A 69,387-nucleotide genomic window follows, 5' to 3' on the forward strand; every position below is an offset into this window, starting at 1 on the left:
AAATTGACGACCAGCAGAAGCACCGAGATGGTTTCCGGAATGGGTTTGTTGATTTCAGCCACGGTGGAAGTGGCGGATGAAAACATAAATAAAGGTATCTGTCATGATTGACTCGAATCAGCTGATCAAATATTCACCAAAACGTGGAGAAAAAATCATAGGAGAAAAAGGGGTCGGATAAATATCGGAGAGAAATAAATTGTATGGGACCGTGGGGCGTACAGTCGTGCCGCCAGTTTTTCATTGTTTTTCAATAGTTAGGGGCTTCAAAATATATGGGTTCCTTGGGAAAGTTTGTTCAGTAAATTGACAGAAAGCATACAAGCCATTAAAAATTTTTCACGGAAATGGTCTATTTATGTAATATTCACATCTGAAATATATAAATATTACACAGAAACAGCTGCAACCAACTCATTCCGACATATTCTAGTGATATTATACTGCTTCGCGACTAAAAATGGGTGAACCAACGTGCGAAGTTCGATTTTTGACCAACTTCGCCGCGTCGCAGCTCGATTCTCAATAGTGCGCATAATGCACACGGCGGAGGGCATAGATGCGCTCTATAGCGAAGCGACTCGCGACGCGGCGAAGTTGGTCAAAAATCGAACTTCGCACGTTGGTTTACCCATTTTTAGTCGCGAAGCAGTATACACAAACTCAATGCTATTTCGCATGCGATACGAATGCAATAATAAGTCTCGCAACACTGCCCACATTTAGTTTTGGTGGTTTCGGTCAGGGCTCCCAGATGTACAGATTTCTCTGTATTACACAGATATTTTTATTCTCACACAGATTCAATTTGTATGGAACACAGATTTTCTTTCAACAATTTTTGTATGGACACAGATTTTTTTGTATGGGACACAGATTTTTCAACCTCGTGGATACAGATTTTCTATCAAATCATCTGGCAGCTCTGCGGTCGAGAAGTGTCATGGCGGCTTTCACGCGCGTCCGCGATCGCTTCTTTTATTTGAAATTAAGTTTGTTTCCGGCTTTATTATCTGTAATATTGTCGCACCGCCACCAAACCGGATCGCGCCAGTGAGACTCGCGACGCGCCTCAACTCGTGCGATTTTGAAATCAGTTTTTTAGTGTGGCGCTGCATTCTTACGATTTTTATGAACACAGCGCACTCTTCACATATTAGCTGCGACGCACGGGACCCGAGAAAACAATAATTATAAATAAATGTTGGTCTTGATTTCTACCGGATACATAATAACTTGATTCAAAGGTAAGTTGACACAAATTAAATTATATTTTAATGTTTTAAACGAACCAATATTGAATAATAACAACAAATCTTATATATTCTAGCAAACATCAATCTCGTGGAAGCATCTGATGCCAGCAAGGATTCCTTCCGAAATTCCCTCAGGGTGCGGCGTTTCCCTAAGGATTCATCCATCAAATTACGATAGAAGTTATTCCTGGAATTCCACCAGGAAATCCTAATGAAGTAAATAGAAGTTCCCCCAGGACGTCATCCAGAAGTTTCTTCAAGAATTCTCCCAGGAGTGTCCTCAGAAATTTCTCCAGGAGATTTAACGTAAGAGTAAGTAAATACAATGTTGCCCTATGCTTGCGAAAAAGTACAGATCTGGGTCCTTCGCAGAACATCCGAACTGTGCTGAGCAAGATCAGTAGCCAGCAGGCGCAATATCTAGTCGATCACGAGTACGAAATCATGTCCGGAACAAACTTCAAACCGGAGGAGAAACCTGTGGCCCCGATCATTATTTGCGCAAAAGCCGCCAAGAAGCAGCTAGAGGAAACAAAAACACTCACAGCAACTCTGGAAAACCGGAAAGTCGAAATTGGATATCTCAAGCTGGCGGCCAAACTCAAACAAAACGAACTGTCCGAAATGTAGATTCGCAAGGACTTGGCCGAGAAGAAGCTGTCGGTGCTTCAGCAGGATCACGAAACGAACACCGCCCGACTGCAGAAACAGTACGACGAAGTCTGCCAGCGGCTCAAACAGAAATAGAAGGAATTCGAAGGAACTACAGAAACGATATCGATTTATTGGAAAGCGGAAAGAGCAGCCTTCGCGACAAACTCAAGTCTTAAAGCTCAAAGAAGGGCGATCTCAAGACCTCAACCGTTCTCGACATCTCCGCCAGTTCACTCTACATTTCCCAAGCGCTGTCGCTGCTCAAGATGGCTTTCTTTGACGAACGCTCCGAGCTGTTGAAAGCTCAGGCCAACGAGTACAAGAAGATTCTAGCCAACCTGGAACCGCTGCACGTGCCTCAGCCCAAGGATGAGCGAATTGAACAGCTGGAGCAGGAGATCACCAAGGTGAACCACGGCTGGATAATGTCCCTTGTCCGCGGCGCAGAAATGCCCGTGACCAGGACGTCCAAGGCGATCATCGACAACGAGAACCAACAGAAGCGCAATCAGCAATGAACATCAAAGGTTAAGTGCGACTGCTTATTTTAAGGTAAGATTTTCTGTTTTGGGAGGAAATGTTAAAAGTTATAAACAATTAATTTTACTTCCTTTGAATACTAATCGTGTTGTGGAACATAGATCCTCCTATGCAGCGGTTCGCAATCAAGCTATTTCTTGATCGCATGTGATTGGTTTAGAAGTAGTCGGAAACACGAACCCTAATTCCACATTTAAAGCTTACTTAGTGATGTTTCCAGTTTAATTTCTGTGTGTTATTTATTGCAACACTAGAGGCATAACAGTTCTTTCACAGATTCCTCCAATAATTCCATCAGGAGTCCATTCAGACTTTACTTCAGTGATTCCTTTAGGGATTTCTCCAAAAAATTCTCAAGGATTTCTTTCAGCAATTCCTCCAGGCGTTCCTTCAAGAATATCCCCAAGATTTTACTGACTTCCATTCGTCGAATTAGGAGAATTAAGAGTTCCTTCAAAAAACTTCTCTAGAATATACTCTAAAAAATCCTGCAGAAATTTTTGTTAAATGCATCTAGAAGTTTCTTACCCTAGTTCCTCAAGTAATTTCTTCAGGAGTTCGTTCAGTTATCTCTCCAGGACTTTCTCCAGAATTATCTCCAGGAGTTCGTCCCGGAGTTCCGTTAGGAATTCCGTCGGAGTTCGTTTGGGGTGTGTTCAGGTGTTCCTCAAGGAATTCTTTAAGGAGTACCTCCAGGACTTCTCCTGGAGTTTCCTAAGGAATTCCTTAAGGTTATCTCCCAGGAATTCGCAGGAATATTGGAGTTTTGAGGATGGGGATTTCTCCAGAAGTGTCTTTAGGAGTTTCCAGAAATTCGTGCCAAAGATCAACCCTTTATTTTTTTATCCTGAGCTTGGGATAGTACTATGGGGTGGTCCATTAATTACGTAAGGGTTTATGGGGGGAGGGGGATTTGAAGGTTTCTTACGCGCCATATAAATTATTTTTGATCTTCATACAAAAAATCTTACCATGGGGGGACGGGGGGTTGAAAAACCGCTAAAATTGTCTTACGTAATTAATGGACAGCCCCTATCCAGAGAGCGATGATTTTACATATTTGAGCGCTGTATTTTGTAGTGTTGATTAGAGGTTGGATGAACTTCAAAACAATGGCAAAGTTTTTATTACAATAATCATTTTTTTTATTTTATTGAAATTACTGCAAAATACGGTTAGGGTAAAGTGGGGCAGTTTGGCCACCTTAAGGAAAAGTCGATAAAAATGCTGAAAATATTATGAATTTTTCGAATGTTTGCATGATTTCCAACAATTTTTATATGGATACGCTAGATCCGCATGATTTCCTTTGTCTTATAAAGTTTACGGATGAATGATTGATTTTTCAAAATTTGTTATTTTTCGAGTCGATTTTTAACTGATGGGGTGATATGAGCACCCCATTTTTGATTGCAAAATAATCTAATATAATCTAAAAATTCAATTATGTTGTTACTACACACAGTTATTAGTATTTATAAACACTCCGTGCAAGAAGATATACCTTTTAAGAACATTCTAACATTTAAACATCATCATTCAGAAATGATAAAATTTAAAAGAGCCATTCGGGGCAATATGGGCAGTTTTTTCGAACATCATTTATTTAATTTTTTTTTAGTTTTGAACACTGACTTATAACATGCCTACTGCTTCATTTCTTCATCAGCTTTTGGGTTTCATGTTATTTCAGATTAAATTTAATGAATTTATGCAGTTTTCAAGGGGCGGTCATTCCAACCCGTTGCCAAACCGCCCCGACTACCCCTACCATTCATTGGAATTATTTATACTCCAGAAAAATATAATTTGTAACTGGTGAGAAGAGTATCAACTGAGGCTGGGTTATGAGCACAATCAGACCTTGCAATGTGGGTTAGTATATGGGAATGCCATTAACGGTTTGTAATCTTCTACGAGGTTTTTCGATATCCAACAGGGCGCGTGCACCGGGTTGCTGATAGGAGCATAGAAAGATCAATAGTATCTACTTAAAATAGTAGAGCAAAAAGCCGTTCTATGAAGGTAATGTTTTGTGATCTCTTTCGGTGTTCTAGTAAGGTACCGTGGGACAAGTGGGTAATGGATTTCGCATAGTTGGGATTCTTCAAATCCTAAAGACTTTAAATTAAAACAAATGAGGTCTTGTATATTTTTTAGCTTGACTCCCACCAAATATAAAAAGTATGCTGAAATTTATTTTTAGGTAAAAATTCTACCAGGAGTTTCCCCATGAGTGTTTTTGCAGGAATTTCACCAGGATTTTCCCCAAGAATTCCACCAGTGGTTCCTTCTGAAATTCCAGTTATAAGTTCCTTAAGAAATGTCTGCATGAGTTTCTTTAGATATTTCTGTAGAAATTCCTTAAAGTATTCCTCCAGAAGTTTTTTCAGTAATTCCCCAAGGATTTCTCTGGGAGTTCCTTGAGGAATTCGTCCCGAGGTCCCTTAAATAGTTCCTTAATGAAATCCTAAGAAAATTGTCTTGACCTTTTCCAAACATTGAAGATGCCTTAACAATTTAACCGGGAATTCTTCCAGGTGTTCCTTCATGAGCTGCCCCTGTAATTTCTACAGGGATTCCTTCCGAAATTCTTCAGGAATGTACTTCTTTCACTAGGAATCCACACCAAATGGAATACAGGAATTTGACTTCAAGAAATTTAGGAATTGCTCTAGCAACTCCTTTAGGAATTCTTCAAGGAGTTGCTCGAAGAATTCTACCAGAAGTTTCTCCCGGAATTCCCCACGGTTTTTCTCAGGCATTCCACAAGGAGTTTCTCCAAGAATTGCACCAGAGGTTTGTAAAGAATAAGATCTTTATAACATCAGACAATTGAACCATAGAAGGTCGCTACAGGGTTCCTCTCGAGATTCCACCATAATTAAAAAAAAAAATGTTTGCAGGATATTTCCGCAGATTTATAAGAATTCCTCCAGTAGTTCCTTCAAGAATGCGTCTCGGATTCTCTTCAGGAATTCCTCCAGGACTTTTTTTTTAAATACCGAGGAGTTCCCTCATACGATGCTTCAAGAGTTTAATAAGGAATTCCTCCAGGAGTTCCCTGTGGAATTCCACCAAGAGATTTGTTCATGGATTTCTACAGGAGTTCTCCTTGGAAGGGATTCCTTCAGAAATTCTTTCATGAGTTCCATCAGAATTTTTTCTAGAAATTCTGCCTAGATTTTATCAAGCAGCTCCACCAAGACTTTTTTTTATGAATTTTTTCACGAATTTCATCAAGAGTTCCTTCTAGTATACAGGAAATCGACCAGTAGTTCCTTCAGGAACTCTTAAAGAAATAACTCTAGGAATTCCTCTAGGACTTCCCCCAGAAATTTACGCAGAAGTTGGTTTGAGAATACCTTTTATAGGAGTTCCCCAGAAATTCGTCCAGGAGTTTATCCAGTAATTTCATGAGGGGTTCATTCAGGAATTCTTGCAGGAGTTCCTTCAAGAATTTCTCCAGGAATGCCCTCAAGAGTTCCTTCAGGGATTCTGTTGAGAAGTATTCCGCTAAGACCACGCAGATCCTAGCGAGGCTGGCACGTCCACAACCGATTGAAAATCATATAGAAAGCAGGTTGTTGCAGAAGTTGTACCCATTAACCAGACAGCTACTGACTGATACCTTAATCAGCAGCTGCAACTCTCTTTATTCAAACCAGATTTACATTTACAATTCAACACCATACACAAATATCATACCTCTCTCAACGAATCTTCCACACTTTTATCTACGACGACGCATGCTTCTCAACCGACGATTCTTCCGACAGACTCCACTAGGATTTCCGTCAGGAATTCCACTATAAGTTTATTCATAAATTCCTCTAGAGTTCTTCTCAAAGTTTCTCTAGGTATTCAACCTTTGTAAACTCCCAGGTTCTCCATGGTGTATCTCCAGGAGTTCTGTCAGGAATTTCACCAGGAATACAGGAAATCCTAAAGAAAACACAAAATATGTTTAGGGAGTTCCTTTCCAAATTCATCCAGCATATTCTCCAGAAATTTGTTCAGGAGTTTAGGAATTCCTTAAGGAAGTTGCTCGAGAAATTCTCTAGAAATTTAACAATAAATTGTCTAAGAAATATCTCTGGAAGTTTCTTCAAATATTTATCCAGAAACTGCTTCAAGAATTCCTCGAGGATTTCCTTCAGGAATTCCCCCAGAATTTCTTTCCAGTATTTCTCCGAGAGTTTCTATAGGTTCCTCCAAGTTTCAAGAGTTCCTCCAAGAAGTATTTCACTGCAAAATACTTTATACATTCTTCTAGCAGTTCCCAGCAAATCATCCAGGAATTCTTCCATAAGTTCCTACGTGTGGGGGCATATGTGATATAACACCTTTTTTATCGAGTATTCTGCGAAAGATTACATCATATTTTTGGTTCAAATAGAAGATTGATTGAGAGTTGGTCTCAAATAGCCGTATTGGAAAACACGCAGCTAATCAGCAAGATCATGCTGAGGTTGATGGGTTCGAATATATTCGATCGAAGATCTTTGCGAGTCGGAAATTTTCTCCACTTCACAGATCATCATCATAATTGTTTTATATCTGTTTATTCAAAACTAATTCGAAAATTAAAAAGGTTCATAATCCAGTGTTTTAAAATTTTCTTTTATTTTTTATTCATAAAGTTCTTACATTAAGTCCTCAAAAATTGAGTACTTTGTATGACAGCGAAAAAGTTGCCAATGTTTTGTTTTACCTAATATTTGACATTCAAAAGCAAGCATTGGTGCATTTACAAAATCCTTCTAAGAATTAGTGATTAGATTCTAATAAACCTCTATTATGTATAATTCAATATTTAGTGAAATACAATGGTATTGCTAATATTTTCAATATTTGACAATTCATAGCATAAAAATGAAATTGGTTTCTGATGTTATCAAACTGACTAGATTTTTTGATTGGTGAAAAAAAATATTTGAAAACATTGGTTCAAAATCTATAGTTTAAAACCAAATAATATGAAAAACATGTATCAAAAATTTATACTAAAAATGTCTAAAAAATATTTAATTGCAGAACTACGATAAATTTTTAGAGATCTGGAAAAAAAATCCGGGATATGAACACTGATTTTGAGTGGATTAGAAAATGCAAAAATGGTCAATTGTAAAAGAAAACTCTCTGTCAAAGTCCTACGTAGCACCAGAAACAAAGATAAGAATGCTTAGAGCAATTAGCATTCATTTATTGAAAAATGTGTGCTTTGCAATTTGCGAATATCATTCATTAATTGCAATGCATATGCAACGTCAGAATAACACTAAAATACATACAAGTGCATTTGGCAGAACATTGACAGTTAAATAAGTTTTAATTTTTTAGCTTTTTAATTCCAACTTATCACAATCAGCAGATTTGCAAGTAAAAAAGCATTGAACGAAAATTTGTAAATTTTCAGAAAATAATGAGATATAAATTCCACAAGTGGAATTCAGCACACATCAATTTATTAGAATGTGTAAAAATAACACACACGGTGTATTGACCCAGAAAATTTTGTGTTACTTATTTTTAAGAGAGTATAAGATTTTCCAATACTGAATTTTTATTAAAAAAAATACGCAAAGATTTTTAAGAAATTCGTTAAGGGATTTTCCTACGACACCAACCATTTCCTTTTGCGATACATCAGCCGTGAGCTGAAAATCCAGCATGTTTTTCAATTGAAGTTGCATTTTCTTTTTTTATTCAATTGAAAAGCTATTGAAAGTGTTAAACAATTTTTGCTGATATGTGTCAAAACTTTATAATAGTAAAAGAATTCTTCAAGAAATTCATAAACCAGATTCGAGGGATTATTCTAGGATCTTCGAGGGGTTATTCTAGGAATTATATTTAAAATATATTTTAGTGGTGAAATTACTTTTATGAATGAAAGTTGTTAAAATAATGTAAAGTTCAAAAAATTAAATAATGTGTTATATATCTCGGCACCACCTTTAGTCGATGGTCTTTTCAATATCTACCTAGTTTTGAAAATTTTACTGTATCAGGGTGTCTACTACCTGGAAAACCCTGGATAACCTGGAATTATCAGGGAATTTGATTCAACCTGGAATTATCAGAGGATTTTCTTCAATACAAAAAATTCGGCTGCGCCGCTATCATAACGTTACTTAAGCTATTCAGTGAGGATCTTTTCAGGTATGGAACTTAATCGCCTTATCTAAACATCAAATATCTACAGGTACATTTGATCAGTATAGGATTCACGTATGTAGGGCTGAGGGGCAGGTTTCTATTTAGAGACTTGGTCTCTATTTTTATTCAAATCTCTAATAAGTCTCTATTTATAATGAAAAGTCTCTATTTTAACCAATATGGTCTCTAAAGGATCTCTTTTCCCTTGTAGTTAATTCTGATGCAAAAGAAACTTTCAGAGCCTGTTACGAGACTATTCAACTAATTCTATCAGAAATTCTTCACATATTTCTAGAGAAAATGTTTCCTTGTGTATTCTCCAGATATTTCATCTGGAATACTTTCAGGGACTAATACAGGATTCTCTCCAGGAATTCTTCAAGAGATTCCTCTGCCAATTCTACCAGCAATTTTTCAAAGGATGCTTAAGGGAATGTCACCAGAATTTGGTTCAGAACATCCTTGAGCACTTCAACAATACTACCTCCAGTCATTTCCTTAGGGATTACTTTAATTATTTTTTTTTCCAAAAACTATTCTAGGACTTCCTCTAGAGTTTTTTTTTCACTAATTCTTCAACTGAATTTTCCAGCTGTAACTCTATCAGATCTTCCAAAGATTCCCACAGAATATCTTCCAAGAAGCCCGCACTGGTTAATTCATTAGCTTTCAGGGATTGTTTTAAGAATTTCTACGCCATTACGTCCACATTCACTCCAAAGAATTGTTACAAAAATTCCTCGAGTAATTAATCAGTAAATCTATTGAGAACATTTCATAGTCGACTTGTGTTTCGTGGTTCAGTTTCTCTATTATTTATTTTTGAAATTTCCTCTGTATTTCATCCAAGGATTACAGTTGTTCCAAACATTCCTCAATTAATCTAATAAAAAATACCATAGAATTCTCAAAAGTTCATCTAAGATTTCACATTAGTTACTACTACAGCAGTTTTTCCAAGAAATCCTCCGATGATTCCTACACAATTTCGTAGCGATTTAGTTTTTCAAGGAGTTGCTTCACAGGGATTCAATATTGATCTGTTTTTTTTGTTTCAATAATTTTAGCAATTACTCTTAAGTTCTGTCAAGAATTTTTCTAAAAATCCTTATTTATCAAGAATGACTTAAGAACTTATACAAGTTTTTTTAGAGGTTACTCTAATATTTGCTGGAAATTCTTCACGAAAAACTCTTGGAAGAATGCTTGAAAAAAATTGTGAAAACTTCATTGAGAAATCTCTAAAATTTACTGGAGGAGTTACTGTTAGTGGAATTTCTTGTTTCTGGAATTTCCAAAGAAATCTTAGAAGCTATCTCTGGAGTAATTTCTCAAGATATCCTTAGTGAAATTCCTAGTCAAAATCTTGAAGAAATTCTGAAGGACAATTAAGTAGGAAATCCTGAGAAATCCCTGGAGACATTTCAGGTAGAATATTGCAACATGTTTAAAACGGGAGCCTTTGGACGATGTTCTAGGAAACCGATGGGAGAATCACCAAAAATACCTTGAGGACTAGAGATTTTCTTGAAAATATCTAAAATTATATATGAGGCAATTCCTTATGGAATCTTCGAGGTAATTTCTGTGATTATTTTTGAAAAAAAAGGGTTTTTTTAAGATATCCAAAATAAAATTCTTGGAGAAATTCCTTGGGAAAATTCTTGAAGTGGTTTTATGGGAAAAAATCACTAAATGAAATCCGGGAGAGAAATTCAAATCTCTCAAATTAAAATATCTATCCATTTATCTAATTTGAAGAAATCTTCAGAGTTATATCTGGATCTTTGGGCAAATACCTGAGATTATTTCTGATGAAAATCCTTGAAAAAATCATTGAAAATGCAGTAACACAAACACTATTATTTGTCGTAATGTCTCGAGGAAGTTCAAACAAAAAAAAAAAAAAAATGCTCAGAGAAATGTCAGGTCTGATTCCATAAAGAATCAGACTTTTTTCTCCTGGTTCCTGTTAGGTCTCGATTTGTTTTTTGATTACTGTTTGGTCTCTTCTTACAAGCAAGAGGTTTCTGAATTTTCTATTTTCAATACCCTCAGCCATGCTTCATGAACAATTTCTAAAATTATTGGAAAATAATCAATTTCAAAAAAAAAAACGATTCTGGATAAGTAATCTGGAATTTAAACAACTTTGAATTATTTTTTTACAATCATGATTTATTCAGAGCTCTTGATAGTTTTCGAATGAAATGAAAACAATTAATCATTCACCTAAATTACCACATTTGTAAATGTTATACAGGTCGGGTTCGATTGAACGGGAACTTTAATCGTGAACTTTAACTTTTTCAAATAAAATAAAACATAACACCATCATTATTAAATACAATTCATATGACTATTCGATGCAAGCTTTAATATTTTTAGCACATTGCTTTAAAATGTCTAGATGAGTGAATACACTTTAGGGGTCGTCCATAAATGACGTAGCATTTTAGGGGGGAGGGGGGTCTTCACGATTGTGTGACGAGGGGGAGGGAGGAGTCCCACCTAGTGGACGTAGCATTTTAAATAATTTTGGTATAAAAAAGTAGCGCTTGAAAAATGACAAGTTTTTTATCAAACTTCTTTGTCTGACTTATGAAACTTGGGTTCTGAAATGATAATTCAGCTTTAAAACATTAATATGATAAGAATAATTTTGTTTCTGAGGTATTTTAAATTTTCCCGATAAATACAATCAAACAAATATTATGAAGCTTTAAACAGTTTTGGGAATATTATATTGTTTCCGTGTCTTAACAATTTAATTTATAAATAAACAAATTAAAAGATTAATGAGTTAAGTAAAAATCAGTGCCTCATCAATTTGGAAAATATTGATTTTCCATTTGTTAACAAGACATAGAATCAACTGTTTCAGTTTTATTCATATTTTCAGTAGGAGCTTTAATTCTTCAAAAGAATACAATATGTTCATTTGGGCAAATATAAACGTGATCATAGTAAAATGAAATATTTATTGAGTGCGTTCAATATTGCAGGAGATCTCCACTCAATCAACTCATCGGTTTGTTTTGATATATTATTATGGGGTTATCAAATTTTAGTGTTTTGTCGAAATTATCCTATCATCCAGTTTTCTAAATCACACGGTAATTCATCGAAAGAGCATTTTTATTATTTAATTGTTTGATTATGAGTTGTGTAAGAATATTTCAGTATGATGATGATGATGAAGTTTAGTTGAATTATTATTATTTAAAGATGATTGTATCGAAATCGCTGATTTTTTAAACTTACCAAATATTAAAATTGTTATTTTTCATCTGTTTGCTTAATGGATTTGAATTTAGACATTAATGACGAAGATCTATTCCTAATTTAAAAAAAATCTTTGATCATATTCACTGAAATCTGTTCCTTAACCATGAATAACAAAAAAAGAACTCCTCTTATATAACAACATTTATGTTTAATACATTCTACAGTATTTTGAACCCTTACTCATCGCTGTTGGTTTTATCATTGCAAACAAGATTTTTACATTTTTTTAAATTTTCTGCTGTAAACTTATTTCGGGTTTCAACAACAGCAAAAGTACTACAAATTAAATTTAACCTGTATAAACTAGATCCCTAAATTATGTGACTTAAACAGGTAATAAGTTTGATAAAACTGTTATTAACACTTCAGTCGTCGCGCTGTTGTATTTTGCGCTACGGTATATGAAAGTATTATTCGCAAGATTATCATAACGTTCCAATCAGTAAATAGTATCAGATAATATCAAACTTTGTTTTGAATTCTGGATGTTTCGTTTATACCAATCGCTGAGGACAAAAAATAAAAAAAATAGTGGAGGGGGGGGGGGGGTGTTCTTGATATGCTACGTATTTTCCTAGGGGGGTCTCAGTATTTGTGACTAAATGCTACGAGAGGGGACGGGGGTGTAAAAAATCAGTGAAAAAATGCTACGTCATTTATGGACGACCCCTTAAAACACTTTAAAATTGTCATTAGTTTGTTTTGGTCATATAAAATTAAAGTATTTCTTGAACATGGAACTAATTTATAAAACCTGGAAATATCAGGAAATTTCATTTCGGTAAGCGAGTAGACACCCTGTGTATTGTGCAAATCACCTAATACAATTATTTGAAATTGAAGAGGAATGTGTAGTGGAATTCTCGAAGCGCTTCTCTAACGAAAATAAACTTGAAAACTTCAGAGGGATCTTGGTTGGAATTTCAATAGTATGACCAGAAGATAAATTTCTAGATGAGAAAACTGTTTGAGAATTTCTGGAATTTCCTGGATCGAATTTGTTGAAATTTTTGCATTTAGGAATTTCTCAAAATCAACATCAAAGATCTTGAAAATTTATATTTCTGTGAAACATTTGAATAAAACTTCCGTTTCACATAACAATACTTCCTCGAATATTTACTATAGACCTGTCGATCCGTTAATGTTGAACACTAAAATCCTAGAAATGTACATATATAATAATTCAGAATTTCTTTTTTTTTAATTTTAGATCGGTACGAAAAACATGAACGGGCTCTGTTGAAGCTTCCCAGCCATTATACTCCATTCATAACTATTCAATGCGGCCATTGCTTTAAATCAGCCTCTGACTCGATTTATGTGTAAACTTTTAAACTGTTTTTTTTTGTAAATTTTCAATCTAAAAAAAAAACTTGTACCGACTATGGTTCAGCGAGAAAGAAGCGATCTGGAATACGACTTATCGTCCGATGGGGGAGATCAGAGCCGCAACACGCCCAGCAATGGCTTCCGGGATCGCTCTCGCGACATTGACCGCAGCCAACAGAACGCCGAAGATATGGCCAGGTATCTACTAGAACGGGCAACGTTGTATTGGAACTTGTTCATCACAGTGACCAACAACCTGATGGATCGGTATCACGTGAAAGAAATCGCCACTGCAATCTACGATGGACTGAAGAAGTATCCCCTGCTGGTCCTGTCGATTACTGCCGTATTTTTCATCCTATCGTTACCGTTCATGATCTTTGTATTTTTCACGTTGGCTACGACAATCATGACCCTTACCGGGTTTGTGCTGATCGAAGGAACACTGATAACCGTGGCGTCGATGCTGCTGATTGGAGTACTGATCGGTGTGGGGTGCCTCTTGGGCACAATCGGATTGGTGTTTCTGGTGGGCTATTTCGTATTTCCAAGACGTACGACTGGTTGGACAGGTGGGGCGAACAAGGAATTAGGAGTTTTGGTACGCGACATGCTCGGAAGGAAAAGTAAATTAAAATCTGTGAAATGTCTCTCTTGTTCTAACGTGGTAAGTCAAGTTACGGGCTCTCTGCTTGGTTCATGTGCTCAATATTAGATTGAAGTATTGTATTCTATGTATGCATAAATGGAAAAGTATTACCATGTATTATATTACATGGTGGTCGTTGAAAATAAAATTGTTTTAAATATATATAAAAAATAAATAAATAAAAATGTTATAAATTATGCAATAAAAAAGTTGACAATTTAAATGACTCTGTACTGATATTTTTGTTTGAAACATATTTTATCTTTCTCCTTTTAAATTCTCTTCAATGGTTGTTTAAATTGCTTTTGTCAATTCCAAAATTACAATACCTAATAACTCAATCTGCAAGGGAAAACTCGATTTTAAATCATAAATATGATTTAAGATCGAAAAAGGATACAAAAGCAATTAAATCAACCATTGAACAGAATTTGTGATTCCTTTTTTTCTTTTCAATCGCTTAGATTACATAGCTTGCATATTACATCGCATCGATTACATCGTAGTATGTACGTTGAAATTATTACATCGGAAAAATTACATCAGTCGTGTTTATTACACCAATAGCTCGCGAGTACGTCGGGCTGTGTAATATAACACGACCAAGGGAACGACTTGGTTGCAGCGGTTTCGATGTAATATTCAACAACTTTTTTTGCTGTGTATGTTTATCGATAGTCCATTTGCCTGAGTGTAGATTTCACTGATGTTCTGTAGATACAATTTACAATTTTTTATATTTTTGAAGCCAATTTGTAATTGCTATGAAAATGATCATCTTTAATAAGTAGCATAGTATATTAATAATGCAATGACTGTGCTGTTCAGCTGATCGCATCCTTCCTCGGGAACAGGAGCCAGGCGGATAGATACAGTGATGGACTGTCGTCGGAAAGAGGACTCGTCGATAGTACACCCCAGGGATCATGCTTAAGCGCGCTGTTGTTTAGCATGTACATAAACAGCTTGGCTGCAGTGCTAAATGTGATTACCACATGTACGCCGAAGATGTGCAGATATATGTTTCTGGACCTATCGATAGTGTTGATCGGCTAGTGGATGCTATCAATGGTGACCTGATGTCTTTTGAAAACTGGGCTGACGAAAATGGACTTTTTCCTAATCCGAAGGAAATGAAGGCGATCATTTTCTGCAAAGAAGGTAGTGTTGTTCCGAATAATGCAATTCAGTTTTGCGGAGAAACGATTGCCCTTAGCACCAAAGTCGTCAATTTAGGGCTGTGGCTGGACGCCAACCTGAAATGTAAGGAGCAGGTCAACTCAGTAACCACGAAGGCGTACAACACCCTACGAACTTTCTGGCGCTTCGGATCGGTATTGTCCTTGCCTGTTCGTCTCAAGCTAGTGCAAGCAGTGATAGTGCCAATGTTCACATACTGTGACATTGTGTACTACCCTGGCCTGAGCGCGGTCTTAAAGGAACAACTACACCGGTGCTTCAAGTCGTCGATCCGCTTCGTATTCAAGATGAACCGTTATGACACGACTGTACCCGTCCGCAACGCGATACTTGGCCACGACCTACCGGACAATTACCATCGGCGAATCTGTCACTTCCTATACCAAGCTTGGCACAAACGGCTTCCCGAATACATCTTGGAGCGTCTACAACGAGGTCAGATGGAACGTTCGACGATGTACGTGGTACCGCCGCACACACAAACAAGGAGAAAGAGCGTCCTGATCTACGGGATTTCGTGCTGGAATCAGCTACCCGCCGATGTCAAAGCAACAGCATCGTTCGAGTCATTCAAGCAATCTCTTAGAGCACTTGATTATGGCCGGTACGCTGATCATAAGTACTGTGCAAAAGGATAGGACAAGAAACGGTCAAGGAATGATTTCTCTACCGAAATTACTTGAGCTGTACGCTGTTGAGAAGTAAAGCTGATTTCATAACGTCGGTAACGCCTGCCGTACAAATCAAATGGAGCTGTCACTTTTCCGTACGGAAAAATGTGCCGCTCAATTATTCCGCAAGTAAAAGTGACACTTCGCTCATACTGGATCGGCTGTCAAAATTACTTTGGTAAAAGAGAGAAATTTTACTTGAGTGCTTTACGTTTCAGGTGCATACTACGCATTAGAATTGTTTCATTAGTTTATTATGCATATTGATGCAATTTAAGCGTTATGAAATATATGAACAAGCCCTTACAACCAAAATTCCATTGATGCTTGACTCTTCTCCGGCGATTCCCCAGTCTCTCCTACGCAGCAAGTGAAAAACGGCTTGTGTTGTGCAAAGTAGCAAACGTCAACGAAACTTTAGCTGTGTTCAATGACTTTGATCGAACTTGCTCGGGGTTGGTTGTACTAGCTCGTATTTTTTGTCAACAAATAACTGTCAAAGCTACTTCGAGCAACTCCAAGCTGCTTTCTCAATGAACGCTCTTTTTACTCTTTTTACTAATTAACCGGAATTCCACGTGAAAAAAAATTCGCGCACTTAACAATCCGTATCGCTTCGGAATTTTGCTTTTTTTTCTCAATGTTTACGTTTTAAACGTCAAAAACACGAGCTACTGCGAGCTGGTTGAACTAGCTCGGACTCTAGCTTCCAACCTGTTTCGAGCGACTCGGAGTTGGTTGGACTCGGCTCAATGAACACAAACCCGAGCGACTCGAAGTAGGTTGGAGTGGCTCAATGAACACCAAAAGCTGACTCGCAAGTGGTTGCAACCAAGTTCGAGCAGCTCGTTGAACACAGCTTTTTATTTTCAATCCGTGCTCCGCGATCAACACCGAAAAGTATAGTTTTTCCTTGGCATTGGCAGTGCGCGAAGAAAAGTGGTGAAAAATCGAATATTTCCCGAACTGCAGTTTGTGTTTTCCTTCGTTTTCCCCGGTTGGAAAACCTTCCGGAAGCTGTCGCATTCGGTTTCGGATAGGTGGTTGAATGTTTGTGGTCGCAGTGCCGGAGTAATAATTGGTGCCAGGACCCAGACTCGCTATGAGCGATGAAAATGGAAAATCCACGGCGACCAGTCAATCTTCGTCGTCGTCGAATCCTGAAGCAGCAGCAAAGAGAAGAAAATACAAAGTAGTCATAATCGGTGCGGGTATGGCTGGATTATCCTCGGCGAATCATTTGATTAAGAATGGATGCTCGGATTTTGCTATCCTTGAGGCTCGGAATCGGGTAGGCGGAAGGATCATCGGAATCGAGATGGGATCGCAAAAGGTAAAACATAATTTTTGGTTGGGGGAGTAGGGGGGATAGATACTAGTGGAAGTTTGTGTTATGACGAGACATTTTTTGCAATAATTTAGATGCCTTACATAAGGGGAGGGCATTGCATCGGATGGTTTCGATGTCTCAGGTATCGATTATCTTGGAATTGCTTTTCAGGCGTTTGATAAGATTAAAGTAAGGAAAAACAAACATAATATTATTGCAGAGACAGGGCTGGTAGCAGGTCTCTTTTTAGAGATTTGGTCCCTATTTTGAGGCAAGTCTCTTACGACTCTTTTGAAGCTATAATAGTTTCTAAAGGGTTCCTATTAGGGTGCAGAGCTACTTGGGCACTTCCATGATTCACTTTGGCTTTAGGGGGGTTTCTCAGCTGAATTGTTTGAAACTTTGCAATGAAAAGCACTTCAATACAACTCATATTGTGGTCAAATATGAGCTCTATAGCATCTAAAAAACTCACTGCCGAAGTGAATCTATAGTAATTTGTAATTTTTGTAATTTATTCATTCATTCAACGTAAGCCTGTTAGTTAAAAATTTTTGATCAGGTCAAGGAAAAGTTTACAGGAAAATTTAAAGTGATCGGAAAAATTTGGTGTTGTCTAGAGAATTTAAAAGGGAATCAGTACAATTACAAGTAAGATTTCTAGTTCCATAAATCTACGTGAAGCCTCTCTTAAACGCTGCAAGCTTTGATTGTTGCCTAAGGGCTAAAGGCAAATGATTCCATGTTGAAGATCCACTGATAAGCACACTTTTCCTACTGGCCGTCGTATGGTGTGGTAAGACGAAGGAGCGTGCTCGGTTGTTTATTCCTGGTTGGAGGTGTTGTAGTAAGTATTGGGGTATCTCTCGAAGGTATCCACACCGTAGGAAGCAGCAGACGCGCAGTCTGTAATTGTCTAGGAGATTTCTGCCTAGAATCGTATGACGGATGTCAGCTGTGGTGTCACGTTGGCGAAGATTGTAGACGAATCGTACGGCTGATTTGAAGCTTCGGTGTATGTAATTGCTCCTTTAGCGCTTCCGTTAATGCTGGATAGTATACCACGTCGCAGTACGTATACAGTGATACGATGACAGCTTGGACAAGTTTTTTTTCGTGTGGGTAGCGATAGTACACTCCGAAAACGACGAAAGGTCCGCATGGTGCCATAGACCTTTTTCACTACATCGTTTACTTGATGTGTCCAGTTGAGTCTGTTGTCCATAACAAGTCCCAGGTTAGTAACCTTGGCCAAAAGTTGGATGGGTTCTCCACAAAATACTATACGATTTTGTGGGATGACGTCTCCCTCCTTGCTAAACACGATTGCTTGGGTTTTTTTTAGGGTTTGGCGTCAGCATATTGCGTTGGGTCCAGGCTTCGATCGATCTGGTTAATGATGTCAACCAGCCTGTTAACCTGATCGATAGGTCCCGAAATGTAAACCTGAGGTCATCAGCGTAGAGTTGGTACTTACAGTTGAGATCATTGGGCAGGCTATTGATGAACAGGCTGAATAACAGGGCGCTCAAACGCGAGCCCTGAGGTGTTCCGTCAGTCAACCGCATTTCTTTAGAAGTAGTATCCCCATGCTTTACTACTTGACTCCGCTGAATCAAAAATGACGAGATCAGCTCGCAGGCCGCTGCAGAAAACCCGAATTCTTGGCTAAGTTTCCTTAGGATGAGTCCATGCTTAACGCAGTTGAAGGCTAACGAGAAATCAACTAGCATCATCACTGTGCAGTGGTGATTGTCAAGATTAGCTAGATATTATGTGTTACTTCTGCCAGTGCAGTTGTGGTGCTATAACCGCGTCTGTAGCCTGATTGATGCGAGGCCATGAGGTGAGGGTTGGAGTTGTCCAGATGATGGGAGATCTGCGCCAGCAAGATCTTTTCAAGGATCTTCGAAATCGATGGAAGAACGCTGATGGGGCGGAAATCTTTGTGAGCCGTAGGGTTGGGCGATTTGGGGATCGGTGTTATTGCTGCTTTTTTCCAGAAAGATGGTGTTCGAACACTGTACCGGGACCGTTGGCGAAAGATCTTCGGAATGGCCAAACACTCGCGACACCGAAATGTAGTTAAACAAACGACCGTTTATTGGAATGCACTTCGATGTAAAACTGCACTTTTATTGCTCGACCGATTTATTCGCTAAATTGAGTGAGACGCCGATCTACGTGTGGTACAAAACTAACTGAACTGCCTCTCCTATTTGATGCGATATGAGATGGTCAGTGGTGAATATAGACCCGAACGACACCGATCAGTAGGAATCGATCGGGGTTACCTAGCTACCTACGTATCGATGAGATAGGGTAATTATTTAATGGGTTAAAAGGGGATGAAATGATTCTCGTATGTGGAACTTATTTCTGTGTTGCCAAATGGACCGACATTCCTAGCTACAAACAGATGGGAAAGTTTTGTCAGCAATGATCGTATTGAAGATATGAGTCAATAATGGTAGTATGAATGGGCTCAGCATCTTCACGAAGGAGATTGGGAAATTGTCACATCCTGCTGCATTTGAACTTATCTCGAACATGTGTTTGGCAACTTCCTCTATACTGGTGGGTTTGAAACGTAGCTCTTCTTGAACGATGGCTGGTGCAGCTTCTCGAGTTGTTGGCGCTGTTGGAGTGACACCACTGTTTTGCAGTGTTAGGTGTCCTTCAGTGAAAATACGGTTAAGTTGATGCGCGTCGAAGTCGTTGGAGGAATCTGTTTTCTTCGCATTGATATGTAATCCTTCTCTACGTATATTACTCGGGGGAATGCCATTTGGCATAAAGTCATTTGGCATAATGCCGTTTAGCATAAAATAATTTGACATAACGGTCGTTTGGCATAATAGTCATTTGGCATTATGGACATTTGGCATAATCATTGAAAACTGAGTTGCTATGTTTTTGCTAACATTCTCATATATGATTTTCCCTTCTTTTGGTCATAGGCTGTTCTTTCTCATTACGTTGTTAAACTAGTGGTTTGCATTGTAACTACTAACATTTTCATTGACAATTTTGCCTTTTTTCCTACGTTGACGTTATGACTACTAACATTTTCATCGACGATTTTCCCTTTTTTTGATCACCAAATCATCTTTTAAGTAGCACTATTTAAATTTATAATTTCTTTTCTTTTATGACAAACGTCCATTATGTCAAATGACCATTATGCGAAATGACCATTATGCCAAACGACTTTATGCCAAATGACTTTATGCCAAACGGGGTAGCCCCTATGGAAAGTGTCGGTCCCCAAGGAAAAGCGGAATATTTTCTAAAGCAGATGACAAATAATTAATACCGATACAAATTCCAAAAAAAAAGAAGAGTTTTTTTGAGAACTTGTGCAAAAAATGGCGCTAAAATATGAAGAACCAAAAAAGTTATCGGGATTCGTGATTTTTTTTTTGTGATGAAAAAAATAAATTCACTTTTCATGGGTTTCACTGATTGTGTTATCAAAGATGCAGAAAAAAGAATGAAAATTCAGAACAACACGTAAAATATGTTATTTTTCATCATATATGAAAGAGGTTTTTGGATGAACCACATTCACACTAAGTAAAACTCAAATTGCTCTTGTGAATGTTGCAAATTCATTGGATTGGCAATACAATACTAATCCTAGAGTAAAAGCATTCAATGATGTACAAATTTACAGAATTCCAATTCCAGGTCGTGTACGGTATTTATTTTGTAGAATGAGTAAGCCAAAGATTTCAATTTGTTCACTATTCAGGCTGATGCAAATATTAATTTTCATTTGGGAGGCTCAAGCTACGGAAACATATTTAGGGTACAAACTTTGGTACAATAAAATAAAATAAAAAAAGTTACGTATTTTATTATTTTATTTTTATTTTGGATAGTTCTTTTGAGTACTTTTTTTCAAATCATCCAAAAATACCTCAAACCATCCAAATTTATTCCCGGGCGATTTTAAATAATTCATCGATATTAACTTTAAACATTTCTCCTGGTAATTTATATAAAATTGTGAATAGATTTCCATCATTTATTTTATTAAGCGTATCCTGAGACCTGAGATTTCATTCAAAAAACGAAAAAAATATTTCCAAGAATTCGTTTTGGAATTCTTTCAGATTTTTTGCCGTAATTCTAACTGTATATCTTTAGAACCAACATTACCAATAAATACAGGGAGCTTTTTCCAGCAGAAACTCTGCAGAATAGTGTGAGCAATCCCATCATTATTTTTTCTAGTATTTCAGAAAAAAAAATGTTTCAAGCGAAAACCTCTACCTGGATTTTTTTAAGGATTTTTCAAGAATTCCTACAGGATCTTTTTAAGCTTTGAACCAAGAATTCCACTGAAGAGACCTCTGAGCATTTTTCTCTGAAAACCACTAAAAAGATTTTTTGACGTACCCTTGGCTAAGAAATCTCGTGGTTTTCCCAAGTATTTCTGCACCAGGGATTCTTCCAAAAAATATTTTACTTATTTCAAATATACCCCTTGAGATTTATCTGAGGTTTTTTTTTTTAAGTTTGAAATCTTCAGATAATTGGAAATTCATCTTGGATTCGTTCATTACTACAAGGAGTTTTTCAAATGATTGAACGATTCTATTCTTTCACATATTCTTTCAAGAATGCTTCCTAAACTTTTATAAGGAGTATTAAAACAAAGCATTTAAGGAATTTTGTTGAAGTTCCAGGAAAATATTTTTTATCAAAAGAATCTCTGCAAGTTTTGTTTTTCAAGGTGTGTTTCAAAATTTTCACTAAGGTACAACATTTTCACTGGGTGATATGAATAAAAAACGTTGAACTTTACTACATGTAGCATCTACTCAAAAACAAAATCCACAAAGTTTACTACACTTTTGGTATGAATAAAAAACTTTTCGAACATGTAGTACTTACTACTTTCGAACATGAGCAGTGACTGATGCTGCACGTTAAGAAATTTCCATTCAGGGTGCAGAGTGATTCTGCACGTAAAGAACAATCTATTCAGAGTGACGCTTAAAATTAATACAATCATGCATATGGCGGAAATGTATGGAATCTAATCGATTACGCGACAATTTGCACAAAATCATGAAGGTGCTGTAATTTGACAAGATTTGTAGTGTAATTTTGCGATTAGTCTGGTATTCTCTTTATGTCTATGATTTTATGATGATGGTACATCAAAGAATTTTCTGAGTGGTTTTCGGTCTTCGCCAACGCCAGCGATTGATGTTTTTTTAATATTAGCTTAACATCTATGAAGAGATCTTGAGACTACAGCTATCAAATTAGGAATTACATATTTTCTAGCACCAATACTGAGAATAGAATTTAGAGAGGTAGAATTTTGATGCTCCCCGTGTGTTTTCTTAACAGCATGTAGAATTCCGGAAGTTCTAAGTGTTTCTGTGATATTCTCGTTATTTTGGTGGGGTTTCTGATAGTATCCTTGGAATTTCTAGAACTTAGAACGTAGAGATTTTAATGGGAACTGTAGTGATTCCATTTGTAGTCGTAAGAATTCAATGAGGATCTCTCCTAAAAATCCAGGGTTCCCTTTGAAATTATTAAAATTCTTATCGATTTCACAAAAAATCCCATTGAAATCTATAAAATATTTACCGACATTCAAAAGGTTTATATTAAAGCTTTACTTTGAAATTCCGACGGAACTGGAGATCAACGGAATCTTAAAGGTTTTTACAATAATTACAAAGATTGTATTCAGAATTACAAATATTCACACAATAATTCGCAGGAATCCCACCGCAATCTCATAGATTCTTACAGAAATACCGTCTACAGAATTCTAAGAGATTAGTATCCGGAATCCCATTCCCACCCCAATTCTAGAGTTTTTACCAGATTTCTAATATTTCCGCAATATTCCTAGAATGGTATTTAAACTTCCAGAATTATCATAAAAAATCCGACATCCCTATCGGAATCCCAATGTTCCTACAGGAATTCCCGAATTTCAAAGGAAATCTGAGAATCTGAGATGTCAGAATTTACACGTAAAATTCAGAATTACATTATAAATATCTGAATTCCTACCGACATCCTAAAATTCCTAGAAAATAACATGATTATCGTAATGCCAGAGTTCACACGGATATACAAATTGCTACTGCCAGTAATCTTACCGGAATCTCAGAATTGGCGGGGCGAATGTTTTCGTCACCTCAGAACTCCTAAGCAAAACTCAAAATACCTTCCGAAATATCAAAACTCATATCGTTTTCCCATGATTTTTACTCAAAAGTAAATTATTCCATTCAATTTCGCAATCTCAAAGCATGAGTAGCAACCTCTTAAGCTAACTACCAGTAGCTTTGTAGTAAATGCTACCTTTATTCATAGCAACGCGTTGTTTGTAGTATGTTCGAAAGGTGTAGAAAGGAAAATGACACAAACATATTCCACTCGTGTTCCACATATAGCGTTTGCTACCGAGATTGTAGTAAACTCAACTTTACTACATTTTATTCATACGGCCCACTGTATCCTGTAGCGTAACTCAGCTTAAAATTCATATCATATCAATACTAAAATCGAATGTTTCATCTTTATTGTCTCTTTGATCTGTTTTGAAAACTACATACAAAAATTCAATGAGTTGCGCAACACTATAATTTCAGGTATATGTCCAGCGATTTCACCAGATATTTTCCTATACATAATTTTGGGGGCCCGGTGCGGAAAAAAACTTAATGTTGTATAACTTCGTTTAAGCGTGTAACAATGCTCTTTTTTGTTTGCAATTATCTTAGTAATTTAAGAAATCCTCTAAGACTTACTCATGTGTCAAGGAGTTCTTTCATAGATCATTAAAGAAGTTTGTCAAGGGTTGCTTTAGAGTTTGAACAAGTTTCATTACCTTGGGATTATTTCGAGGAATACCTTCAGGATTTTAATCAAAAACCTCTAATAATTTCTAAAATAATCCGTCATCATGCGTGGTAACGTTATTCGAAGACTTCCATAGGAAAATTCTGAATGAATTTCTGCAGGAAACATAGGAAAAATCTAGTATTTTAGAATGACGCTATTTGAACTTTAACACTTTACTTTACTTTTGCAAAAGAAAAAAAAAAGAAAATAGTAAGACCACTAGTAAGGCGAACAAATACATTTGAACTCAAAGACACGATTCTGTTTTTGCACGGGGGATACGTAGCGTGCAAAAAGAGTTTTCAGTTAAAAATTTCAAAAACCGTGCAAACAGTAAAACCTTTTTTCGACGTTTCATGCAAAAATAAGGTTTAGGTGAAAAAAATGTATACAAACTTTTCAACACGGCCGTGTAAAAAATACGTGCAAAAACAGATTCGGGTGTATGTTGCTTATCTTGACAGATAGCCCTAGTGAAGTGAAGTGTTAAAGTTCAATTGGTGTACTCTAATAATCCCTCCATAAATATAAAAAAGCTCAAATGACGATTCATTGGAAATTAAAAAAATCCTGAAGGCATTTCTGGGGAAATAACATTGTTTGCAATAATTGAAATGACCTATATAATGTAAAACAGCTTGGAATTCAAAATCAATAATGTAAAAATACTTTAAAAGCAGAAATCGCGTGAAAGAAGCATAAAACAATGTTTTATATTTTTATTTTAGCTTTGTACACTAACAGAAAGTTTAACATAAGAAGATCGATTTCATACGCCTTTGAAATCGTGAATAAAGGCACAAGCCGGCCATTGTGACAGTCATGTTTGGATTCCGACATGTTCCACCATAAGGGGAGGGAATTGCATCGGATGGTTTCAATGTCTCAGGTATCGATTATCTTGGAATTGCTGTTTAGGCGGTTGATAAGATTAGGCAAAGGCAAAACACATTTATTTGGTGCAATAACAGGGCTGGTAGCAGATCTCTGTGTAGAGACGACCACTATTTTAAGACAATTTTTTTTTTATTGATGGACTTTTTTTTCTATCTTTATTAACGAGATTTTTAGCCCTGGGCTAGTTCATCTCGGGACCAACGGCTTTACTTCCCTTCCGAAGGAAGTCGTCACTGAATTTTTTAGTGACTATCTCGAGGATGGGATACGATCCCAGGTCCTCGGCGTGAGAGGCGTGTGTTCTAACCACTACACCAGGTCCGTCCCCGAAGGACTTTAAAGTACCGTCAGACGGGGCTACTTTTGATTCCGGGGGCTACTTTGGACACTCCCGTTTTGGATTTATTTGCAGCATAAATATTAATCTGAGCCATTTTGTGTCTTCAGCACTTATATTAGCCCATGTATTAACCAGGTATTATCATTTTATGAAACAGTATCAACAATAACAAGATAAACAAAAAAAAAATGAAAAAGTACAAACACACATTCACAGGGTACAAAATATTTGGTATGTAAACATTGTTCGAATTTTTCAGCTATCGTGGAAAGTTATTAGGAGCGTCATGAAACTATCAAATCGTCATGCTTCATAGAAATTTTTATAGTTTAATGGTAAAAATTGTTGTTTTACACAAAATATTGATCAAAGGTCTTAATTTTACGACTTTTATTTTATACTAGTGGGCCCGGCAAACTTCGTCTTGCCATCAAGTAGGCTGTTAAAAAACGCTATGGATCGTCCCATACAAAATGAAAGTTCTGTTCACGCTCGTTTTTTCGACTTTCCCGGTGAATATCCTGGAATTTTTATACACACAAACACATCGGAACACTTGACGAACAAAACGGAAAAATAATCATTCAAATCAGTTGACCCGTTTGGAAGCCATTTCGTGACATACAAACACCATTTCATTTTTATTTATATAGACTAGTGGTCCCGGCAAACTTCGTCTTGCCATCAAGTAGGCTGTTGGAAAACGTCAAGAAATCCCCTATACAAAATGATACCATAGTCTTCTCCCGTTTTCCCCATTATTCCGGAGACTTTTCTGAACTTTTTCCTCGCACGAACACGTCGCATCCCTTGTGGAGGGCAACAGTGAATAACTTGCGTCAATCCGTTGACTCGTTCTCGAGCCATTTCGTGACATACAAACACCACTCCATTTTTATTTATAGATAGATAGATAGATAGATTGAAGTGTTGGTTTGTGTATTTTACAACACAAAAAAAACAAGGATTGGAAAAAGTTAATAACTATAAAACATATACATTTCAACACTTGTAAATAGTAAACTCACAACACAACCGTTAAAAAATAATTCTCAGTCATATTTTACATGAATTCACAGTACAAAGCAATTGTAACTTTCATCTGCTAAAAATAAACTACCTTTACGTCATCTCAAAACTATTAGAAACAAAAAAAAAAATATCAAAAGTAAAATTTAAATTATTTACGATCTTGTGAAACATTATTCTTGTACTTCATGGATTGCACTTTAACTAAAAATTACTCTTGATTAGAGTAAGGTGGGGCAAAAGTTCGACCTTAGTGCTATAATCAAAGTTTCCAAGAAAATAATAGCAGATGAAACAAAACAAATACCATACAGCGAACATTCAAGATATTGGCTATAATTTTGCTCAACAAACTTGTGTCAAAATATTTACCCATTTTTAGTTATAACAGTTTCAAAATTGATTGTCTTAAGCGAACTTTTGCCCCACCGGTGGGGCAAAAGTTCGTTGGCTAAAACACAAAATATCAATACTTTTATGCCAGTCATACTTTATACCAGCCGTAAACTTATGTTTGCAGAAAAATACACACTAAATTTTCATCAAAATGTGCCCAAAATAGGGTTGATTGTAGTACACCCAAAATATAGCAGTTTTTCGCAAAACTAAGTGGAAATGTAAAATTTTTGAGACATTTTTCGCACGATCAGGCAAATTTTGCTAAATTTAAAGATAATATATATATTTCAGGCAATTTGAAAATTTTTCCGTGAGTTTATACATGGGTCGAACTTTTATTTATTTATTTATTTATTTGATTACTTCCATCGGACATCATGGTCTTAATGAAATACTAATACTAACACAATAAAAAATGTAAACATAGTCAATTTATAAAACGTGTTCTGCTTAAGCGTTGTCTAAAAGTATTTGTCGTCAAGTTAAAATCAAATACACCATAAGCTTGTCGGAATTCATTGCAAATGGAATTTAACGGATCATTTGCTCCATAACCAGTATTCCTGGAAGCTATCTGGATCAGTTGCCTTGTCCGTAGTACGCGCTCTGGAGCATAAAATTGCACATGTTGAAGCAAAGCAGGACAATCAACCTCCGTACGAACAATTTTCGATCCATAAACAGCTCGGCTATTTTTGCGCCGGACGTGCAGCGGTTCCAGTCCCAGCAATCTGCAACGATGGTCGTAAGGAGGCAAGTTCAACGGATCACGCCACGGTAGATCCCTCAAAGCATGTCTCACAAACTTACGCTGAACTGCTTCTATTCTGGTTATCCACACTGCCTCATAAGGTGACCATACTATAGAAGCAAATTCTAAAATGGATCTAACCAGAGAACAGTACAAGGAACGCAGACACATCGGGTCGTTGAATTCTTTTGTAATTTTTAAGATGAAGCCCAGTTGACGGTTCGCCTTGTCAATGATAGTGGCATAATGCAGTTTAAATGTCAATCTGTAATCCAACAAAACGCCCAGATCTTTGACCTTGTCCACACGTTCGAGTTCCTGACCATTTATATTGTAATCGTACAAAATTGGTGATTTACAGCGACGGTATGAAATCACACAGCATTTGGAAACGCTAACAGCCAGGAAATTCATGGTACACCAGCGTGCGAACTGGTTCAATAGCTCCTGGAGGTCTCTGCAGTCCGCTTCAGTTCTCACGACGAGGAAAATTTTTAGGTCGTCTGCGTAGATTAACAAACCGCCATTTGCAAGAACGATAGTCACATCATTGAAGAACAGCGAAAACAATAAGGGTCCCAGGTTGCTGCCCTGCGGTACCCCAGATGCAGGGTGAAAAGGATGCGATACAGTAGATCCAACCTTCACACAGAGACTCCTGTTTCTAAGGTACGATTGCAGCCAATTACACATTCGTGTTGAAACACCGAGTCGGAGTAATTTCGCCAACAGAATCTCGTGGTTCACAGTGTCAAAGGCAGCCTTGATATCCGTGTAAACAGCGTCTATTTGCGCTCCATTATCCATGGACCTAATGCAGGTCGAAGTAAAATCAACCAAGTTACTTTCTACCGACCGCCTAGGGAAGAAGCCGTGTTGAGCCTCACTAATATAGCAACAGAACGAGCTGAACATTACTTTATTAACAATGGTTTCCAAGCATTTCGCACCTGCTGAAAGGGATGTTATTCCACGGTAGTTGGCAAAATCGGTCTTATCGCCCTTCTTGAATACCGGCCGCATGAAGGATGTTTTCCAAGCAGTTGGAAACAGTTGCGATTGCAGCGATTTGTTAAAAATGCTTACCAGTGGAGCCACCAAAGAAGCACCGCATTTTCTAAAGATGCAGGATGGAATACCATCAGGTCCAGGGCAATTCGATAATTTAAGCTTCTGTAATGCAGCATAAACCATTGATTCATTGACATGAAAGATATCAAGGTCAACAACGTCACGTGGCACTATACAAGTGGCAGCTTCAGTATCCTGAACAGTAGGAATGCGGCCAACGAAAACGCTTGAAAACTGCTGTGCAAAAAGCGCACACTTTTCATCTTGACTGCTTGTGAAAACATCTCCTCGGTGCATTGTTGTTGGAAGGCCGTGCTCTTTCCGTTTTGAGTTGACAAAGTTCCAAAAACTCTTCGGATTCCGACGAAGATCATTCTGCTTCCTGGAGACATAATTTTTGTACAGAAAGCGATTGTATCCACGGTATATACGACTAGCCTCGTCCAACTGTCGTTTGAAATGTGCACATTTTTGACGATTGTATTGTTGAAGCAATTTATCACGTCGACGTCGGAGGACACCAAGATGTCGGTTAGACCAAGCCGGTTTTCTTGGCGGTCTGTTCAGCGGAACTGTTTCAGCAATGTAATTATGAATAATGGCATTAAAGCATGTTACTGCACTGTCTACATCAGAGCACTGGTGTACTTCGGACCAATCAACTTGGGAAAGAAGACTGTTTAGTGCATCAAAATTACAACGACGGAAGTCTCGTTCCGAAAGGTCGATGTCCTCGTAGAACGTCATTGATGATGGTATTTGCACGGAGAAATCAAGAGCAGGATGATATCGATCAAGTGGGACAACATGTTCTGTCGCTGGAGTTGCAAGTACACTTTTTTTACTGGAGTCATCGCTAAACACAAGGTCCAACACGCGGCCACTGGAATTACAGATCGAATTACGTTGTCGCAAGCCTTGGAATGCCATGTTGTCGAGAAGAATTTGACTTGCCGATGAAATGTGGGAGTTTAGTGCATCAACGATAGCGTAACCGTTGCTCAATAGCCATGCCAAACGGGGTTGGTTGAAATCACCAAAAACTACAAGCGGACTTGCATCGCTGCGTGAACTGCAGACCTCGGAAATAACATCGAGATGAAGTTGCATAAAAGTTCCGTCTTGACTTTTGTCAGGAGGAATGTACAAAGCACCAATAAAAATATCAGTCACTTGAGTCGACATTTTAACCCACAGTTGTTCAATATTAGCTCGAGTAGAAACAACTGTCGCTCCAAACTTTTCTTTAACGGCGATAAGAACGCCACCACCACGACGGCGAGAACTGTTGGTAGCGCAACGATCAACCCGAAATACAGAATAATCCGGAGAAAACAGCTGACGAGATTCAATGCACTCATCAAGCCACGTCTCAGTGAAAACGTAGACATCGTAGTCTAATTCCGCCGTAGACAGGAACACATCATCAATTTTCGTTCGTAAGCCACGCACGTTCTGATAGTAAATTCGCAGATCGAATGGCATATCACTTGGGTTTTCAGGGCATCGTTCCGGACGTTTATGCTGTGTAGATCCTCCAGAAACATTGAATGGGATCGACGGCTTCGCAGTTAATTGAAGTTTTGGTATCGCAGAAAAACAAGCAGAATTCCGTGAGGGGCCCGCTATCGCCAATTGGGGATCGCCCAATGCAGTCGTCCAGTCGTGAGTCGGTGAGTGCATCCTTCGGAACGAGGTTTCTGGAATCGACGAACGATACAGCGGATGAAATGCTCGGAAGATCAGTGTACTTGCCTTTCATAGGAGCTCGGAAGACCCCATCTTCCAAATCACACGCAGGACCGGGACGGCTGCTGGTCGCTGGCTGGAAGGGCTCGACTGCGGTGAAAGGAATAGGGGCTTCCTTAAGACTAGCGGAAAATGTGCGCCCCGGTGTCGATTTCAGAGGTGTTGAACGTGAATGGATTGATGACGTTATGCTGGAAACAACAAACGATACAGCGGACGAAATGCTCGAAAGGTCAGCGTACTTGCCTGTTGTAGGAGTTCGGAAGACCCCATCCTCATGCTCACACGCAGGACCGGGACGGCTGCTGGTCGTTGGCGGGAAGGGCTCGACTGCGGTAAGAAGAGTAGGGGTTTCCTTGATGCAAGCGGCAAATATGCGTCCCGGTGTCCAACTTGAAGATGTCGGTAATATTTGGATTGATGGAGATATGCTGAAATCAACGAATGGTACAGCAGACGAAGTTCTTGGAAGGATAACGTACTTGCCTGTTGAAAAATTTTGGAAGACCTCATCTTCCTTCTCACACGCAGGACCGGGACGACTGCTGGTCGCTGGCGGGAGGGGCTCGACTGCGGTGAGAGGAACAGAGGCTTCCTTAATACTTGTGGCAAGTTTGCGTCCCGGAGAGGAGTAAGAGTTGACTTCTTCCATTCTTACTCCATTAAAACAACATCTTCGGTCGAAAGGCTCAGCGGATCGTCGGATGCGGCAGCAGGTACAGGACGCCAAAAATTTTCGTCAGTTCTGTTGTCAGTAAATTCTCTGTAGACCACACCCTTCGGCCACGTTGAAGTGGATAGCGCCTTAGATTTCATCTCCATGTTCATTCCAATTTTGAAAGAGATGAAGGACAATGTACTCATGTCCCTTCCTTTGCCCACCAGTCGGATAACTTGCACATCATCAGTACCGAGCCGTTTTTTAGCTAATGCACATATTTGATTGACTGATACATCTCTAGCAATCCGTGACAAATATAACCAAAACTTTGGTTGATTTGGAGGCACTGTAACGATGTCGAGTGACGGAGAGGGAGTACTACCAGTTCCCAATAACAGAGGTGGTTGTTGGTTCGGGATTGATTTAGCAACAGTACTAAACAGCCTCCGACTCCTGGTGAACCTGGGGTCAACACCAACGCGTTTGGAAGATTTCGGAGTACAAGTACTTGAGTTTATCAGTTTGGCGAAGTTGGTTCGAATTTCCGCCTTCAGTTCATCCATTATTTCTGTTTTGAGATTTTTCATAATGTCGCTATGGGAGTTGAGGGCATGACCTTGACCCACTTCGTAAGCTGCACGTGCAGTATTTCGAAGGCGCATATCCTTCATAAGCGCCGTACATGAAGGACAAAACCAAAACAGCTGATTGTTTCTCATCACTTCTTCAAACACATCGGCAGCAACCGCACAGCATCGAGGATGAAAAATGGCTTTACAGAAGCCTTGGCATTCGACTTGGATATCACCGATATCACCAGCACATGAACAACATACCAGTGACATATTGATAGGATTTTTTCAAATGTTACTCTTGAAATTTTCACTCACGACCAACACGTATCGATAAACTATGATGTCCGATAATAAACAAGACAACACACTCAGTAGAGTTAACCTGTTTTGTACGGGTGTATAGGTACGGTAGCCAGAGCAAAGTGCAGTAAGGGTACACACGAAGCAAAACAACACAGATTTTTGCAAACCGCAGAAACGCGACGAGAGTTTAGTGGATAATATTCTCAAATTATTCCGATCTCTTTCCGGTATCTTCACTTGCTAATGATGCACTCAACGATCCACTACGCAACAAAATAAGATTCGACGGAAAAGGGTACTTAAACACGCAAAATATACGATTTCTTTAGCAGCTTTGGAAACATCGAACATGTAAACAAAGCACGGTGATAACACTTTGCCCCGCAGATTCGAACTTTTGCCCCGCTATGAGCCAATTTTTGTTTCCAATAATTTATGCAAAATCTAATACACGTAAAAGCATCCTTATGATAGGCCTAGAAACGCCCTTACATAAAATATTGAAAAATATTTTATCTTCATTTGGTTCCATGCATCGAAAGTTTGACCAAAAATTACAATATTCACGTCGAAAAACAACAAATAGCTATAACTTTTCCAAATCTCAATCGATTTTTATAATATTTGGAGTGAAAGTCTCTTACTTGAATAACATTCGAACCACCATGACATTTATGAGATTTGTTTTGAATTGAGCTAGAAATCTTAAAAAGAAACTCTTACCCCACTCGAACTTTTGCCCCACTTTACTCTACAGGAATTAATGAGATCCTTCTACATATCATTCGTGTAACATTAAGAAATCAGAACGAAAGTTAATCATTATAAATCAGACCTTATCAATCGTCACAGTACTTGATACTTACACCGTTAGTTTGTATCAACTTGAATAATCGAGCATGCGTAGCTGACAGTTTTATTCAAAAAGAAGTAAACTTGAAGTTTCGTACTGAAAACTAAAAACTATGAATAGCATATTTTGCTGAAAAGAGTTATATAGTTATGTGTATTTTTTCGCACTTTACAATTTTCTTAATTATGTTTATCAACGAGAAACGTTCAAGAACATCATAATTGACGATAATCTATAGAATCAGTTCAAAATTTATGCGAAAATAATCATTTTATTATCAAATCGTATTGCTTTCTAAAAGTGTCCAAAGTAGCCCCTTTTTTTGTCTTGAAGGACACACATTTTTCGCTACTCAAGCAATTTTTTTATTTCTTGATGGATTTGCTTCATATATTGCACATTTGTTATGAATATATGCAACTTAGATATATGCATGAATAATCGAAATCTATCGATAATTCTTAGAGCTACAAATCCTCAAAGTTGAAGAATGTGGAAATAATGTCAAAAGAAGCCCCGTTTGACTCTCTGTTATTCAAAATAGTCCCCAAATATACTATTTTTCGTTTTCTCCTTGTAATGAAACCTGTTACAGAAGTCTAGAAACTCCAAATAAACATTCAGTTTCTCTTATGCGATTATTCTCAAATGTGTTTGTTCTCAGATTCTAGTGAATTCTCTAGGGATTTCATTAGGAATCCTCTTTAGACAACCTTCTAGAAATTCCTTCAGAGATTTCTCAAAAATATCGACCTGAAATTCCTTCAGTGAATTTTTAAAATATGTTTAGAGAAATTTTCAACTATCTCTAGTAATTATATCAAAGATTGCTCTGAAAACTTTGCCAGATACTATAACAGAATTTCCTCCAGAGATTGTTCCATCAATATTTCTATTGATTCATCTAGTAGTTACTCTAGTAGATCTTCTAAAGTTTCCTACAGGATGTTTTTCGCAAAAAAATAATACAGGTTTATTCTGGAGTTTTTGAAGAACATTGTTTAAAGATTTGAGGGTTCATCTAAGGAATTACCCCTAAATTCTCCCATGTATTATTCCAAGAAATATATTAGGAAGTCTTCTAGGATTTTTTTCAATGAATTCGACCATTGATTCCTCATCTCTCTTCGAATTAATTCTGGAGTAGTTTCTCAAGTAAAATCTACATAAATACTTACTAAAACATGTCATCTAAGGTTTTAATCCAGCAAATACTACAGCAATCATTCCGGTGTTTCTTACACATTTCTTGGGGGTTCCATTTGATGTTTTCCATCAATATTCTGCAATTAGCAGTTTCCAGCAAAATACATCAAGACATCTTCAAAAGTTGTTTTATCCTGGCAAGTGTCCATCAGCAATTTCTACAGAAGTTTTATCAGAGTAAGATTTAGTATAGGATTTGTATCAGTAATATCAAAAAAAAAAAAAAATAATTTATCTTTAGACAACTTCCTAGAGACTGGACAAAATTGTGGTTAAATTCTTCGCGAACTTCCTTGGAAAATTTTCGTTTTCTTGGTTCCTGTTTAGTTTCTTATTTTAGGCTAGAAGTGTTCCTGTTTTCAAAATAATCAGTTGCTACCAGACACGGTGACTCAATCTAATGGATACATGTTTTTGTCTTTGCAGGTCGAGCTTGGTGCAAATTGGATTCACGGTGTGTTGGGCAATCCTATGTTTGAACTTGCGATGCAACATGGACTGATAAGCATCATCAATATTCCCAAACCGCACAAAGTGGTAGCGGCCACCGAGGACGGCAAACAAGTGCCTTTTCAGGTGCTACAGGAAATCTATGAAGCCTACGTTTGTTTCCTGCGGCGGTGTGAAGAGTATTTCCTTTGTCAGTATCTTCCGCCGCCGGATGTTCACAGCGTTGGAGAGCACATTAATCTAGAAGCTGAGTTGTATTTAAACAATATAGACGACTACAAAGAAAAACATCTGAGGAAGTTGATATTCGAATGCTTACTTAAACGAGAAACATGCATCACCGGATGCCATAGCATGGACGAAATTGATTTACTAGAGCTAGGAAGTTACACAGAACTACAAGGAGGCAACATAGTACTGCCTTCGGGATATAGTTCCATTCTGAAGCCATTGTGTGATACGCTCCCAAAGGAAAACATCATCCTTTCGTGTCCTGTAAAAACAATTCACTGGAAACGAAAAGGCCGGGCTCATTCAGGCAATAATAACTCAGACGCCATCCTTGAGGAGGATGAAGACGATATCGATTCGGATGATTCGGACAAGACAGTAACAGAAGTGCCGATCGGTGACAATCCTAGTAGTGGTGATAATAGCTTAAAGCATAGCACGTCGAACGTTCAAATCGAGTGCGAAAACGGTACTATATTCGAAGCAGATCACGTAATCTGTTCGATCCCGTTGGGTGTGCTTAAGAAGCATGGCCAAACGATGTTCGAGCCTAGCCTACCGCAGTACAAACTGGAATCGATCGATTCGCTACTGTACGGCACTGTAGATAAAATCTTCCTAGAATACGATAGGCCTTTTCTCAACGCCAAAGTCAGCGAGATCATGTTCCTATGGGAGCACATCGACCCGGATCCGAACGCCGACGAGGAAGAGTACCTGAAATCCAACTGGTACAAAAAGATTTACTCATTTTCCAAAGTGTCGGACACCCTGCTGCTGGGATGGATTTCTGGCCGCGAAGCGGAATACATGGAAAACATTTCGCACGAAGTGGTCGCCGAAAAGTGTACGGAAATCCTCCGAAGGTTCCTGAAAGACCCGTTCATTCCAAAGCCAAAGCGATGCGTGTGCACCAGCTGGAGCAAGCAGCCCTACAGTTGTGGATCCTATACCGCAATCGCGGTCGGTGCCTCCCAGGACGATATCGACAATATCGCACAGCCCCTCTACTCTAGTCCGCATCAATCCAAGGTATGTATTGAGTGATCACATTTGATTGTATCGCCGGTAACTCTTTGTACACTGCTCACGCTCTGTGATAACTACGTAACAGCTTGCAATCTTTACAACAATCATTGCAAAAAATAATTCCGTGCATTTCGATGATGATTAGATTTGAGCGGGGATGTTTTTTACTGGTACAGCGTATACATTTATTTCTTGATGATTCAAAATATTTACCTAATGTGAATGGTTTTACAAAGATTACTTTCATAGAAGACCATAAAATTCTCGCTGAACATTTAATTTACTTAATTTCCTATGCATCTATGATAGATTCTCTCCTCTCTCGTTCTCTTTCGATTATAACAGTGCAATATTAAAACTGCTGGGAAGTTTTCACTATAGATTGAAAGACAATGTCCTTGGCTAGTGTTTCATACAAAAAAAAAACGCTACAGAAGGGGATAATGTGTCCCAGTTATTGATTTAAGAGAAAGTAAACAAAGAGAGCCTTTCCATGTTAGATAGTTTTTTTTTTCTTTTTGAAAAGTTACAAAAGATTTGAAATAGGGGGAGACAGCACCCAATGCACATAATCGAAAAATGGAGAATCATGGTCCAATCAATATAGTGTATTAGAAAAAAAGAAAGCTATTATAGAGAGCAATATTTGCGCAGAATAACACATCCTTGTAATATGCACGCCTTTTTTGGAAAAGTAAAGATGTTTGAAAACTAATTTAAAATCGACTTTTCGCCTTAAACTTTAACTTAAATAATAATGATTTTGAATATTAAATAAACATAATGAAGGACCTAGACCGACTGTCGAATCAAACCGAATAAGCAACACAAGAAAACACCCCTCCGACTGCCTCACCAACAGCGAAAAATACGATATCTTTATCGCTTCTTCGCTGAGCCCCGGCGCCTTTTTGGCTCCAAGTTGTTCTACACACAGAGCATTTTCGATTGTCGACCTTTTTGGGCACCCTATGCACTCCAAACTAGGCGGTAAGTCCCGACAACCTGCTTTTTCCCATGAAATTGCCTGCGACCTCAACCTTAATTCCGACTCTAACCTGGAGGCCACGAATAGTTGGGGCGACAACCGACCAGAAGCCGTAAGAAGATTGGAACGGTTGAACCGGCCTCAACGCTCGGCGGGTGAAATAGGATCCGAGATAGATAACAACGCAGATGAAAGTTGCATCACTGCAGTTTCCCCTTCTTCAAGCTTCTCTGAGACCTACTCCAGTACGCACTCGCACCCAAATGTCAATCGAAACGCTCCGCTGATTCTCCAGTGGAACATCAACGGCTTTCTCAACAATTTGTCGAACCTGGAAATGTTGGTAAATCAACACAAGCCCTTGCCCAAGTAACAATTTAGATTCTAACTGGCTTTATTTATTTTTATGATAGTTTTATCGTAGATTTGCATATTCTTCTAGGTTTTATAGTGATTTTCACACAGTAGAAATGATCTTGAACCGTTTTTGGTTTCAAATACTTCTTCAAGAACACTTCGGATGGATCACATAAAACTTCATTTTCAACAAGAACAATTGACCTTGAAAACAGTTTTATGAAACTCTCGTACTTATCTGTAAGAACGCGCTCGAGCGAGAGTAAGAACTGTTTGTTGAGAATATCATGAATTTCTCCCCCATCAATCAACGCACTAATATGTACATTATTGATTGTACTATTACGAATCTTTGCGTGGATTTTCGATCTGTTCTTCACGGAAGTCGTTGTAGAACTCACGGCGCACAACTTACTAATAACGCAAACAACCAGTTCCAGTTGTCTTCCTCCCCTTGGCCATGATATAGGAGCGGAACTGGACCACTGGACACCTTCTTGCAAGGTGGACTTCTAGATGTGGTTAAATGACCGATTGCTTTCTCTGCTCAATATCTGGGCCTTATTAAGAAGTTACCCACAGATGGTAATACTTACCTATAGTCGTTTTGTAGTTTTAAATATCATGCCGTAACGAAATCTAGCATAAACGTTTTTTTTTTCAAAAACGAAAAGTGTAAATAAACAAACGTCAAAATGTGCTTCTCTTGAATAAAACGAACGAATCTTATCACGTTCTTCAAGAAGATTAGTTTGTCTTCATCAAGAACGCCTTAAGCCTAAGAACTCTCAAGTGATATTTGTTACGCTTGCCCGAGTTCAGCAAAATTTATCATGGTTGTATGATGGTGTTGAGTAAAACTACCGCCATGATTGTAATTATCGATGCTTTGGCAAGGGAGCCATGATGGGAAAATCCATGTATGCTGGATTGTTCAACATTTTCGGGCATCAAATTGATGAAATTGTTTTTCTGAAAATTCAATATTGTCGAGGCGCTTTGTGCGTTTCGGGTGTTTCATGCATGATATTCACGATGTAATAAGCGTGACAACCGAAACACAGGTAGGAATCGAAGAAAAACAGCGGAAAGTTATCATCACATATGTTTTAATTTGCATTGTGTTTTATTATTGATTGATAATTTTATTAAGAAGTATTTATAAATTCGTTAGCCAAACCAATATGATAAACATATTGTGAGTTTACCATGTCTTGAGAACTACTTGTGGGAGGTTTAATGATGTGCTGAGGATTGTCATAAGTAATGATTACAAGTTTCAAGAGATACTTGACAGTTGCTCTCCAACACCGTCTCTAGTGTGGGCCACTTTAGTGTTATGAGAGGTTTATCATTGGGTTAGCGTAGATTTGTAGAATTACTGGTTTTATTTCAAGTTTTATAGAATTGGAGTAAGAGAATACTTCAAGAATAGCATAAAATGAACTTTGCTACTTGGGTGGTCATCGCTTTGCAGAAGATCCATAAAGCCTCTGTAGATATTATGAACAGCTGATTGGGAAAAAAATTCTCCTGGCACGCAGTTCGAGGGTCCAATTTCTACCACTCGGTTGCGTTAGGGACTAGCAACGAAATCCCATACGAGGTTTTACAACTGGACACCGATCTACCAATTGCAGCTATTAGAATCTCGTGGCCTTTCCCGATGGCAATCGTTAGCTTTTACCTTCCCAACGGTAAATTAGATAACCTAAAAAACCGACTGATCGATACATTCGATAAAATACCTGACCCAAAGATTATCTTTAGAGACGGCAACGGTCACCACACTACCTAGAGCAGTCGCGTTAACAACGCCAGTAGTTACGCGATTTTTGATACTGCAATCGAAACAGGATTATGTGTCCTGAATGATGGGTCTAAAACCTTCATCCGTGGTCGCATAGAAACATCCATTGACATCTCTCTAGCGTCCCACAACATCATCGATCGGCTGCTTTGGTCTGTGGACGACGATCTGCCGGGGAGCGATCACTTCCCAATATGGATCCAATTTAACTCGTCACCGCCAAAAACCTTCCGTCGACCTCACTGGCTCTATGACCAAGCCAACTGGGAAATCTTTCAAGACAGAGTGGAGGAAATTCTGGGGTCTTCCCCTCCGTCTTCCATCAATCAATTCTCGAACAGCATCATCGAGGCTGCTACGGCAGCCATTCTGAGGACTAGTCCCAACCCCGGGCGAAGGGCTCTTTGTTGGTGGTCTGAGACCACAAAGAAAGCGGTCAAAGTAAGACGCAAAGCACTCCGCGTAGCCAAACGACTACCGGCCGACCACCCGGAGAAAACTGCTGCGATGGAAAAATATCGAGACGCGAACAACAGATGCAAGTTTATCATTCTGGAAGCCAAAGAGAAATCGTGCACCACTTTCCTTGGCGAAATCAACGACAACCAATCCTCCGCGGAATTATGGAGTAGGGTGAACGCCATCCAAGGTAAGCGCCAAAGCAGAGGTCTAGCACTCAAATCCGGTAACCAGACGACCCCAATCGTTGTCGCTGACGCCCTGGCCGACTACCTTGGCGACCTTTTGTCCTTTCATCGATACCCGATCGACTTTCAAAAAAAAAAAAAAACATCAACCCACCAATGCCGCTTTGGCTATGACACAAGTGCCAAGTTTCCCCGTTCAGAACTTCAACAAAAAATTCTCTATGGACGAACTCCTCTTTGCCCTGAGTAAGGCAGAAGGAAAATCTGCCGGCCCAGACCAGATTGGATATCCTATGTTGAAAAAGTTACCCCCGATAGGAAAAAGAAAGGCACTAGACCTAATCAACAGCGAATGGTTAGCTGGTACCCTACCCGACAGCTGGAAATGCAGCTTGGTAGTGCCCATTCCGAAAGCTTGTGGTACAAACTAAGATCCCAGCGATTTCCGCCCAATAGCTGCTTGGCAAAAATGATGGAGCGCATGGCAAATCGGAGGCTGGTTGAGTACCTCGAGTAAAACGATCTTCTGGACAACCGTCAACACGTTTTCCGGGCAGGTTTCGACACCGGAAACTATTTTGCGGCTCTTGGGGATATCCTCAATGGGGCAATAGAAAGGAATGAACACATTGAAATGGCCTCCTTGGACTTGGCGAAGGCCTACAACCGAGCCTGGACTCCGAGGATTTTAAAGTGCCTAATGGACTGGGGCGTTACTGGGAATCTTGCCGTCGTTTCCGGGTCAGCATCGAGAATCATCAATCCAAAGAAATCCCCGAAGAAACCGGTGTTCCACAGGGATCGGTTATCGCCGTTACGCTCTTTCTAGTTTGAATGTATGGTGTCTTCCAATCGTTGCCGAAAGGCGTATAAAGGGATGTCCATTAATTACGTAAGGGTTTATGGGGGGAGAGGGGGTCTAAGATTTCTTACGCGCCTTACAATTTATTTATAATTTTCATATAAAAAATCTTACCATGGGGGGAGGGGGGAGTTGAAAAACCCCGAAAATTGTCTTACGTAATTAATGGACCGCCCCTAAGTACTGGTCTACGCTGACGACATCTTGCTGCTAGCTACAGGGAAACACCCGAAGATGGTCAGGCGAAAATTGCAGGCAGCCGTAAATGCAGTCGCTAAATGGGCAAAAAAGTGGGCTTTGAAATCTCAGCAACCAAATGCGCAAGACTACACATCTGCAATTCGAAACACCAACCACCAAAAAAGCTGATCACGATCTGAGAGAGACTCGCGAAGAGGAAAAATATCAACGTCATATGCAGCCCAGATTCCCCTCTCACGAAACGTCAAATGCAGCCCACCGTTTTTATGGCTGAAAAAGTGAAAAGTATTGTGTTCAAAGTAAATTGTTATTGAAAACCTCAGTCAGCGGAGCAGTTTTTTCCAAAGTTGCTGATAAATCTAAGCAGAAGATTAATTATTTCTAATGTCTGCTACGTTTGCTGGCATGAAATTTCACTCAAACGGCTATTTATGATTCGATGTGATGCAAACTAAATCATTTTTTGCTCAGAGGTTCATGTGGGGATTTGAACGGCTTGGTATAAACACAAAGTGGAATAAGAAAAAAAACTCAGCAATCACGGAAAAAGAAGACCGTCTTCGCGAGTCTCGTCTCAGATCACGATCAACGGTACTGCTATGCCAAACAAGAAAACCGTTAAGATCGTCGGCGTCACCCTCGACCGGCACCTCTCTTTGAAAGCCCACTTTAATAGTGTCCGATCGGCATGCAAGAACCGAATCAACACAATATAGTGACTCAAGTATGTACCTTATCAACAAGGGATCGGTAATTTTAACAAAACTATAATTTTCAACTGACATTGTGCAATATTTCTACAATTAATAAGAAAATAGTAACCTCATTTAATTTACTTAACTAAAATCTAATCAGATAACAATACATCAACAATACAACAATACATACTCTGTTCGTGGGCGGAATTATTATTATCCGTTGTACCCTGCGCTCGTCAAATCATTGTGCTCTTGTTCTGCCCATCTTACTCGCTGCGCTTCACGCCTTATACAGTCAAACCTCTATGAGTCGATTTTTGAAGGGGCCATCGACTAATGGAAATATCGAGTCATAGAACAGAAATGCTATGGAAAGTTGTTGATGAGTCTAATGATAGCTGTTTCGCATAATGCCATTTGGCATAACAGTCGTTTGGCATAATAGCCGTTTGCAATAACTGTGAAAAACCTTGAATTTGATCATTCCTTCCATTAGGCAAAAGGATGTTGATAAACTGCTCGCGATCGTCAATTCCGTTATCAGTTATTGAAGTATATCCTTTCTAATATTCATTATTCTAGGAAACCAATTAACAATAAAGCTCTTACATCGACTTGTGCCCCTTCTCGCGTTTAAAGGCACTAATTTTGAGAAATGATAAACAAAGTCGATCTTGTTCCAAGTTTTTCTAGTACAAAAGTCTAAAACATAAAATGCACTGATGTCTGTTGATATATTCGTGAGATTTATGCCATTAATGTTCCGACACAGAAGCTAGCTATCTAAGTCTTTTGCCTTAACCCTTAAATGGCCGGGAGGTACCTTTAATTTTCAAATGGCCACAATTTGGGGACAACTAGATCAATTAATCGGTTTCCGAGCTGTCAAATCAATTGATGCAAAAGCAGCAAAATTAGTGGGCCTCGTGGCCGTGCGGTTAGTGTTGTCAGACATTTAAGCGCATCGTGTCATTGGGTGTGGGTTCGATTCCCGCTTCAGCCATTGCAACTTTTCGTCAGGAATGTTTCTCGGCTGTGCCACTGGACCATGCTTGTCAGTTGTCTAGTGTTGAGTTACAGTCTGTGCAACTAAATGGCTGAAGACGGTGTCCGTGTCTTTTTTTTAAATGCGTTGTTTCTCGTTGATTTCGCTCATTTTTTTCACCGATTAAATAACTTCGTGCGACTAAAGTGGATAATCATGCCTCGGGCCGCAGTACTCCGCACAATAATATGCAAAGTTCGCAATCCAACATAATTATTCGCCGTGATTACGATAAAACTCCGTCGGTAACCTCGAAAATTGACTCCGGCGATCGCAACGAGCTAAAACATATCCACTGTCAGCCTTTCCCAGCCGACGGTCACAATTCTCTCCCGAATGAGATCGGACAATCTATTCAACCGATGGTTGCTACACAGAACCTATTCGAAACGCTGTCCACTGACGACCCTGATGGAAACGTTAACAACAGATCGCAATCGCCACCCAATGCCCCGAAGAAGAATCGCCGTCCTCCTCCTATCACAACCACTCTCGCGAGCTGATGAATCTAGCCGATATCCCGCAGTCCGGTTACCAACTGAAAGCTGTTGAAGCTGGCACGCAGCTTAATGCGACGAACAAGGACGTTTTCAATGCCGTCATCAAGGTGCTACAAAGCCTCCAACGCGTAGTTTTCCACTTACACTCCAGCCCGTACGATTCATACTCTCGGGTCTCGCGCTGTATAATTTGGCGGAGCTGAAGGAGGAATTGTTGCTCAATGCAGTGCGCCATTTAGATGTTAAAATATCCTCTCGAAAACAAAGTGGTCCCGAAGAAACTGTGTTGCTTTGTTCAACACGGTAGTAAAGTGTAGATTTTTCACCAGAAAACCTGACGATTCGGTCCAGTGCCATCGATGTCAACGCCTCGGCCATGGAAAGCGCTTTTATAACATTTGTCCATCCAAATCAAATACGGAAAGAAACCTCTCACAGCAAACTGCAAGCTCCCGGTGAAGGCAAACCTCAAGGATGCTACCGTCTTGCGCAGTCTTATCCGGTGCGCTAACTGCAGTGGTAATCACACAGCTAACTTCCTAGGTTGCCCCAGCCGGCTGAAATATATCAAGCAACTCGAAGAAAATCGTCAGCGTGCTGCCAAGAAAACTACGATGCCATACACCCGCGCACCTCTGACCTCTCTCCCCGTGGATCAATTCAAGCGTTCAAAATCGCCTGAACATTCCTAGCGTCGCTGAAGGACTTTCTTTCTCGTAAGTACCTACAGCAAGGTTCCGGACAACCAGAGCGATGTGCGAATCTTTTTTCCATCACCGAATTTGTTTGCCTGGCGTGGGACCTTTTTTGTAGGATGCAAGGCTGCCGTTCTATGGAGCAACAATTTCTAGCTCTATTCGAGCTAATTATCAAATACGTGTATAATGGCTAGCTCACCCTGCCTGCACGTAGTTAATTGGAACGGAAGATCCGTTTACAGCAAATTGCTAGAATTGTACAACGTCATGGCATAGATGTAACTGTCGTCACCGAAAGCTGGTTGATTGGTTCATTCCTACATCCAAATTTCTCCTGTGTTCGTCTCGATCGGCCATCAAGTGATGAAGGCGACAGAGGAGGAGGTGTACTAAATTAGCTACTAATAGCTTTGCATAAAGGATTGGTTTTCAAGGAAATTGCCACAAACATTCGTAATTTGAAACCCAAAAAAGCGCCTGGTCGTGATAGAATCAAAAACATGCTTCTAAAATGCTTTCCACGAAAAGGGTATGTACCTAGTTCTCGCTAAAATTTTCTCCGCTTGCCTCAAACTATGCTACTTTCCCGCTGACTGGAAACACGCTATAGTTTCCGTCATTTCGAAAGCGAATAAGGACCATTACATACCTTCTAACTACTTATCAATCAGCTTGTTGCCAACTTTGAGCAAACTTTTCGAACGCGTCATTTTGACACGCATCGAGAAACACCTGGAGACAGTTCGTTTGATTCCTCATGAACAATTCGGGTTTCAAAAAGGACATTCTACCAGCCATCAAATCATGCGGCTGGTGAAGGAGGTAAAACGTAATTTCCAGCAAGGAAAATCATCAGGCCTAATCCTCCTTGATGTAGAGAAAGCGTACGATTTAGTATGGTATGGAGCGATCTTGCATAAAATGTTGCTGGATAAATTTCCGATGTCGATCCTGAAAATAATGCGAAGCTTCCTGAAGGATCGTTCTCTTCAAGTGGTTGTAAACGGTTGTACTTCTGATCGAATGTCCGTATCATTCAGTGTTCCTCAAGGTTCTGTTCTGAGCCCTACACTATGCAACATTTTTCCGCCGACGACTTTTTCGCTGATGACACTGGTTTTATTACCTCAAATCGCGACACAGGAACAATAATCGACACGCTACAGCATGTTCAGAACTCCATCCAAGAGTACCAACAAAATGGAAGGTAAAAATCAACCCAACGAAATCGCAAGCCATTTTTTGTTTTACTCGCCGTCGTAGCCCTCGTCATCTACCCAGAGATACATTTTTTACAACGGTGTGGTCACCAAACTGGTTTGGTTGTCACGTGGTCAACTGCCTTCAAAAATGTGATAAGGTCGTCAAAATGCTGTACCCTCTTGTAAAAAGACGCTCCCGTTTGGACCCTACTATTAAGATCCTGTTATACAAAACCGTTCTCAGGCCAACGGTTGCGTATGGCTTTCCTGCTTGGTACGACTGTGCACAATCATACCGCAAAAAAGTTCAAGTTAAACAAAATTTTAGCTCAAGATGATTTATGATTTACGCCCTTTTCATCCGACTGACGAGGTACACCGACTAGCAGGCGATGATTGGTTTCGGAGAAAAATGCCTAAATTCCTGGACAGCTGTTCGTCATCTGTAAATCCTCTTTTACAAGAGCTGGCCGCATAGATTGATGTTATATTATATTTAAGCTTTTCTTTTGTCAGTCTTTTTTTTTCTAAGCAATTTTGAAGGTTTTTTTTGTGATTTTCCTTCCTTGTTCAAATAGTTGCTTGTCATTCATTAACACAAAATGTGCTTTTTGTTCTATGTCATTGTTGAAAGGAAGTCCACATCTCGATAGTTAAACTTTAAACACAAATTGTAATTGCTAAGGTAAAAATAAAAATATTTGAAATTTGAAATAGATCAAAATGATCTTACAATCCTTGGGTGGGACATCCCCCTGACCTCACCTTCTTTTCTGGGTAATAAGAAAAGCGAGGACACGAGTGTATTTTTCCGGAATCCAACTTTTTATTTTAGATATTGTTGAAACAAAACGCTCAGTTTAGAATGGCTTTCTGAACAAAATCGTTAGTTTTAAATTTTTGAGGTCGTGACCACAATGGAACCGGTACCGGATGTTACGGATTATGGTTCCATGGTGTCATGTTAGATATTTTAGAAACCATATCATGCGAAACATCAATTCATTTCTACGCAATGAAATATGCTCATTAGAACACCTGACAGCTCTTAATATTTTAAAAGGCCATATTGGAACAAATTCCGGATGTTCTGGATAAAGGTTCCATGAGGTCATGTTTGATATTATCTAGAAATCATATAATGCGACAAATCAATTCGCATCTACGCAATGAAATCACGCGACAAAAACACTTTATACTCTCAATGGCCACAATGAAACCGGTTCAAAAATACTACAATGTCAACCGATAACAAAAATACTACACGAGGAGGAACAAATAACTCCCCAATAACTTATGCATACCATTTTTTAGTACATACCAAAATTAAGTATTGTTCAGTTGTCAATACCTCAATTTGGTATTATAATGGTATGGAAAAAACTCTTTAAAACAATTAAAAATACTTCATTGAGGTATTGAACAGCTATTGAGGTCTGCTGGAGGTATTGAACTACAATTGAAAAATTTCATTTTTATATGAAAAATATTATTGAGGTATTACAATACCTGATCTAGTTATCAGTTTGGTGTTCGTAGAATATGCTTGAGATATTATTTGAGGTATTTTACCTCTTATGCAGGGCTAATTCATACCTCATTCAGGTATGTAGTATTGGAAATTATCTGGTATGGAATACCTCAATTTGGTATTCAGTAGTTATTTTCTTCTGCTCGGGTAGTCGTTCTGGTGCTTTCGCGATTTTATAATTGATCATAGAAATACACAGTTTGATAATGATTCCATATTTTGGTACCTACAGTAAACTGGTCTACTTCATTCATAAAAACAATTAATATCATTTCAATATCCAATTCACAGCCATCGGTGCTATTTGCTGGAGAACATACCCACTCCAACTTCTACTCAACGGTTCACGGTGCTTACCTTAGCGGTCGAACAGCCGCGCAAATCCTCCTAACGCCTGACTCGCCGCAGGAAATTGTGATGGAATCGGATACCAGTGATCTTAGCTCTTGGATCCAGGGCATCGCTCTGGAATAGTAAGATAGACGACAACTAGAGATTTCCCTGTAATTTATAATAATTTTAGCATTTGCGGTTTGCCGTTACATTTCCACCCCTTGTGCGATCATTTATGTTGGTTTTCTTTTTTGTTAACACTTTTACGTTTCGTTCCTTCCTGTATTGTGCAAACCTACTTAATGTTTAGTTCCGTTAAACCAACTATCATACTAACTCGTGGGTTGCATGTAAATTTCAGTACCCTGTTATATTGTGTTTCCTTGTTTTAAGCAAACATGTTCACTAGACTGATGATTTAGGTTTACACGATAGCTGCAATGGAGCTACGAACTACGCTGCAAAAACCTCGACATAGAAACTTCAGTAACGCACATTTCAAAGTTTGTTTGAATTCCCAAAATCCAAAAACTCTATAAAACGAGAATATTTTCCGTACTGTTACATTACGCAATGGGATTGTGCTCTCTTACTTACAAACTATATTTTTCTGCAGATTTCCATAAGTTCAATCTAGTCCACTCGCATAATCGAACCTGTACCTAAAACTACGAAAACCCTACCAATACACCTTGACTAAGTTATCTAGTTTTACTTGTCTATGTTGTTGAACGCAGAAAACAGTTAATGTGCATTTGTATAGCGATACCAAATAGTAGAAGCTTCAGCAATAGCAATTACACGACGCAGTCGGACGGCTGATTCACACCCGTTAATCCTTAGAATAAGCGTGATGCTTTCAGTATGAACCAATAAACTATTCACACGCCCCCACATATACACAAACCGTAAATTTATAAAACTACAAACGCATTCACAACAAGCATTATAGCGCTCGGAACAGATCCGGTTGAGGAAAGTTGAAAGAATAGACAGTTTGGTCATAAATAAAAAAACACAAAAAGAACTGTTTAGGATTGGACGGTTTTTCTACATAGCTCTATAGTATTGTTTTTTGATTGTAGAATTTGAGGGAATTTCAGGGCGAGACAACGTATAGTATTGTTAGCGGATTGAAAGGAAAATTAACGAAATTTTAGAATGATTCAAATACACAATCGATTCACTGTCAGAGCAAACGATTGCAAAGATAGGTTCTAAGCAAGCGACAAAAGTATTTTGCTAAAAGTAATAAATTGGAAAATATCAAGTAAAATCAAACATTTCAATCAACAGCGAATTATAGGAAATTATTTATGCCGAAATATATCCAATGCGATCGCCTTGCTCGATGTTGTACTTGAATTGTCAATGAATTCTGGTATGGTTTTTATTATCATCAAATGATAAATCAATGAGCTGCGGAGTTTTGTGGGTTCTGCTCGTTTGATCAAGCTTTTGGTATTCCTCAGTACTGTATCTCCTAATTGGCCGCTCGATATCTATGTTTTTTTTTCTAACGCTGAAAGAACCATGGGAAAAATCTCTCCAGTAATCCAATTGAAATTTCCGTAATTATTCGTGAGACAAACCTCACAGGGAATCCAGATGTAAATCTTATAGAATCCAGAGATTTCAACGCGGCTTCTCTGCAGCAGCACGAAGAAATCAATGGATTCCTCGAGAAAGAACTTCAGGAATTATTCGAGAGTTTTCTACTTAAATTTGGTCAGGAATACATTAAGAATTATTCTGAGACTCCACCATAAATTCCTCGAGAGATTCTCCCATCAATTCTTACAGGGTTTCTTCTAGAAAATCCCAAGACAATTTTGCATAGAAATTTCTCCAGTATTTCCTTAAGGCCCTTAAGTTAAGGGAATCCTTCTGCAATCCAACGACATGGGATTTTTACAGAGATTGCTCCAAAATTTTCCTCAGGAATTTCCCGGGATTACCTCCGGAGTTTTTTTTTTCTGTTCGGAACATAAGCCACTGCGACCAATATTTGATCAATTGTAGTATATTCCCGTGTCCTTCGTTTAGTGCATGTCGTGTTACCTTATCCCTATCGAGAAATTATTAAGTATTCGGTTGTTTCTTACAGTTGTAATTCCTAACTTGATCGCTGGAAAGGATTTTAATTGAAAGGTTCCGCTATCTAAACCCTTTGAAAAGTGTGGTGGTTACACTCTCCACAAGTGCGCCCTTTTATCAGTCAAAAACGGATCCCTTGATAAAGTCAAGCAATGACACCGATATTGTCCATGCATCAGAATCTTAGTCCTCACTTCTTCAAACTAGAGAACAAAATAAACTGAGACTTCCTCCCTGGTATAGTACCAATGAGTTACATAGAATATCCAATGTTGAAACATTGGAACAAATGTCAAATAAAATAATTAATAATTTCAGGCAAAAATCGTTACAATCTTCTATTGCCACGATTAATGCGTTATATGTTTAGGTTAAGTTAGGTTAAGTATATTCAAAGCGTTTTTTCTCTTATAAGCAGATGAAATCAACTCACCTGTAAAAAATCTGAACTGGTACGGCAAATGAAATGTAATATGTTGTTAACAAAATGTTAATAAAATCTTAAATTTGTTTTACCAAATTAGGATGATAGTGTTGTCTAATAACACGAGAACACCTAGATATAAGAAATGAATGTAATGTTTGGAATGATACTAATAAAGAAATTAAAAAAAGAGAACAAAATAAATAATAGATTAGAAAACAAATTGTTGAACAACTCTATTTTTTTCCTTGTCTCAAGATCATTCTTGGCCAACCGGGAACACCGAGATTTGTCACTTTTAAAAAGGTTTAAAATGAAACAAGGACCAATAAGTGTTCGTTTGAGTACTATAACATCCTGTTCTCTTCATTTGAATCAGTCAGGGCTAGGGTTCACTAGTAGATCTTTACCCCATAACGCATTACGAGAAGGTGATCTACCCGTGCTATGGATCCACTGGAGATTGTTCCAGTATTTTGTTGTGATTTCTCCAGTGTTTACTTCGTTAGATATTCCAAAGATTCATATACATTTTTTCAGGTAAATCTGCAAAGGTTTATTCCAGTGCCTTCGAAAAAAAGCGCAAAAAGGATGTTTCCAGTACTTTCACATCATATACATTTAGAACAATAAAAATCCTGTCAATGTTATGTGTATCCATTACAATTCATGTGAAAAGTATCTAAAACTCATTATAATACCCTATCATATCCATTGGTTAATACGGTAAATTGAGTATGAACATAAGTTATGTATGTTATCTGATAATGATCATGTGATTCGCAAATTTGGAAATTAATTGTTTTGAAGCCGTGTTTTCAACATGACGTAGATGGTTGGTTGTATTTCAAAAGCTAGCTTTCATTGCAAAGTCATGTTTATATACCAAACAATCAAATAAATGTGTTGCTTTATTGCAGATTCAAAATTTACAGAGAGTTAAAGGAACATTTTGTTAGAAAAACTTAGACTTTCCCAAATCACAGACGACGGAAAATGGTAGGAAAAAACGGAATTAATGTGTGCATCGTACCTACGAATTCCCTCTGCTCTTAGAAGTATTTTTTAATCTACCTAAAGCAATAAAACTACGTTTCAGTGCTACAAAAACAGTACTTTTCACTGCTAAAAATTAAAATGTACTTTTCAGTGCTACTAAAACAGTACTTTTCAGTACTATTTTTTTCTACTATTGATCCCATTACGGTCCTTGTTTGGACCCGTGCCTTCGATTTTTCGTTGGACCCGTTGGCGAAAGCTAGCGGTGGTAATCCTTCTTGGACACCGTCTCGGGAAAAAAACTTCTTAGGAGGTCACGTCTTCTTTCGCTTATTCACTAAACATGGTTACAACCACAAACAAAAGGAAGGGTGAATCTCTGAATTCACTACTTCCTTCCAAAAAAGTGGGATTTAAAACTGTCACCAAACGTGGCAAGAATGGAAGAAAGGACGTTTCTCCGGAATGCGAACTTTCTTCCAAGGGTGAAATGGATAATGTTGATAATGGCATCGAAATGAGCAATCAGTGCAATGCTCTAGACAAAGTTTCCGAACACCAAATCGAAGCAGTCTATAGCCCAGGCTCTTAAATTCAAGTGAGGAAGCAAAGAGTGTCGCCTATCGTGATCAGTTGTTCCGAATTTGGGGGATTTAGGCAGGAGATCTTGAACTCCATTAGGGGAATCAAGGTCTCCTTCCAAATCGCAAATAAAGGAGACTGTCGCGTTTTGCCGGAAACTCTTAAGGATCGCGAACTTCTTCTCAAACATCTTGAAGAGAAGAATACCATTTTTTTACTTATGACGACAAAACTGAACGTTTGTTCGAAGTCGTCTTGAAAGGTCTCTCAAGTGACTATAAGTCACCTGAAGAGATCAAAAATGGAATAACTGATTTACTTGGATTTTCCCCAGTTCAAGTAATCATTATGAAAAAGAGAACCCAATCTGGCATTGTTCGGAAAGGGCTTTCTCAAGAATATTATTTAGTTCACTTTAACAAAAAAGATCTAAATAATATTATAGCTTTAGATAAAGCTAGACTTATGTTCGATGCCTGTGTGACAAGGGAACATTTCCAGAAACCTGGAGGAAATTACAAGAACCCCACTCAGTGCCGTCGGTGCCAAAAGTGGGGTCATGCTACAAAAAATTGTCGTATGGATGCTAAATGCATGATTTGCGGAGGTTCTTCTCACGCTAAGGACGACTGTCCTGTGAAAAAAGATACCAGAAAGTTTGAATGCGCCAATTGCAAGGGCCCTCACAAAGCTAACTTTTGGGAATGCATTTCACGCAAAAGAGTCGTTGAGGCTCGTGCCAGGCAGATGAAGGATAATATCCGTTACGATAGCGGTCGTTTCCGGAATTTGCCTGGTAGAGTATCGAGCAATGCTCATTTTTCAGTTAATGATCGCTTGATCAAGAATCATAGCCATCAGGAAGTTTATGATCATGCTCATTCACAAACTAATTTTAATCCGTCGGGTAGCCGTTCGAATCTTTTAATTTCGAGTGTATCTACCCATGTAAAATCCTTTGCCGATATCATAGCAGGTAATTTGAACTCCCCCCTTTTCATACTACGAGTACCCATTCTAATTGTTTCAAATCAAATGAAAAAAAAACCCTGCCGCCTCTTCATAGGCATATAAAACATCAACTGTTTTCGTCATTTGATACTAAAGTTTTTGAAACTTTAAAAGACACCTACACGTTAATGCTTCCCGTGGGCTGTTTGCCCTTTGAAGGAAGCACCACACTAGACAACGGACTAGCATGCAACGCCCAGTGGCACAGTCGGAAAACATTCCTCTCGAAAAGTTTTTTCGGCCTGAGGCGGGAATTGAACCCGCACTCTTTAGCACGATGTGGCTAAATGCCTTGGTGAAACTAACCGCACGGCTACTTTAGGTGTTTCAGTTGCAATACAGCTTGGTAAATATACTTTCATAGCTGCCTATTTGCCTTTTCAATGCTGTGGACAGCAAGTTAATTTGCTCCAAACTGACTTGCGAAAATTGACTCGCAATAAGTCAAAATTGTTTGTCATTGGTGACTTTAATGCCAAACATCGGCCATGGAACAATTCTCAAAGTAATTCCAACGGCAGAATTTTATTTGATGAGTGCTCTTCAGGATATTTCTCAATTCAATACCCTGATAGTTCAACGTGTTTTTCCTCTGCTAGAAATCCATCAACGATTGATTTGGTCTCAACCGACTCTAGTCAACTCTGTAGCCAATTAGTTACTCATGCTGATTTTGATTCTGATCATGTCCCTGCTACATTTCAAATATCCCATGAAGCGATTCTCAATCCTATCAGCTCCACTTTCAATTATTTTAGAGCCGACTGGAATATATATACAGCCATTCCATGAAAAACCGATCTAGTGAGTCACCGAATTCCGTGAAAATTTGCTATTTTGTTCCTTATCCGAAATAAGGATACACGTTTTTTTAGATTTTTTTGATTAGGGTGACCATTTCCGAAATAAAGTGACCAGAAAAATCGCGATCTTGCAAAATTTTTATTTTTAAAAAAAATTATAACTATCAAAAAAATTTTAAGCTTTCATTCCATACAAAAAGATTGGAAATCGGTTAAGCTGTTCAAAAGTTATAATATTTTTTAAACATTACAAATCTAATGCGCTGAGGCCTACAGTGTGTGCCGATAAAAAATGACTGATTTTTTATTTTCAAAATAAATATATCTCAAAATTTAAAAAACATACATCGCTGAAAATTTGACAGTATACGTAAAATTTTCTGAACTTTCAAGAAAAAATGAGAACAGCGATAGCCCCTTTGGTCCCGAGGCCTTCAAAACACAAAAAAACGGAAACTATTGAGTTTTTTCATGTAAAAAACACAATTTTTGTGAATTTTTATATTTTTCCTGAAAAGTCAAAATCTTTAGCCCCCATTTCGTCCAAAAAGATTGAAAATCGGTCGAACGGTTCAAAAGTTATAATTTTTTTAAAAATAAAAATTTTGCAAAATCGCGATTTTTCTGGTCACCCTATTTCGGAAATGGTCACCCTAATCAAAAAATCCAAAAATACGTGTATCCTTATTTCGGATAAGGAACAAAATAGCAAATTTTCACGGAATTCGGAGACCCACTAGATCGGTTTTTCATGGAATGGCTGTATATGAAACATATATTGCTGTTTGCATTTGAGATGCAAATCTCGACTAAACGTCCTTCGAATGCGGTAACACAAAACAATCAAAGGACACCTAGCAACGATTATATAAATCACCGCCGCCCTAGCAAGAAAAATCTATCCTTGACATCGCATTGCTTGTGAAAAATCTTACCGCATTTGGTGTTCCCGCATTTGATATTTGCATTTCAAATGCCTACAGCAATATCGACTCTAATCCTGATGTTAACATTTCTTTACAAACAAAACTTGATATTGACAATGCTCTTGAAACTTTAACAAATTCTATTGTTGAAGCCAGGAGCATTGCAATTCCAAAATGTGAAGTAAAATTTGAATCCGTGATTATAGACGATGATCTTAAACTCTTCATCCGTCTTAAAAACGTGAAAAGAAGGCAATTTCAACGTACTCGCGATCCTGCTATGAAAATTATATGGCAGGATTTGCAGAAAGAAATTAAGAAACGGTTTGTACAATAAATAAACAAAAATTTTGGAAATGAAATTTCTCAATTGGACCCTGGCTCTAAGCCCCTTTGGAAATTATCTAAAATTTTGAAAAAAAAACCTAAAGAGCCAATAGCGGCATTGAAAGGGGAAAACAAATTATTACTAACTAATTTCGAAAAAGCTCAAAAACTTGCTATGCAGTTTGAAAGCGCGCACAATTTAAATTTAGGACTTATTAGTCCAATTGAAAATCAAGTTACTCAGGACTTCAAAAATATTCTCAATCAAGAGCACGTTTCCGAAAATACCTGGGTGAATGATTTGGAAGAAGTGAGAACTTTTATTTAAAAAATCAAAAATATGAAAGCTCCTGGCGATGATGGAATTTTCTATATCCTCATCAAGAAACTTCCAGAAAGTAGCTTATCATTCTTAGTAGATATATTTAACAAATGTTTTCAGTTGGCATATTTTCCTGACAAATGGAAAAATGCTAAGGTTGTTCCAATTTTTAAACCAGACAAAAATCCTGCAGAAGCTTCTAGCTATCGTCCAATCAGCTTGCTCACCTCCATCAGTAAAATTTTTGAAAAGGTTATTTTGAACAGAATGATGGCCCACATCAACGAAAATTCAATTTTTTCCAATGAACAGTTCGGATTCCGCCATGTAAATTCGACCACTCATTAACTTTTACGTGTAACAAATTTGATCCATTCCAACAAATCTGAAAGCTATTCTACTGGTCTTGCTCTTCTAGACATAGAAAAAGCATTTGACGAAGTCTGCGTGTCGTCTGTAGTCGATTGCACAAAAGTTTGGATATTTTTTCTTCATACTTGCAAAAATGGAAGATTTTTCCTAATGCTTCCAAAACTCAACTAATAATACTCGCACATAAACCAAATGTTTTTTATTTGAAATCTTCAAGTAGACATGTTGTCACGATGAGAGGGGTCCCAATAAATTGGTCAGATGAAGTTAAGTATCTAGGGCTCATGGTAGATACGAATTTATATTTCAAAAATCACATTGAGACCATTCAAGCCAAATGTAACAAATATGTAAAATGTATCTATCGATATCCCCTTATTAAGGCGGCTGGATACGGGACTAACAGCTACTTTGCTTCTCTGGGGGATATCCTTCATAACGCACATTCCGAAGGGCTGCACACTGAGCTGATCTCCTTGAACCTTTCCAAAGCCTTCAACCGCACCTGGACTCCTCTGGTACTCAAACAGCTAGTGGAATGGGGGATGTCCGGGCACGTTATCCACTTCATCAAAAACTTTTTATCCAATCGCACTTTCCGTGTACTGATTGGTGACAACACATCCAAGCTTTTCGCCGAAGAGACCGGCGTACCCCAAGGATCCGTTATTGCAGTCACCCTTTTTCTTGTGGCGATGAATGGTGTTTTCCGAAATCTCCCAAGTGGGATTTACATTTTCGTATACGCGGATGATATCTTGCTGGTAATTTCAGGCCGCACACCCGTTCGCACCAGAATAAAAGCTCAAGCTGCAGTCAACGCCGTCGTCAAATGGACCTCGTCGGTGGGGTTTACTCTGTCTGCACCCAAAAGCATTCGCTGTCATATTTGCAACACTGGACATCGAATTACCGGTTCCCCCATCACCATTCAAGGTCAACCCATTCCGCTGAAAAAGACCGTCAAAACCCTTGGAATCATAATCGATAGAGGGCTTACATTCAAACAACATTTTGAGTCCGTGAAAACAAATTGTCGTACTCGGTTAAACCTAGTGCGTACAATCTCTCGTCCACATCGATCTAACAATCGGGCCATACGTTTTCGAGTTGCTCACGCAATAATCGACAGCCGTCTAGTCTACGGTCTGGAATTAACGTGTATCGCTACTGGAAGGCTGCTCCAAACCCTCGCACCAGTGTACAATACCTACGTTCGCATCATCTCGGGACAGTTACCGTGTACTCCGGCGGACGCCGCATGTACTGAAGCTGGTATACTTCCTTTCCGCCATGTTATATCCGCAACTATCTGCAAGAAGGCCGCTGCTTTCGCCGAGAAAACCTCCGGAAATGAAAGGATCTTCCTCCTCTCCGAGGGGTGCAGAATCCTTCGTACGGTAGCCAACGTGGATCTCCCTCCAGTGGCCAAGATTCATTGGTACGGAGACAAGAGTTGGCAGTCAGGAAAACCAAAAATCGATAGTACAATCAAGGACCGTTTTCGTGCCGGTGACAACTCCATCACACTTCGAGCGTCTGTCATTGAATGGCTCCGTAATAACTACCCAAACCACCTCCACAGATACACTGATGGCTCCCTATCGAACCGTGGCGTGGGAATCGGCATCTATGGACTTGACGTTTCGAGAAGCCTTAGTCTCGCCCCACTATGTTCCATCTTTTCCGCCGAAGCCGCAGCCGTTTTTATCGCGGCTACTACTCCTGCTGAACAACCCATCCTAATACTTACTGACTCAGCTAGTGTAGTATCAGCTCTTCAGTCCGAGTCCCCCACCCATCCATGGCTTCAAGGTATTTTACGGCTTGCCCCACCTGACAACACCTTTGCGTGGATCCCGGGACATTGTGGTGTACCTGGAAACACAGCTGCTGATCGCCTCGCTGGTGCAGGATACGCGTCAACAAGGTATACAAACAAGGTTCCTTTTTTTTTTTTTTTTTTTTTTTTTTAATTTCTTTATTAGTATCATTCCAAACATTACATTCATTATTTCTTATATCTAGGTGTTCTGTGTTATTAGACAACACTATCATCCTAATTTGGTAAAACAAATCTAAGATTTTATTAACATTTTGTTAACATCATATTACATTTCATTTGCCGTAGCAGTTCAGATTTTTTACAGGTGAGTTGATTTCACCTGCTTATAAGAGAAAAAAAAAGTTTTTAATATACTTAACCTAACTTAACCTAAACATATAACGCATTAATCGTGGCAATAGAAGATTGTAACGATTTTTGCCTGAAATTATTGATTATTTTATTTGACATTTGTTCCAATGTTTCAACATTGGATATCCTATGTAACTCATTGGTACTATACCAGGGAGGAAGCCTCAGAATCATTTTCAAAATTTTATTTTGAATTCTCTGCAGAGCTTTCTTCCTGGTATTACAACAGCTAGTCCATATTGGTACAGCATACAACATGGCTGGCCTGAAAATTTGTTTGAATATCAAAAGCTTGTTCTTAAGACAAAGTTTTGATTTTCTATTAATAAGGGGATAGAGACATTTTACATATTTGTTACATTTGGCTTGAATGCCCTCAATGTGATTTTTGAAAGTTAAATTCTTATCTAGCATGAGTCCTAGATACTTAACTTCATCTGACCAATTTATTGGAACCCCTCTCATCGTGACAACATGTCTACTTGAAGGTTTCAAATAAAGAGCTTTTGGTTTATGTGGGAATATTATTAGTTGAGTTTTGGAAGCATTAGGAGAAATCTTCCATTTTTGCAAGTATGAAGAAAAAATATCCAAACTTTTTTGCAATCGACTACAGATGACACGCAGGCTTCGTCCTTTGGCGGAGAGGCCTGTGTCATCTGCAAACAAAGATTTTTGACATCCCTGAGGTAACTCAGGTAAGTCAGATGTGAAAATATTGTATAATATTGGTCCCAAAATACTGCCTTGGGGAACACCAGCTCTTACAGGAAGTCTTTCAGATCTGGAGTTCTGATAATTAACCTGAAGTGTACGATTTGACAGATAACTTTGAATTATTCTAACAATGTATGTTGGAAAATTAAAATTTTTCAATTTTACAATCAAACCTTCATGCCAAACACTGTCGAATGCTTTTTCTATGTCTAGAAGAGCAAGACCAGTAGAGTAGCCTTCAGATTTGTTGGAACGGATCAAATTTGTTACACGTAAAAGTTGATGAGTGGTCGAATGTCCATGGCGGAATCCGAACTGTTCATTGGCAAAAATTGAATTCTCGTTGATGTGGGCCATCATTCTGTTCAAAATAACCTTTTCAAAAAGTTTACTGATGGAGGAAAGCAAACTGATTGGACGATAGCTAGAAGCTTCTGCAGGATTTTTGTCTGGTTTTAAAATTGGAACAACCTTAGCATTTTTCCATTTGTCAGGAAAATATGTTAACTGAAAACATTTGTTAAATATATCAACTAAAAATGATAAGCTACTTTCTGGAAGTTTCTTGATGAGGATGTAGAAAATTCCATCATCGCCAGGAGCTTTCATATTTTTGAATTTTTTAATAATAGTTCTCACTTCTTCCAAATCAGTCTCCCAGGCATTTTCGAAAACGTTCTCTTGATTGAGAATATTTTCGAACTCCTGAGTAACTTCATTTTCAATTGGACTAGTAAGTCCTAAATTAAAATTGTGCGCACTTTCAAACTGCATAGCAAGTTTTTGAGCTTTTTCGCAATTAGTTAGTAATAATTTGTTTTCCTCTTTCAATGCCGGTATAGGCTTCTGAGGTTTTTTCAAGATTTTAGATAATTTCCAAAAGGGCTTAGAGCCGGGGTCCAATTGAGAAATTTTATTTTCAAAATTTTTGTTTCTTAAATCTGCAAAACGTTTCTTGATTTCTTTCTGCAAATCCTGCCATATAATTTTCATAGCAGGATCACGAGTGCGTTGAAATTGCCTTCTCCTCACGTTTTTAAGACGGATCAAGAGTTTAAGATCATCGTCTATAATCACGGATTCAAATTTTACTTCACATTTTGGAATTGCAATGTTTCTGGCTTCAACAATGGAATTTGTTAAAGTTTCAAGAGCATTGTCAATATCAATTTTAGTTTCTAAAGAAATGTTAACATCAAGATTAGAGTCAACATACGTTTCATATATATTCCAGTCGGCTCGTAAATAATTGAAAGTGGAGCTGATAGGATTGAGAATCGCTTCATGCGATATTTGAAATGTAACAGGGACATGATCAGAATCAAAATCAGCATGAGTAACTAATTGGCTACAAAGATGACTAGAGTCGGTTAAGACCAAGTCAATCGTAGATGGATTTCTAGAAGAGGAAAAACATGTAGGGCTATCAGGGTATTGAATTGAGAAATATCCTGAAGAGCACTCATCAAATAAAATTCTGCCGTTGGAATTACTTTGAGAATTATTCCATGACCGATGTTTGGCATTAAAGTCACCAATGACAAAAAATTTTGACTTATTGCGAGTTAATTTTCGCAAGTCAGTTTGAAGCCAATTAACTTGCTGTCCAGAGCATTGAAAAGGCAAATAGGCAGCTATGAAAGTATATTTACCAAACTGTGTTTCAACAGAAACACCTAAAGTTTCAAAAACTTTAGTTTCAAATGACGAAAATAGTTGATGTTTTATACGCCTATGAATGATGATTGCAACTCCCCCACATGCCCCATCAAGTCGATCATTACGATAAACAAAAAAGTTAGGATCTTTTTTAAATTTGGATCCAGGTTTTAAATAAGTTTCGGTAATAACTGCTATATGCACGTTATTAGCTGTAAGAAAATTAAACAGCTCGTCCTCTTTACCATTCAGAGAACGAGCATTCCAATTTAAAATATTTAAATTATTATTTGGATCCATTAGAAAAACGTAATCCAATAACAATTTTATTTGTAAATTTTACACCTACTTGGACTGCTTCAGTCATAGTGGTGGCTTTGAACATTGCATCAATCATTAGATTCAATTGTTCAGTTAGAAAATTAAAATCAGAGGCAGACATATCATCTGATGATTTCCCATTGGAATTTTCGGTAGACGAAGAAGCGGGGTAGGAGTTACCTGTGGCGGTAGGGTTTTTTCCATTTGATTTGAAACAAGTAGAATGGGTACTCATGGAACGAACAGGGGAAGAGTTCAAATTACCTGCTACGATATCGGCAAAGGATTTACCGTGGGTAGATACATTCGAAATTGAAAGATTCGAACGGCTACCCGACGGATTAAAATTTGTTTGTGAATGAGCATGATTATGATCTTCCTGGTGGGTATGATTCCTAATCAAGCGATCGTTAACTGAAAAATGAGCATTGTTCGATACTCTACCAGGCAAATTCCGGAAACGACCGTTATCGTAACGGATATTATCCTTCATCTGCTTGGCACGAGCCTCAACGACTCTTTTGCGTGAAATGCATTCCCAAAAGTTAGCTTTGTGAGGGCCCTTGCAATTGGCGCATTGAAATTTTCTGGTATCTTCTTTCACAGGACAGTCGTCCTTAGCGTGAGAAGAACCTCCGCAAATCATGCATTTAGCATCCATGCGACAATTTTTTGTACCATGACCCCACTTTTGGCACCGACGGCACTGAGTGGGGTTCTGGTAATTTCCTCCAGGTTTCTGGAAATGTTCCCACGTCACACGGACATCGAACATAAGTTTAGCTTTTTCTAAAGCTTTAATATTATTTAGTTCTTTTTTGTTAAAGTGAACTAAATAAAATTCTTGAGAAAGCCCTTTCCGAACAATGCCAGATTGGGTTCTCTTTTTCATAATGATTACTTGGACTGGGGAAAATCCAAGTAAATCATTTATTCCATTTTTGATCTCTTCAGGTGACTTATAGTCACTTGAGAGACCTTTCAAGACGACTTTGAACAAACGTTCAGTTTTGTCGTCATAAGTAAAAAATTTGTGCTTCTTCTCTTCAAGATATCTGAGAAGAAGTTCGCGATCTTTAAGAGTTTCCGGCAAAACGCGACAGTCTCCTTTCTTTGCGATTTGGTAGGAAACCTTGATTCCCCTAATGGAGTTCAAGATCTCCTGCCTAAATCCCCCAAATTCGGAACAACTGACCACGATAGGCGGCACTCTTTGCTTCCTCACTTGAATCAAAGAGCCTGGGCTAGAGGCTGCTTCGATTTGGTGTTCGGAAAATTTGTCTAGAGCATCGAACTGATTGCTCATTTCAATACAATTATTCATTTCACCCTTGGAAGAAACTTCGCATTCCGGGGAAGCGTCCTTTCTTCCATTCTTGCCACGTGTAGTGACAGTTTTAAAACCCACTTTTTTGGAAGGAAGTAGTGAATTCAGAGATTCACCCTTCCTTTTGTTAGTTGTTGATACCATGTTTAGTTAATAAACGAGAAAGACGTGACCTTCGAGAGGTTTTTTCCCTAGACAGTGTCCAAGAAGGATTACCACCGCTAGCTTTCGCCAACGGGTCCAACGAAAAATCGAAGGCACGGGTCCAAACAAGGATCGTAAAGGGATCAATAGTAGAAAAAATAGTACTGAAAAGTACTGTTTAAGTAGCACTGAAAAGTACCGTTTTTAATTTTAGCACTGAAAAGTACTGTTTGTGTAGCACTGAAAAGTACTGTTTTATTGCTTTAGGTAGTTTTTAAGAAAACTTCCAAGAGCAGAGAGAATTCGTGTACGCACAGCACGAAGGTACGATGCGCACTTGAACAAACAAGGTTCCTCTTCAGGACATCAAAAGATGGATAACCAAGTCCGTCAACGCGCAGTGGGCAACCGAATGGTCCCAGCAGAGCACTTGTCATCTACGCAAGATCAAACAAGATACCCAACCATGGACCGACGTTATTTCATTAAAAGAACAGCGGATCATCTCCCGACTGCGGACTGGATACACCCGTTTATCGCACAACATGGAAGGCTTGCCTTTCCACAGAATTTGCACCACTTGCAATACACACAACAAGGTGGAACATTTCCTATGCGTCTGCCCTCAGTACGAATTTCATCGTAGAAACCATGGACTAACGGGGAGCATTCGGGAAAACCTATGCAACGATACGACTACACTCAACACTGTCATCTGTTTCCTGAAAGATTCAGGACTATACTCCCAAATATAACCTTACCTCTACTTTTTCCCGTAGTCGGGGTATCTCTGCCGGTGGAGGGTTTCGACCTTCCTCCGGGAGAGCTCTACCTTGTTCTTGCCTCACCTCCATTCCCGGTTTAGTGTGAAACAATTATGTTTAGTTTGAACCTGTTGCTGGCGACTAATTTTATCTCACCGAAAACGTGTTTTTCAAATTTTGTGATAGTTTATTTGTATTTTGATATGCTGCTTGAAAGCCTGTAAAACTCCTTATTAAAAGCAGCCTTTCTGGCGCTTTTCTGACTAATGGTGATGAACTAGCCGTATGCGCTAAAAATCACCTTAATAAAGAACAAAAAAAAACTAGCTGTTGTTATACCAGGAAGAAAGCTCTGCAGAGCATTCAAAATAAAATTTTGAAAATAATTCTGAAGCTTCCTTCCTGGTATAGTACTAATAAGTTACATAGAATATCCAATGTTGAAACATCATAAATTATATCGGAATGCATTCACCATTGTTTTACAAATTCTGAAAAATTGTTGTGTTATGATTCATTACGCAACTTAAAACAGTTGCGAGAAAGCGTTGCATAATGAATCATTACAGCACTGGTTTCAGTTGCGTAATGACAATTCTCGCACTGCATACTTTTGTGCATATTACGATGAGAAATTGCAAAAAATCATTAATGATTTCGACCAATATTATACAATATTTTCACATCTGGCTTACCTGAGTTACCTCAGGGATGTCAAAAATCTTTGTTTGCGGATGACACAGGCCTCTCCGCCAAAACACGAAGGTTGCGTGTCATCTGTAGTCGATTGCAAAAAAGTTTGAATATTTTTTCTTCATACTTGCAAAATGGAAGATTTCTCCTAATGCTTCCAAAACTCAACTAATAATATTCCCACATAAACCAAAAGCTCTTTATTTGAAACCTTCAAGTAGACATGTTGTCACGATGAGAGGGGTCCCAATAAATTGGTCAGATGAAGTTAAGTATCTAGGGCTCATGCTAGATAAGAATTTAACTTTCAAAAATCACATTGAGGGCATTCAAGCCAAATGTAATAAATATGCAAAATGTCTCTATCCCCTTATTAATAGAAAATCAAAGCTTTGTCTTAAGAACAAGCTTTTGATATTCAAACAAATTTTCAGGCCAGCCATGTTGTATGCTGTACCAATATGGACTAGCTGTTGTAATACCAGGAGGAAAGCTCTGCAGAGAATTCAAAATAAAATTTTGAATATGATTCTGAAGCTTCCTCCCTGGTATAGTACCAATGAGTTACATAGAATATCCAATGTTGAAACATTGGAACAAATGTCAAATAAAATAATTAATAATTTCAGGCAAAAATCGTTACAATCTTCTATTCGTTATATGTTTAGGTTAAGTATATTAACCCACCGTCGGTCGCCCTAGTGTACTGAGTACACGCACTTTGCGAAAAGTCGAAAAAACACGTTGAAAATCCCTTCAAATTGATCCGGGTGTTGGTCCTATTCCAAGATCTACTCTTCTTCTTGCTTGTAGAGAAGAAATTTTTCAAAAAATTCAACGAAAAGTATTCGAAAACATCGTGTTTTTAACCTAAGTTTTTAGGCGTGTACTCAGTACACCAGTGCGACCGCTCGTGTAACTTTTTTTTACCAGGTCCGTCACACGAGCGGTCGCATCGTGTACTGAGTACACGCGGAGCAATTTTGATTGTACATCCAAAGCTAGGCAAGATAGAATATGGATGTCTTCGACAAATTTCTTCAGTCCAACGGTACCAATTGGTCAGTGGACAGAAAACACTTAGGAAACATCCTCATCTTCCTGTGGCCATCGGATTGTGCCCCGGGGGAACCGATGTAGTGGACATTTCGCAATGCAACATCTCGTACACAAATATCTCAGGATCTAGATTTTTTAGCAAGATGGTGTCTTCGGCAAAGTTGTTTTGTAGGTCAAGGGCTTACATGTGATAGGCTGCTTGTTTCGAAATTCTGCCACCAGATGGTGCTAGTGAGCATTTAATTTTTCAAACACCGATATCTCAAGATCCTGATAACCTAGAAAAATGATGTCTTCGACAAAGTTGTTTAGTAGGTTAAGGACTAACACATGATAAGCTACCTAACAAGAAATACTGCCACAAGATGGCGTTAGTGAGCATGATATTTTGCGAACAAAGATATCTCAGGATCCTGCTTACCTATAAAGTTGACGTCTTCGACAAAAGTGTTGAATAGGTCAAGGTTTAGTATGTAATAAGCCACCCAACTTGAAATTCTACCAACATATGGTGTATTTTGATCGCGAATATCTGAGGATAACGATATTTTAGCAAGATGGTGTTTTCGGCAAAGATGTTTAGTAGATTAAGGACTAAACATGTGATGTGCCATTTGATTCGGATTTCTTCCACAAAACGACGATGAAGATGCAATTTTTCGAACGCAGATATATTTGGATCCTGATCGCTTAGAAAAATGATCCTGAGATATTTTCATTACTAAGAAATATTGCCCCTTCGACAAGTGTTCTAAGATGAAGGCCTAAGTGCAAGGAACCTCAGGCGCTATTCAGCATGCATATATTGATTGATAATATCTGAGGATCCCGATTACATCCAAATATAAACTTCTCGGCTCAAAAGTTCAGTAAGTCAAGTACAAACTTGTGATGGGCCACACTTGTTTGGGAATTCTTCCACTAGATGGTGCCACTGAGTACCGTTTTGTCTCAAATTCCGAACAGAATCATATTCCGAACACTTGGTATTTGTATGGCGATTTGGTTGAAATGTTTCGCTGAAATATGTCACCAAATAACAAGGAAATGGCAATCAATTGCAATTCAATTTTAGCGTCTCCAATATAATTTATACCGTGGCACTGTGTTTTATTTTCTCGTTTTCATGCGCTTTTTGAATAGTGCCCAAACCGTTGATTTTAGCGATATAGTTTGTTCGGAGAAGTTTCTTGGTATATTAAAGCGCAACTTTTGACGAAAAAAGTTTTGTGATCAATCCACCTAGCAGTGAGATAGAAAAACTATTTTTTCAAAACATTTAGATAGACATATGGTGTCTTGGGCAAAGTTGTATAATTAGCAATTTGAAACAACTTTGTCGAAGACACGATTTTTCTATCTCTTATACTTTTTGAGATACATTCCGTTGTATGTGAATGACCCCTAAAAATCATATTTTTTATCATAACTTTTTTCCAAGATTTTTAACATTTTTTGTGTTTTCTACAAAGTTGTGTGTCATAGAAAAACCCGTGTTTTTGCTGAACATATCATCACCCTATCTTTTGAAGTAACAAAGTTATTCATGAATTACTCTTTTTTCAAGGGGTAGTTTAGGCCTCTATAACTGGCTTCGGCGCCAAATGGCGCAGACAACTCTTACAAATCATGAAAGTACCATATCTCCCCTTTCGGCAGTTGATAAAAACTTTTGTCTATAAGCGTCTTTGCATGGGTTTTTACTATCAAACAAATAAGCCTTATTAAAACGAATTCGACTGATAATTCTTTTACTTTAAGAGATAGAGAGGAACAATGTTTAGCAAAACACGCGTTTTAAGATGTTTAACAACTTTGTAGAAGACATGAAAATGTTAAAAATTTAAGTAAAAAGTTATAAACGAAAATGATTTTAAACGATTTTTTTCATACAAATTTGTGTACTTTAAGTTAAAAAAATCGTTACTTTTTTACAAGATTTTTAACATTTTTCGTGTCTTCTACAAAGTTGTTAAACATCTTAAAACGCGTGTTTTTGCTGAACATTGTTCCTCTCTATCTCTTAAAGTAAAAGAATTATCAGTCGAATTCGTTTTAATAAGGCTTATATGTTTGATAGTAAAAACCCATGCAAAGACGCTTATAGACAAAAGTTTTTATCAACTGCCGAAAGGGGAGATATGGTACTTTCATGATTTGTAAGAGTTGTCTGCGCCATTTTGCGCCGAAGCCAGTTATAGAGGCCTAAACTACCCCTTGAAAAAAGAGTAATTCATGAATAACTTTGTTACTTCAAAAGATAGGGTGATGATATGTTCAGCAAAAACACGGGTTTTTCTATGACACACAACTTAGTAGAAAACACAAAAAATGTCAAAAATCTTGGAAAAAAGTTATGATAAAAAATATGATTTTTAGGGGTCATTCACATACAACGGCATGTATCTCAAAAAGTATAAGAGATAGAAAAATCGTGTCTTCGACAAAGTTGTTTCAAATTGCCAATTCTACAACTTTGCCGAAGACACCATATGTCTATCTAAATGTTTTAAAAAAATAGTTTTTCTATCTCACTGCTAGGTGGATTGATCACAAAACTTTTTTCGTCAAAAGTTGCGCTTTAATATACCAAGAAACTTCTCCGAACAAACTATATCGCTAAAATCAACGGTTAGGGCGCTATTCAAAAAGCGCATGGAAACAAGAAAATAAAACACAGTGCGTGGGAGTAGTGATGATTCTCTAGTTTGAGACCAGTAGAACAAGCACTCATTTATTTATTTGCCAAAGTATTCATTTGAATACGAGTTATTCGTGCTGTTCGGAATTTGAATCAAGGTGTTCGGAATATGAGACAGAATGAACCCAGTGTTCGGCATGTTGTTCCATACTTTTACGTGAAAACAATACTAAAACTAATAAAATCAACATTATTATTGGTACACCCAACAGCTCACCGTTAGACTTTGCGAAGAAATTAAAAATTACACAAACATCAGCCAATTTATGCCAATCAGATGCATGTGAAGTCCCTGTTGGCCTTCAGTGTTCGGAATATGAGTCAAAACGGTATGATAAAGTTTCAACCCAAATATCTAGGATCGTGATTGCTCCATGAAAATGACGTCTTCAACTAAGTTGTTTATTCTGTCCAAGACTGAAGCATGTTTAACATGTAATAAACCGTTTGATTCGAAAACGGTGCTCTTCAGCATGAAAATCCCATCAGAATATGCTTCAGAATTTCAAGAACAGTCAAATTTCCTGTCGATACACAAAAGATCATCGACTCATGGAACATATATTCTTTAGAAAGCTGATAAAAGCGAGCATTATAGTAATTATGATTGAAACCATGGAACATCGACTAATACAGGTTTGACTATATTTAAAAATTGACGATCAAAATCATTGCAGCCTGCAGTTGGTCGCATATATACGAATCGGTCGTTAAAAAAATAATCGATGGACACCTATGAGAGTGTGACGCCTTTTTGTCTGTGCTGAAATCAAAGAACTGTCAATGGTGGTTACAATTGAGCAATAGGCTTTTTCACGAGACGTCTCAAATCAGCTGGTTCGGAAGGTCTTTGACAGTTTTCTATGCAAATGCGTGTCAGTGGTTCTAAAAGGTAAACAATAATACAAAATAACGATCAAAGTTAAAAGAACAAAATAATTTATGGCACGTACAGAGGCTCATGGGCGGCAGAAAGCTGTTACACAATAACAAAGATGGATGTGTGTTAGTGCAAAGTGATATGAGAAACTCGGTCTCTCATGGCGACCCACGGGATGGCACGCACACTACAGCATTGTTCGAATCACCTCGAATGTGATAGTAATTGCCTGTGTTGTTTACAAATCAATTCAAAGTGCTCTTTGTGCTAGTGTAACCATATTATGATTATACTAGCACAAAGAGCACTTTGAATTCATTTGTAAACAACCAGTAAGTGAAATTATCGGTCACGGCAATAATCATAAGCCTATCTCTAGAGCTGATTTTCCGGAGGAAAAAGACGTGCCATAATATCAAACCTGACCAGTACTGCGAGAGTGTGCTCTCACGAGATGTGCAGCAACGAATTTAGCTTATCACCAGCAACGAGAAGTTTGCGTCCTACTTTTCTACTAAATATAAAAATAATATTGTTCAATTTGAATCTAGAATTTGAAGAAGAATGAACCCTATATGTTTAATTTTATGTTGTGCTTATCTATTAATTTACTGGTAGCGAAATGTTTTAACATTTGACAAAACGTATATTGATGAGCCCAAATGATCAGTATCATAAAATGTTCAGAAAATTCAATGCTCACTGGCGCAGGGTTACATAATTCAAAATATAATTGCCAATAACATGCGAGCACTTTCCTTACCTAATAAATTTGATAAAGACGTCAAGTTTTAAAATAATCGGGAACATAAGATTCTGTATTTGAAAAAAATTAAACCAGGAGCTCTTTCTCTAGCCTAATGGATGTATTTGAAATCTAGCAGCCCATTGCATTTTGAATTGAATGTGGAAGAATTTTGAGTAGGTATATTTTACACTTAACACGATGGTCCATGATATACAGAACAACTTCATCACCATCTGTGTAATCTAATTTTATTTTCCTAACCAGGATCCTGAAATAATTCAATTCAAAAATTTCGTTTTGTGGAAGAATTCCGAATCAAACTGCATATCACATGTTTAGTCCTTGATCTACTAAACATCTTTGCTGAAAACACCATCTTGCTAAAATATCATTATCTTAAGATATTCGCGATCAAAATACAGCATGATCACTAGTGCCATATGATGGTAGAATTTCAAGTTGGGTGGCATATTACATACTAGACCTTGATCTAATCAACACTTTTGGCGAAGACGTCAACTTTATAGGTAACCGGGATCCTGAGATATCTGTGTTTGCAAAATATCATGCTCACTAGCGCCATCTATTAAAAGAATTCCGAATCAAGAAGATCATCACATGGTAGCCCTTGAACTACTGAACAACTTAGCTGAAAACACCATCTTTCTAAAAAATCGGGATCCTCAGATATTCGTGATTAAAATATTGCATGCTCACTAGCGCCATCTTGTGGCAGTTTTTCTTGTTAGGTAGCTTATCATATGTTAGTCCTTGAACTACTAAACAACTTTGTCGCAGACATCATCTTTCTAGGTAATCAGGATCTTGTTTGAAAAATTAAATGCTCACTAGCACCATCTGGTGGCAGAAATTCGAAACAAGCAGCCTATCACATGTAAGCCTTTGACCTACGGAACAACTTTGCCGAAGACACCGTCTTGCTAAAAAATCTAGATCCTGAGATATTTGTGTACGAGATGTTGCATTGCGAAATGTCCACTACATCGGTTCCCCCGGACACAATCCGATGGCCACAGGAAGATGAGGATGCTTCCACAGTGTTTTCTGTCCACTGACCAATTGGTACCGTTGGACTGAAGAAATTTGTCGAAGACATCCATATTCTATCTTGCCTAGCTTTGGATGTACAATCAAAATTGCTCCGCGTGTACTCAGTACACGATGCGACCGCTGGTGTAACTTTTTTTTGAGCGACTGACGGAAGGTTAAAAACTTTTTTTTCTCTTATAAGCAGGTGAAATCAACTCACCTGTAAAAAATCTGAAATGCTACGGCAAATGAACTGTAATATGTTGTTAACAAAATGTTAATAAAATCTTGAACTTGTTTTTCCAAATTAGGATGATAGTGTTGTCTAATAACACAGAACATTCAGATATAAGAAATAAATGTAATGTTTGGAATGATAATAATAAAGGAATTAAAAAAAAAATCAACGTAATTGACACTGTTTATGCATAAGAGAGCAAAGTTTCAAAATTTACATCAATCTCATTAAGGGAGTGTAAAAAAATAAGCACAAGCAACTCTCCCCACGGTCTGGAACCTAAACAGAGGTTACCATGGCTTCAGCTTGTAAACAAACTTGTATCTGGCGAGAGCCAGCTGGGCGAAGCGAAGCGATTGCAACTGCAGTCGACCATGAAAAAACGCTTGCCATATCCTGCCGACTTCCTTTTTCCACCCTTTCAAGGTAGGCTTTCAATCGTTACAGTTACCATAATGTTCCCTAATTTATTTTTGATTTTGTTTCTTCCATTATCCTACACTATGTTATTGGCGTACAATCATAAGTGAGCATTGATAGTGTTAACACGTGTCTCCATAGGACGCATACTATGGACGACGATACGACTAAAGCATTCAAGGACCTCTATGAGGAAATTGATAAATTGCTGTATCAACCAACA

General features: G+C 38.2%; 2 protein-coding genes across 2 annotated transcripts; both read left to right on the top strand.

Annotated features, from left to right (window-relative positions):
- Positions 1-1,615: 1,615 nt before the first annotated feature.
- Positions 1,616-14,530, top strand: LOC5571914. The gene is made up of 2 exons (XM_001659960.2): positions 1,616-2,462; positions 13,114-14,530. Exon 2 carries the CDS (start codon positions 13,288-13,290, stop codon positions 13,945-13,947), a length of 660 nt encoding a protein of 219 aa, XP_001660010.2. The 5' UTR covers positions 1,616-2,462; positions 13,114-13,287; the 3' UTR covers positions 13,948-14,530.
- A 2,050-nt stretch (positions 14,531-16,580) lies between these two features.
- Positions 16,581-47,676, top strand: LOC5569283 (peroxisomal N(1)-acetyl-spermine/spermidine oxidase). The gene is made up of 3 exons (XM_001652769.2): positions 16,581-17,085; positions 34,228-35,514; positions 46,342-47,676. The coding sequence occupies exons 1-3, from the start codon at positions 16,855-16,857 to the stop codon at positions 46,522-46,524; spliced, it is 1,701 nt and encodes a 566-aa protein (XP_001652819.2). The 5' UTR covers positions 16,581-16,854; the 3' UTR covers positions 46,525-47,676.
- Positions 47,677-69,387: the final 21,711 nt, after the last annotated feature.

The sequence above is a fragment of the Aedes aegypti genome, chromosome 3 (assembly GCF_002204515.2).
Source record: "Aedes aegypti strain LVP_AGWG chromosome 3, AaegL5.0 Primary Assembly, whole genome shotgun sequence".
NCBI classification, from domain to species: Eukaryota; Metazoa; Arthropoda; class Insecta; order Diptera; family Culicidae; genus Aedes; species Aedes aegypti.

Excerpts from the sequence above, each read along its gene's own strand:
- LOC5571914 (XM_001659960.2), top strand. The coding sequence starts at position 13,288 with ATGGTTCAGCGAGAAAGAAGCGATCTGGAATACGACTTATCGTCCGAT.
- LOC5569283 (XM_001652769.2), top strand. The coding sequence starts at position 16,855 with ATGAGCGATGAAAATGGAAAATCCACGGCGACCAGTCAATCTTCGTCG. Across the intron at positions 17,086-34,227 it reads TCGAGATGGGATCGCAAAAG|GTCGAGCTTGGTGCAAATTG; the intron begins GTAAAACATAAT and ends TTGTCTTTGCAG. Across the intron at positions 35,515-46,341 it reads CTAGTCCGCATCAATCCAAG|CCATCGGTGCTATTTGCTGG; the intron begins GTATGTATTGAG and ends TCCAATTCACAG.